We start from the raw sequence: 72,089 nt of genomic DNA on the forward strand, positions 1-72,089 counted from the left end.
TACCAACATGTTATACTTGCCATTAGGCCATATAAGCATGATACAATACACTATCATTTCATCTTTAACATTAGGCTAAACCCTTATCTTACAAGGAACACCAATTCACATAACATATCATTTCACCGCATTACGCTGCTAGGCACGAAGGCTGAATACACATCACCAAGCATAAAGCACGCTAGGCACGAAGGCGAATACACATCACCAAGACGAAGCTCGCTAGGCACGAAGGCTGAATACACATCACCAAAGACGAAGCTCGCTAGGCACGAAGGCCCGAATATATATCACCGGCACGAAGCCTGCTAGGGACGAAGGCCCGAATATACATCACCGGCCTGAAGCCTGCTAGGCATGAAGGCCCGAATACACATCACAGGCACGAAGCCAGCTAGGCACGAAGGCCCGAATATACATCACCGGCACGAAGCCTGCGAGATTTAACCCAGATATTTTACCAGCACGAAGCCTGCGGTCTTTAAGCCCGGATACACATCAAATATCATGCATATTTAATCATATATTAACACATCTCATTCAACATATCACATTTCCATTTCACCATTCAAACTTAACCCATAGTGACCATTCGACTATAAGTCATATGCATAAATTATTTATCGTGCAACTTAGTTCAAGTAAAACCAAAAGGTCACAATTCATCTAATATATACATATTGCTCACTGATTCGCACACAACCTTTCAAATTAGCAATTATAAGATGGTTCCGCACATAGCCCATCCTTATCGATAATTTACGATGGTTTTACCCTTACTCACATATATGTCATAGGCATTTTTACCTATGCTTCTCAATTCACATTCATGATTCAATTCCAATAGATTTAACATGCCTAAGTACATATCGCATACCTGAATAATTTACTTTACGGAACGACTCCACATATCGTATTAGCCCATAGTCTTATAGCACCACACTTTTAATGGTTTACCTCATCGAAGTTCACATTTAATCACTTTAGTGCCAAGCCATATTCGGCTACCACAAAGGACTAATAATAATAATTTTATACACATCATGGTTTCCTTTAAGTATTTAATAATTACAAATTGTGATATCTCCACCAACACATATACGGCATAGTTTATTCATTGTAACACTCATTTAGTGCATCAAATTTCTAAATCCAATTCAACTTAAGCATAATAGCCATAATCGGCTTATAGCCTTAAATCATTACATATTCAGCACATTAACTAAATAAAATTTACATTCCCTTTACCATATTAATTTAACTCTTGGGCATATAAAAAGGAATCAAGCTTAAACACTTAAGAACTTACCTCGAATGTTGCCGAACAATTACAACGGCTATTCGATTACTTTCTCTTTTCTCTTATCCGAATTTGCCCCTCTATGCTCTTAAGCTTAAAATTTAAAGATTTTAAATTAGTCATTATTCGACTATTCAAGCATCACTTTCAAAATATAATATATATATATATATATATATTCAACTTTCACACCTACTGATCATAGTAAGCTTATAAGAAATCAATAAGCAACTCATTAACAAATTTTTGTCAATGTTTACCACATAATCATAATTTCACTGCAAGCTGTCTTCCTGAGCAACAGTCACTAAATCATTTATAACTGGAGCTGCGAAACTCCAAATCAAGTGCCGTTAATTTTCCCTGAAAATAGACCCATATATATTTTACCCATAAAATTTTCAGGATTCTTGGTTTGGCCAATCAATACCAGATTTTTCTTAAAGTTTCCCTTATTTCACTACTTGACTAATCTGACCACTCTTCACTACGAATTAAATTTCTCATTGTACAGAATTCAAAATATGTTCTCGTTTATTTCATTTGAAACTAGACTCATTAAGGAGTCTAAGCATATAAACTTCATCTTATAAAATTTTTTTTAAAATTTATAATGATTTTATAAAAACAAAACAGAGGATCTAGAAGTCATTCTGACCCTGTCCCACATCACTTCAAATATCTCATCATCGGCAATTCTTTTGCTTACACGGTTTCTTTTATAAGAAACTAAACTCATTAAGATTTAATTACATAATTTATTCAGCTTCTAACTCATCTCCCACAATTTATGGTGATTTTCCAAAATCACTTTACTGCTGTTGTCCCAAGCAGATTTATTACCAATTCACTCTTTCACACATACCTTGCATGCATGTTATTTAAACATGCATATCACAGATCAATCATCACATACCTATAACTTCACTTAAGCATAATCTTCCTTTCATCATTTTAAAGCACAACATTACTCAATATTATCCAAGTTCACATTCGGCCATAATACACACAACATGTTAGCCGATTTTCCCCCCTTAGCATCTAAGGCACGTGCATGCTCATTTGCTTGGCTCAACTTCATCTATTCTCCATTTTTTATCAAAAGAACATGAAACAACAACCATTTCTCTCATTTCCATTCATGACCGAATGCTCACAACACAACCAAAAATCAAATAATATGTTTCATGGGTTAAGGTAGAAACAAGAAAAACCCATGAATATCAAAATAGAAGCAAAGCACCATGAACTCACCTTGGATTTTCTTCCCCAAGTGACTGAACATTCAAGAGCTCTTTTCCTCTCCTTTCTCTTCTATTTTCGGCTACCATGAACAAGGATGGACAAACTTTTCCCTTCCATCATTTTGTTATTTTTAGTCTTTATTTTATGACATAAAATGACACAAATCAATTAGTACCATAACTTCATGTCTTAAATTATTATTATCTAATGCACATGTTGCTTCCCACCAACATCATGGCCGGCCACTACACATAAAATGGGGAGTTTGACATGCAAATCCTCCCATTTTACACTACAAATTATTTGCCCACTACAATTTGGCCTATAGCATTTTTAGAAATTTTCACATAGGTCCTATTTCATAATTTTACTCTCAAATGACAAAATCAAAGCATGAAATTTTCACACATGCACTTTCACATATAATAAACACAGAGTATAACATTTAATTATTTCTGTGACTCGATTTTGTAATCCCGAAACCACTTTTCGACTATGGCCAAATTAGGGTTATCACACTGTAGCTTTCTAATGCTGCAACGTAAAATTTGGTTTCACTTTGTTAACTGCAGACTCAAGCCTTCTACTCACAGCACCACAATCACCCTTGACAGAATGTGTCTAATACATTTTATCATCAAGGTTAGAAAAAATTATATGGGCACAATATTTCACCAAAAAATAGCTGACTACTTCGCAAAGAAGACTAGGATCTTGGTTTTCCCATCACTGGTGATGTTATTGTGCCAGCAAAGAGGAATCGTGCCTCGTGCTGGTGAGAAAATCTTGGAAAGTAAGGGCCCAGTCAATGAATCCTTTGTAGAAAGAATGACTCAAGGTAAGGACACGCCAATACTAAAAGAGGCGGAGACCAATAAGAAAAGAAAGGGCAAAGCCAAAGCTGACAGAAGAGGAACAAACTTGAATGCAGAGACACCATTATGGCGCACACTGAAGGATGTCCAAAAAATGGTAAATTCCATCAACAATAGGCAGATCAAGCTTGTCACTACAGTAAAAGATATTGAGAGATCCCATAATTTGTTTTATGATTATACCAGAGCCTGGAACAGTTCTATTGTACCTACATTAAGCCAACTAAGCTCATCCCCACTACCAGAATTCCCTATGTTTCCACCAATCATTCACAATTATGACCTCTCTTTCTTATATAATGACTTAGAAGACTGAGATAGACCGGTGGCATCCCCACTCCTTGTGCAAGTCTCTGATACTGAGAAAGATAAGGAATCCAGGGACATTGAAGAATGCCTGCGAAAGATTGATAGCTTGTTTGAGGATGGTATTTTTGCTGATCATGAGGACATTGTTGTTGAGAAGGAAGTTGCTACTGCAGAAGAGAAAGTTCTTGCAGAAGACAAAGTTGTTGCTGAAGAAGAAAAAGTTGCTGAAAATGAGAAAGAAAAAAGAAGAAGAATATTTTGTTGAGAAGACTGTCACTGCACCTGAGTTTGTGAGTGCAAATATTGATAATTTGGAGTGAACTGGAGCGAGACCGGCGGAATTTGTTAAGGAGAAATATAATTCATTGGAAATAATGGTCTACACTAGACCTCTTCAAGTGGCCTCTCCTACACAAACAACAGCCGATGATGCCGGGGTAGAGCTGGACTTTGAGGAGCAATACGAAGACTGCGGAAAGCCTAAAGAAAAGAAAAGGAAGCACTCCAGGGATAAAAAAAAATAAAAGAAGGAGGAGAAAGAAACATCATGCAACCACATTGACGACTATGGATAACTGAGTTAGTTTATTTTAAGCTTTAGTTATAGTTTTCATGTATTGCATATAGTTGTAGGTTTTATTTTGATAAGTATATATTGTCATTGCATTTTTGTTGTCATTAAATTTTCAAGTTAGTGCATTGGGGACAATGAAAACTTTAACGGTACGTTTGGTTCACTGTAATAGAGTAGGGCTGTAATTCAATAGAGCTGTAATGGAATAGAGCTGTAATCAGTAATTCAACTGTTTGGTTGAATGGAATGGAATGGAATAGAGCTGTAATAGAATTCTTGTGTTTGGTTGAATGGAATGATGTTGTAATAGCATAAGAAAAAAGGCTAAAATGACCAAAGTACCTTTAACAGAATTTTTGTTGGTAGAAGATTATTGTTATTAAATTTTAATAAGATTATTGTTAAATATATTTTAATAAAAATAAAAATAAATGATTTAATCATATTTTAACATAATTATTATTAAATACAATTTAATAAAATAATATATTTTTAATAACATTATTAATAACATTATTAATAATATTTAATAATAATTTTAATATAAAATTATAATTAAGAATATTTCAATGCCTAATATATTTACTTTAATCTAGCCTTTCACCGTTGTCTTAGGTCACAATTGCCAATATAAAAAAATGAGTTTAGCATATCATATGATTATTGTTATTATTATTAAATTTTAATAAGATTATTATTAAAATAATTTAATAAAATAATAAATAATTTAATCATATTTTAACATGATTATTACTAAATATAATTTAATAAAATTCTTAATATAATTATTATTATATGAATTAAAAATTATAATATATAATAGTATAAAAATAATATATAATCTACTTTATTATTTTTAAACTGCACTACATAATGTGCTAAAATATCATAAGTGAAACAAATAATTTGATTATTCTACAATAAAAGTAAAATATAAGAAGTAATAAATAACTTGAGAATCATATTTCACATCCAAACATAATATTCATATATTAACAAAAAGTGACATGATTTCATTAATTTATATGTCATAATCCATATGTTATAAAAATTTATAACCTCAAAAAGTTACAACATTGTAATGACATTCTATCATGTCATTATACCATCCAACTATTACAAACACAAAAAGTTACCAAAATATCATCAACACAACTATGATTTTTTAATGGTCAGCAAGAAATCTTGTGACCCGTCCCAATCGCACAGAAGAAGGTAAACTAAAGAAAATGAGCATTTGCGTTGGATGATCTGGAATTTTGCTCAATGTGCGATAGCGCTCATCCTCAGTTAAACCTTCTACTTCACATAATGTTGGATATAATTTTAGAGCACTTTCTTGAAGTGTCATTTCTGACCTTTGTTGAATTAGCACCTCGGAGGCAATACTCCTACTGGTTTCAATGCCAACGGCCTCGATCTTTTCCGCTAATAAAGTGGCAGCATCATTAAATGAAGTAGATGAAATATGATCACTTGCATCAAAAGTCTTTTTCTTCTTCTTTGAAAATGTGGAATCACCTTGGTTTATAGCTGGTTGCTGTTGTGTGCCTGAAAGATCTAAGTCATCCAAAGAAACATCAGCTTCGCATCCACAGAAATCATTTCTTTCTTCATGAGTATTTGTAGTAGCTACATCCTCAGCATCTATTTCTTCAATAATATCAGCGGCTGTTTGAGCATCTTTCCCAATGGCTCGATCTTTTGCGTAGATGGCTGTAAGTTGGTCATAATAAGGGAAACTACGATGTTTGAATTGAGCGGCTTCTTTATGACTCTGAAAAAAAAAAGAATTCATATTAGATATAAGTTTGGTCAAATTAAGATAATAAAGACTTGAAATAATTCTTACATTTATATATGAGTTCCACACTGCATCTTCAGCAACAACAAGCAGCCTATGCTCATTCCAACCAAAATCGCTATTGTTTTTTCCGCTGAGCATGTCATAAACGATTGACCAATCCCTTTTCAATGTCCTAATCCCCGATTCAAGATTAGGTTTAGCCTTCAACTTGGTATCGGGTAAAACTTTTTCTAACATTTTTTCCAACTCATTTAAATAACTAGCTTTAAATCCCATATCAGCATTAAAGGTTCCAACATTGTGCAAGTCGACCATACAGGCAACCAACGCAGCATCTTCTTCTGGAAGCCATTTCTTTTTGGTTCCTTGAGAATTTTGGGAAGAAACACTTACTTGTGAAAAACCTGACATAATTATCTTAAGGAAAAAAAATTAAACATAAGTTCAATATTATGAATCAAAAAGTGAACACTTCATAAAATTATAACACATGATGAATCAATACAAAATAATTTATAATTCAACAAGTCTAGTACAATACAAAAAAATAATTCAAACACCACCAAAGTTTCATAAACTAGATTCATGAAATAACATAAACAAATTAACGTTTATTACTTTTACCCTAAACTTAACTAATTTCTAGATGCTTGCCATTCATCGAACATTTGGTTGGCTAGTTCCATCCTCCAAGTAGCCCATGCATCTGATGGATGAATATTTATGATATTCGGATCATCATCTATCACATTACTAGGTAATCCTTCTCCCAACTCCGCTTCAATAGGATCAAGACTCATATAGGTTCAATAAAATTATGGAGCAAACAACAGGCAATAATGATTCTATTGTGCACCCTCATAGGATAAAACGATGGACTCCTAAGTATTCCTTATCTAAGTTTTAATAACCCAAAGCATTTTTCAATAACATTACGCGCTGAAGCATGTTTCATATTGAAAAATTCTTCCGGAGTACTTGGCTGGTAACCCTGGCGCCACTCATTTAAATGATATCTTTGTCCTCTAAAAGGTGTAAGAAATCCCTCACAATTTGTGTATCCAGCATCAACTAGATAATAACAACCTATAAAAAAAACTATTTGTCATGATTAATTTCCCAAAAAAGTATGATCTTAAAGATTTATTCAAAGTCCTCTAATTTTGCACTTTACCATGAGGAACTTTTAATCCATGTCTCCTACTAATTGTATCTCGAAGAACCCTTCCATCAGCAATAGAACCTTCCCAACCAGGAAGAGCATAAACAAAATGCATATCAGGTGTACAAACACCTAACATATTTGTTGCTATGTCACCTTTTCGCATTCGATAACTAGGTTTATCAACTATTGGAACCCTAATCTTGATGTGGGTTCCATCTAAAGCACCTAAACAATTCTACATCATATGTATAAAACCTCGAGTTAGGATACTATATTTAAATCTAAATCAACTAAATTATGTACGAGCTATATATAGAACTCACTCCAATACCTTGAACCATTTCCACCTTGGGTCTGTAGAATTAGCTATAATTGGCTCCGCCTTTTTAAATAGCACATCTTGTAAGCGTATGACAACATTTAAAACATTGTGAAATGATCTGGTAACAGTTTCCCCAGACCTATTAAAGTGATGCTTGATAACTTGATTTTTAATATGATGAGAAATGATATGTAAAAACATTGCCACTTGCTCATCAATAAGCATGTTCCTTGACGACTTCAATCCCCCTAAAGTTTGTAACATCTCACATAGTTTAAAAAAGGTAATTCTATTCATCCTAACTTGTTCAATACAGGTCTCGTCACTAGCATATACAAGTCTTTTCACATAATCTCGTTTTGCATAAAAATCTAAAATATAGGATCTAATCCTTGGTCTATAAGTATGTAGGCTATGGATGGAACCCAATGTAAGTAAGAACCAACTCGCAACTGTACACAGTTGCAACCATATTTTCAATGCAAGACCAATTCTTTTACGCCTCACACTTTGTACTATTAAAGGCAGACGAGTCATTACTGCAAGATATTAAAGTGTTACATATATTCAAATCATAGTAAAAAAGTCACATTTCTTCAATACTAATTTCAATAAAAGTAAAACAAAATCAAAGAATTTAATTGATTAAAGAACTTGCAGTAGTTTAGTGAGTACAAGAAGCTCAACTGTGAGTGGAGGAAGCAATCAACAAGCCAAATAAGAAAAGGAAGTAATAACGCACTGTCAAAGAAAAATGAACAATACATATTTATCAAATTTCATTCAACAAAATCAACTCTTTGTTTAGAAAATAATAATATCTTGAACATTTCAAGAGAAATTAATAATGAACATCTAATCTTGAAATACATCCACATCCAAATTACATAATTTCAAACTTTGATTTTTAAAATTATTACTATTTTTTGAAGGGTTGATTAATTCGTATTCATCCATAAACTAGATTCCAACTTAACGGTACAATTTAATTTAATGTGGTTTAACAAAGTAGTATTAGTCTCAACATTGTGATAATTGATTTGCTATAAGAACTTCGGGGGTTATTTTTATTTTTAATAAGATGTAACCGCTGAAGACTAAAATTGAGTTTATACCAAAATATATAACTTTATTTTCTTTACCTAAAATTGAGACATGAAAGGATGTAATCCTTGAAAATGTACAATTGTAAGAAAAGTAAATATAGTCCATACATATTGGTAAGAAAGGTCAAAGTCAAAGATTATCTCAACAAGAAAGTATAATATGAAGCTTTTACAAAGTATATTAGTAAAAGTTCGAATACAAAATTCTCATCATACCATCAATAATATAGAGTGTTTTATTTTGCAGTTCCAGATCCTCAATTCCTATAAAGTGTTTTATTTCACAGTTCATATTGAGCTGACAAGCATTGTAAATATTTATTATTCTTTAAAAAAAAAGCCTTTATCTCCTCACTTATAATTTCAGCCATGGGACCATTCAAATACCATAATACAAATATATTACCCTTTCTCATAGGTTTAATTATAGAAATTATATAAATATATTATATTTAATTTTTAATATGATAACAAATAATAATTTAATTTTTAATGAGATTTAGTAGAAAATAAACTTAGGTTGACATACATGTATCAGTTTTAACCGTAAAAATAATAAAATTTTTAATAAAATGATTAATTTACAATTTAATCTAACATGCAAAATTAATTAATTTATTTTTTAAATAAAAATAAAATACAATTTGATTATTAATGAAACATCTTTTATAATATTTTTACCATTCATTTCCTCTCATTTTTACTTGTTTTAAAAGAATAAAACAATTGACCAATCTCAAAGTAACTTTGTAAGTGTAAGAATCAAGATGACAAAGTTTGTACAGACTTCACTCTCAAATTTCACCACTTGTTTGAAGGTTGTTTCTTCCACTTTTAATGACCCTAAAAATATAACAGGTTAAGTTGTTCTGTTAAATTAATTCGTATAATGATTTTCCCTAGAAAATTCGTATAAGATGAATATGAATTTGTATAATGATGTACCCTAAAAAGAACAAACTTTCCCCTAATGATTTTCCCTAGAAAATTCAAGGCAAAAATAGTCAATTCCATCAACTTAAAGACAATCCCCCAAAAAAAGAGAACATGCTAACACCATATAAGTATAAATAGTCATGCTAGGAGGAGCATCGACCGCCGGGGAGCAGTTAAAGAAACCATGTGGCTGCATTGCAGATACCAATGGTTAACTTTTACATCACGCTTCTGTCAACCAAGCTGCAAACTTACTATGTTGTGAACTGAACAGTTACTAACGCTGCTAAAGAGAAAAATGAACTGAACAGGCTTGAAATGCATGATCCGGACTTGCGCTTCTTTTCTAAGAGTTGGGATACATACGAAAGCACAAATACTAGAATTTTGAGCAGGCTGTCTACGTCAAGCATTTTGTTTAACATGCAAGCCTACCACAATAGCGATTTGTTTCCAAAGGGGACAATGTGTAGACAACATCTTCAAAAAAAAAACAGACGATGGACAACTTTTCGAGTCCATAATAAGATCCTATATATCACATGTCAATAACTAAAAGCTAGTAAATCAAAAGCAATAACTTGTATGAGATGGAGTAACCTTTAACTTTGATATCGTTATGAAAATGATGAATTAACAGAAAAGGAAAAAGAATGTTAATATATTCTATTATGATGAAGCAATTAAGTGATGCAAAGAGTGAATGTTATTAGGATGAGTGTATACCGTAAGCATAAAGCCAATGCGATCAACCAGTTAAGAGAAAGAGGAACCAATCAGGCAATCCAGAAATGGACAATAATTTTTTTTAATAATAACTGAATATGGATCATTCTACCACTCCAAATATAAAATAATAAGTTCAAATTTTAAGTTTTTGTAGCAACACTTACCAAAATATTTTAACCAGATTGGTTATGGAACATATCTTAAGCGAAAAGAAAAGGAACCATCATTAAAATGACCTTAACTCTTGAATTTTATCATAGTTACTTGGAAATTTAATTAAAGTAGACCAGCAATTACATCACTACTAGATGAAATTACAACTGAATTTCTAGTTGATGAAAAAATAAAATAAAGGATAAAAAGGTACGGACAGGGCATAAGGGCTAAGCCATCCCTAGGCATATGCTAGAGCTGCTCTCAGTTCCCTTGTTCCCAACTAACTAAATCATACAAAAAACAAAGCTAGAAGGGCTTTAGCTGTCACCATTAAATACAACAAGACCACACCCCTCTACTTGCATCTCCAATCAGATGCAAATCTGCCCTTAGAAATGCGTGATGGTTGTAATCGCTGGAAAACAAAAAAGATTATGCAGCGCTAAGCTATATCAATGTTTCATGCGGTACAAGAAGATATATGGATTATGGAGGCTTAAGAATCTTCCAATAATATTAATTATCATAAACACTAACAAAAAATCATTTTTTTTTAGGTTTTCAACTTCTTAGCAGGTTAATCATAATGCATAATTACATATCTTCTACCAATAATATGCTTTCTTATCAAAACTTGGTAATCGACTCATGGCAGAATCAAAATGTAGACTTCACATGCAGCATAGAAGAGAGGGAAAAAGGCACAAAAATCAGCAGAAATATGCATCTATAATTGAAATAACTTATCTTATGGCAGAATCAAAATTGATTTATGTATGGCAAGCCATATAGAGATTATGATACAGAAAAAAAAAGGAAGCCAACAGATCAGAATCATCATGTTCACACAACAGATAATCTAGAAATGGAAAAGAATGAAGGGACGTGCCTAGGCTTCGAAATGCTAATTTTTTTATCGATTGAGTGAGATCGTTGAGATACTCTACAAGGCTCTGCCATTGTTTCTTTCAATGAATCAGTAAGGAAGAAACTCGTTTAACCATAAAACAAAAATGAAAAGGCAAAAATGAAGATGATATGAAGGAAGTAGAATAAAAAATGTTTACCTGACCTTGGATGAAGGGGAGGAATGCCGGAGTCGAAGGGTACGTGAAATGGCTGTCGATTGAGAGTGTTTTTGAGGTGAAGTTTTGGTAAGGGCAAAATAGGGTTCCTTAAGCAACGATTAGCTAAACGGTGATGGGGGAAGGGAATAGAAATCCCTAAAAATCTCTCTTTAAGCCCAAAATGGAATACCCCCATAATAGGGTATTCCATTGAACTAAACGTTGGTTTATGTGGGGCTGCAGAATAGGGTGGTAATAGGCATGTAATGGCATAGCCATTACATCCAACCAAACATGCCCTAAGTTTGGAGGAATGCACATGGGGCTTGGAAATGCACCCACATTTCAAATTTTTTCGGAAATGAAGCATGCAAGGTTTAATTATAGTTAATGAAAATTGTTCAAAAATTTTTATTACATTCGATGCTTAATTCTTGAATCATGAAAATTATCAATGAATAAGTTGGATAAATTTGACAGAAGGTTGTAGCTTCAATTCTTTGATGAATGGATTAGGTTGCATTAGTAATTGATGACTGTCATCATTCCTTAAATCTTGAATAAATCTACTTTTTATAGCTTTTTATATATGTATATATAGCTATAAAGTAGAGACACTCCAAAGTGGGTGTAGTATAGAATGTTAAAAAGGGAACACTCTAATGCAAGTGTTAGAAAAATCTTTTTGGCCAAAGGCTGCCACTGTATGAATGTGTATCGGTGCAATTACGTACTCCCTGGTGGTTTGTTGCACCCCATCGTTACTTCTCAGGAACAAGGGTACAGTAGTGCAACGATATCCCTTATTCCCCAAAACAAATGTATATATATACTTAGTATTGTACAATAACTGCTTAATGGTAGATAGAACTTAGGGTTTAAAACATGATGCTAGCATTGATGAAGTTGCAACCTTATTCATTCATGCTTATGAATTGTGGATGCAATATGCTTTCATCTGAATATGATTCATCCATTGGGAATTTAGAAGGTTCAAGTTGCTAGAATGATTATTTTCCTTGCTAGTTTCTATTTTACTTGAGGACAAGTAAAAACTCAAGTTTGGGGGTGTGATAGCACTAGAAAGAACATAGGTTTTCCCCCTACTTATTGATTAAATTGTTCCCATTTAGTTATCCTTAGCATACATTTTAGCATTTTCAGTTTAGTAAATTTCATTTTATAAATCAGTAAATCCTAGCCTATTTTATCCTTAATTTTTCTATCTTATTGCAGTAATGTTGTTGCATGAGTTAATCCCAGATTGCGTCCAAAATTGTCGCTGCACCTGACAACTGTCCGGGTAAGAAGAAAAACTGTGTGAGCTGCCTAGTCTGGTATAACCAACCTGTACATACAATGACAGAAAATTTTTAGAAAGGGCAGCTATACTGTGGAGAAGGGCATAAAAGGCATCGACATTAATAGATAAAAGACTACCATCCCTGTGAGATCGATATCTGACAGACTCACATCTGTCCACTATACTTGCATCGATAGTGTACGCTTGCACATTATTGCTGTGACGTTAACAGTCGATCATTAGGTATAGGGTGTTACAAAGTGGACGAGCATGTGTTTCTTAAAGTATTGCCATGGAAGAAAGTCCTAAGGTTTGGGCATAAAGGAAAGCTAAGCACAAGGTTCATTGGTCCCTATAAAGTGATAGAAAGAATCAGCCTTGTAGCATATCGACTCAAGTTGCCTCGTAAACTTGATAAAATTCATTATGTGTTCCATGTGTCTATGCTAATGAAGTGTCGTTCAGACCTATCTCATGTAGTAGCAACAGATGAAGTAGAATTGCGACCTGATTTGACTTATGAAAAAGAACCACTTATGATTTTGGCTCGCGAAGTGAAAGTCCTAAGAAACAAGAGTTCTTTAGTTAAAGTGTTGTGGCGAAACCACAGGACCAGGGAAGCTACTTGAGAAACTGAAGAATCAATGAAACAATAGTACCCTTAACTGTTTGAAGATAAAAACTTTGGGGATGAAATGTCTTAAGTAGGGGAGAGTTGTAACATCTTGAGATTGGGCTTGGAATTTTTGGCCTTGCAAGTAAGTGTTCGCCACTGTTTCAGTGAACTGAAGAGTTCGCCAAAGGGGGAAATCGCCAGAAAGTGTCTCAGCAAGGAGTTCGCCAGTATGTCAGCCTAACAGTATATGCCAAATGACGCAGTAAGGGGGTTTACCAGATTCATTGAATGTGTGTTGGCCAACGTGTTTGACAAGCTGGGGTTCACTAAGTAAGTTGTGAACTTGGGGTCCACCAGTCTGTTTGGAAAACTGAGGTTTAGCAGTTAAAGATTGAGTCAGACTCGAATTAGGAAATAAAGATATGGTGTATCTAGGAATACTTTACATGCAAGTAACGTCTTTCCTAAGTCTAGTAGGGTATCCTAAGATTTCTAGGCACTTAGGTCTATAAATACGACCTTTAATTCATGAGAATTCTCTCATTGAATACTTTTCCATCAAGTTTTTGTTTCTAAACCAACTTCTTAACAATCAAGGTAAGTCTCTATCCTGTTAGGTGATTGTCCAGAAAGCTAGGTTCGCTTACATGTGTGAACTCTGTAAATACGGTCTGTTTAAGTAACTTGTGTGTTTGTTTATATTGCGAACCAGTCGGACCATCCACCAGTAAGGATAAAGGCAAAGCCAAACTTGTTTAGTTTATTAGCTTTTTGGTGAGTGATCTGGATCGTCATAAGTATGTTACTATCATGATTTTCAGTCTAAATGTTTAAAGTTCATATCTTGTATGCGTGCGAACTGTGATGGTTTTCAAGAACTTTGTTTTTAAACCAAGTTCCAAAAGTAAAGTTTTGACAAAACCTTGTTTTAAAAATACGTCTTATGTAAGCTCCTAAGCTAGACGATGTTTTTAAGTATGTCTTAAGAATGGTTTTATAAATTGTGTTTTTATGAGCTTTTGTACGAGCTTTTTATAAGTGTTTAAAAGCAAGCCCCTTATGGGAGCTCTCTATGATAAGTAAGCTCCCTATATGAGCTCTCTGTGATAAGTCTCTATGTGTGCTCCTTTGCGAGCCATGTTGAATATATTGGTATGCCAAATTATTGTGAGTACTGTAACACCTCAAACCCAGCCTGAACGTTAAGGCCAAATCTAGCGATGTCACATTGAAGTATTTTTCGTAAAATGTGATAACGTTTGAAAAGCCCAATGTTTATTTAGCCTCTTTGTATGATCTAGAAAATAATTTTAAAACTTACGTCACTATCAAAAAGTATTTACTTTAAAACGTTATTCATTCCAAAATCTCGTTTACCGTGGCAGCTTCTGAAACGGTTTTGCGTATTCGTGGTATTTTGGTAAATCATGCATATTTTTTGAAAATCTGCATCCTACCATTAGCATGTATAAATCATAATAAAATAATAAAATCCCCAATTAAATAATAAAACTTAAAGAGGCCTTTTACATAAAAATACCTAAATAAAACTACTTATAAGTTAAAAGATAAATTTGGAAGCGTAAGCTGTTGTGTGTCCACCTCCGAGTCTCTCGTAGCACAGATCCGCCTAAGGATTACCTGTACAGTTAAAACAGTTGGGTGAGATTACGAAAACTCAGTGTGTAATCCCAATAATAAATAAACAGTGAACAACAAAGTCTGGGCCTAAGCCCATATCAGTAACAATTCAATATCAGTTAGGGCCTTGGCCCATTCTATAATAGTAGCAGTGGCAGTAATTAGTACAGTAACCATGATCAATGCAGTAGTAGTAATCAGTGCAAAATGCAAACAGAAAATCCTACCCATCCATCCTCTACACTCTACTCTGTCCAGCCCTACACTCCATGTGAGGATAAAATTAACCCACCAATCCCTACACTCCAAATATAGCACTAGCTGCGGCACTAATCAGTAATTACAGCAAAGCTGCCAGTAATAGGCTTAAAGCCATCAGTAGGTCCACAATCGTCTTGGGTGACCCGTGCGACCATATTAGTACAGTACACTTCCTCCAAAATCATATATCTCACCCTATGCAATGCAACATAATATCATACATGGATGCAACATACATATAACATGGCATGCTCAAATACAGTCATACACATCATAGAACAAATTTATCATTTTACCTTATCGGGGTATTACAGTCATTTTACCCTACAGGGGTATTTCGGTTATTCTACCCTATAGGGGTATTTCTGTAATTTTACCCTATGACGGTATTTCGGTCATTTGATCACATAAAGGCAAAATTATCATTTTATCACATAAGGGCAAAATCGTCATTTTATCACATAAGGGTAAAATCGTCATTTCATTATATAAGGGAAAAATCGTCATTTCATCACATGAAGGTAAAATCGTCATTTTATCATAGGTAAAATCGTCATTTTATCACATGAGGGTAAAATCGTCATTTTATTACATGAGGGTAAAATCATCATTTTATCACATGAGGGTAAAATCGTCATTTTATCACATGAGGGTAAAGTCGTCATTTTATCACATGAGGGTAAAATCATCATTTTATCACATGAGGGTTCAAGTACACTTACCGACCCAACAGAAGGTCACAGTCGTCTCGGGCGACTTGTGCAACCTTAACAATCAAACAGTGAAAATGGGCCCAAAGCCCATATGCGGGCCCACATGCCCGTGTGGCCTACGAAGCCCAAAAATGGCCTTGCCTATGCGAACTACACAATCTGGCTTAAAAATTTCCACGCATCCATGTGATTTACCCGTATGGGCCCACGAGCCTGTGGGCCTCACACGGCCCATTTCGGCCCAAAACGGCCTAAGTCCATGGTATCGCCTATGGTGGCCTCTCAAAATTCAGTACCCACATTTACGCGTTTGGGGTTACCAAACGAGCGATTGCACACCCATGTGGCATCAACGGTCTTATTTTTTAGCTTTTGCCGATTTACGTTAATGGCAGTGTTTTACACACTTGTTTGCAAAAACACGCACGCAGCCCCTTGAGCATTTCAAACCTTGTTTCGAACCCCCAAGCCTCTACGTACCTAAATCGTTCATCAAGAATGATCTTTCCCCCTTCTTCGGTTATTATCAAATCATAAAACAGTCTTTAGAGAAGAGAACTAGTCGTTCTATTTCCACAATGATCACCCCAAGTGACAGAGGCATAGGCTTAGCACAAACCATCCCCATGAAAAACCAGTGAAAAGAATGACCACAGAAATGGCGGATAGCAATGAAAGAAAAGTTGACACAGTGAGGGTAAGAGAGGCAGGAGTATTCGGCCATGTATTGTGATTGAGAGAGAGAAGAAAAGAAGAGGATCGGTCAAGCACTAAGAGTTAAAAGTTGAAAATATGAGAGAGGGGAGTAGAGGGAACATTCGGCCGAGGAGAACAACAAACAACAGAAAAGTGCTTGACCGGAGGGTTGAGGAAAAGAGAAAAAGTGCCAGAAGAAAAGAGAGAGGAGAAAAGAATAAGCAAAGACACAAAAGGAAATGCCCAAAACCATAAGATAGAGAGGGAGAGAAAAGCAATGTTCGACCATCCAAAACCCAGAGTGAAAGGAACCCCCAAACAATTGATAGGAACCAAAAAATAAGAAGAGAGAGTACCAAAGTCGAATTTTTCTTGTGCCAACATTCAAATTCGACACCAACTCCCCTCCACTTCAAATCCCCTTGATTTCCTCCTAAAATCCCTCCTCATATCTCTCCTCAACTCCCTCCTACATTCCCTCCATGACCAATTCAAACTCCACTCCACTCTGCAGTGTTTCAGTCAAACGGATTCGAACCTCAAACCACTAGCACACTCTACACGCCATTATCCACTAGACCAACAAACTCTTTATGTCATACTTTGCCAAAATAAACTTATAACCCTACTGGCCAAAGATAGGGGTTTTATCCTCAAAAACCAAAATTTTGTGGAAGCTAGGGCTTGAACCCATAACTTCCTAGACACTTCCAAAGCACACATCCACTAAGCCAAACACACAATTGTGTCACTTCCTTGCACAATTAAATATTTATGAGCTGCTTCCCAACTGCTCCCTCACTCAAGACCTAATACTTCTAGGCCCAAATTTAGGGCGTTACAAGTATTCACCCATCTATTTCTATGATTTTGGGTGTTGAGACCCTAGGACATGTGGAGAGATAAGGGAATGTCGAGCTATGCTCCATTCATTGGGACATGTTGGTGTACATGAAAGTGTATTGCTCCACGCTGCACTTGTGGGACATGTTATAAGGATTTTTTGAGTCATTCTGAGGCGTTATAAGGAGATCCGCATATCCAACAAGACTAAGATAACTGTGGGCTTGAATATATCTTATGTTCCCCAGCTATTCTAATAAGTGTATTAAGTGCAAGAATATATTTTATGTTCCTCAGCAATGCTGATAAATATGTAAGTGCGAGAACATATTTTATGTTTCTCAGCCATTCTGATAAGACAAATATGTAAGCATGATTTCATGCTGAATGAGTTTTGTTTTCAAGAAAGCACAAGCTAAAGTTTTAAGCATGATTTTCAGTAACATATGAGAAACTATTTTACAAACTTTTGTTTCTGACAGGATCTGCGAACTAGGTCTCGCAACCTCACCTGCAAACCCAACACCCGAAATGATTTTTAAGACAAAGTTTTCTTCTATTTTTAAAGCTTAATTTTAAAGCATACATTGTTAATTCTTGATTATTCACTAAGTTCACAATGAACTCATCCACTTCTCTCTTACTCCGCAAGTAAGTAGGTCTCTGATAGTAGTGACAAGGTAAATGACTTGGCGAGGCTCACTCCTGACTAGATATTAGCGAACTTAGAAAAATGGGTGATAGAGTTTATTTTATGAGGGCTTTAGACTTATTATACTCTGTTGTTCAAATAGTTCCTTTAAAGTTTTAGCTATTTTGTTTTGTGAACCATGACTTTGAACAGTTGATTATCTTATGTCATGAATAAAATCGATGTTTTCATGCATGAATGTTACGTTAAATTGCTATTAAAATATGCGAGTCTAATTTATTACTAAGTATTGTTTTCTGTGATCCCTGTATGTTTGTGGTTCCGAAATTACACGCGTACCCCTAATTTAATGAACCCATGCATGCAAACAAACACTATTAGAGTATGAAACCCATTGGCGTGTATAATCCCTTGTCCATGAAACTTGTTAGTATGTGAACCTTTGATGTGTGTTTGGGTGCAAGCTTAATAAAATTAGGCGAACTTTCATAATGTGAACTTTAGTTATAATGAATGATTTAATCTATGTTGTTAGCTTGTTTGGGCAAATATAGTCTAAGTTGCTATTTGCAAACCTTAACTTGTTAATAGTTGATAAATGAACCTACCTTTGTGGTTTTATAAGCTCAATGTGTGAGTTATATCTGTTGTTGTGTTTTAATTTTAATACATTATTTGTCATTATTAAGTGGTGTGTTGGAGGTTAAGTTAGGAGTTAACGGATCGTCACTTTAGTAACTAATGTAGCTCGCTAAATTCGAGTCGAACCTACTCAGTTAGGTTCAGGGTGTTATACAATATCCCCAAAACTTAAGTTTTTCATTTATGAATGCCTCAATGAAGTGTTGCCAACTAGAGTTTTTCTCAACAAGAGGGGTATGTCATTAGCTCAAGAGCGCCCCTTGTGCCTTTCCTTACCCGAGACTACAGAACTGTAATATCCTGATTTTGGGCCTAGTCAGAATAGTGGTTTCGTGACCACAAAATCCGAGATGGAAATAATTATTTTATGATTATTTTAAGGTCTATGATATGATTGCATGATTGTGTGAAAATTTCGTGAAGAAATTTTATGCATAAAGTGCCTAATTTGAAATTTGGGACTAAATTGAATAAATTGCAAAACTTGTGTTCTAGAAGTATTTTGCATAAAATTGAATTAGATTATTAATTAGAGGTCCTTAAAGAGTAATTTTACCAATTTCTAAGTCTATGGACAAAAATTGGACATGGATGGAATTTTGGAAAGTTTAGTAGTAAGGGCATTTTGGTCATTTAGGGTAAAATGAATTAAAATACAAAATTAAAGCCAATTTTGCTCATCTTCAACCCCATGGCCGAATATAGCAAGGAGAAACCATGGCTAGGGTTTTCAAGCTTCCAAGCTCGATTGTAAGTCCGTTCTAGCCTCGCTTTTAATGATTTTTACGCTTTTGGAGTCCCTAGAGCTCGATTTAGCTTATGCTAGCAATAATTTAACCTAGGGTTTATATTTGGAAAAATACCCATAGGTGAAATTTGTGTATTTTGGTGTTTTATGATAGAATATGAAGTTTTAAATTATGTTAGACAACTTGTGCTACTCGGTTTTAAGTGAAAACGAGCAAAAGGGCTTAATCGGTAAAAATACCTAATAGTCATAAGTACATGTTAGAGTGAGAATTTGATGTTGCCATAGAAGGAAAAATGATCAGCATGTCATAAAACATAAGAAAATAGGCTGAATTTTAATTTACGAGCTTTAGGGCAAAAGTGTAAATATGCAAAAGTTTAGGGGCAAAATTGTAATTTTTCAAAAATATGATTTTGGGTCAATTTGAATAATGTGAGTCCTAATTAGACTATATTTTAAATGATAGAGCAAGGAAAACTGAAATTGGCTAAAATGGGGAAAATACCAAGTTGTAGACGAAATGGTAAAATAGCCATTTTCGCATACGAGGTAAGTTCATATGTAAATGTTGGTAACATAGTTATTATTTTAAATGTTTTAATGTTTTTAAATGATATGATAATTATTATGAAATATTATACTTGTGATAATTGTTTGATAATATGTCAAATTATGTGATATACTTGGAAAATGTGAAATACTACCGAGTATCGAGATCGGCATTCCGTAGAAGATGGTTGAGACACATGATTGGGAAAAAGGTCCCGTTGAACCTCGTGAATGGATTAGGATACAAGTGACATGTCACTGGGATATTTGGGCATCCGAACTCGTTGAGTTGAGTCCGAGTTCACTTATGGATGCGAATGTCCAAACTTGTTGAGTTGAGTCCGAGTTCGTGAGATGTAACTAGGCATCCGAACTCGTTGAGTTGAGTCCGAGTTCACTTATGGATGCGAACGCCCGAGCTCGTTGAGTTGAGTCCGAGTTCGCTTATGGACGGGTTACATGATTGCTTGATTGAATATGTGGCACTTATGTGCAAGTTATCCATGTATCCGAATTATATTCGATGTGTTCAACGGGTAAAGTTCTACTCAAATGGAGGAATACTCAAGATGAAAGGGACGTATTGGTAAGTGTTGTGAAATGGATACTTTGAACAGGTATGTACTTAACCCTCGGGTTGAAAACTCGATATAACAACAATATGGTAAGATGATAAATGAAAAGGTGATATGAATGTCTTGGTGATGATTATGCAAATGATGTTTTATGTTTGCTTATATGGTTATGTTACTTGCTATTTGCATGTGAGCTTACTAAGCATTTATGCTTAATGCTTACTCCCTCCTTTTCATTCCTTGTAGTGTTGACAAGCCAGCTCGAAATCGGAAGCGGTCGGAGGCACGCCACACTATCCGTATACCATCTTGGCATAATGGCTTGTATATTTTGAGTATGGCATGTATAGCATTATAATCATTTTGTATATATGGTCTTATGATATGGTTATTGAGTGGTATGGAAATAGAAATGCTTGGTAATGATTAGCCATTGGAATGGCTAATCATGATCATATTTGGTATTATGTATGTCAAATTGCTAGCTAATCCATGGAAACCATGAAATAGGTAAAATTTACCATAAAATAGATTCAGACAGCAGCAGTGACGTGAGTTTAAAAATCACTAAAAATAGTAGAAATGGAATTAAATAATGAATAAGTTATGGAATCGAAGTTTGATGAGTCTATTTTCATATGGAATAAGCAAAACAGGTATATGAGCTATATTTTATGAGATGTTTAAATTTTTGTGAAACAGGGCCAGAGCGATTTCTGGATCCCTATTCTGAATTTGGAAGTTCACCATAAATTTTACAAAGATAATTAGAAGTCATGCTTTATATGTACAGATTCCTTATTGAGTCTATTTTATTAGAGATAAACGGCATAGTCATTGAAGCTCTGTACAGGAGATATCTGATTCGTAATATACAGAGGTCAGAGTAGTTGAACCCTGAAATAGGGAGACTTTAACTAATAAACTGTACTAATTGGCCCAACCAAAATTTTAGAAAAAATTAGTAGATATATATATGAGCCTAGTTTCAGGAAAAATTTACGAATTGGATTTCGAGTTTCGTAACTCGAGATATGATTTTTAAAGCGACTGTGATGCAGTTAGCCAGCTTGTCTGGAAATTTTAAAATGAATTGTATAAGCTGTTTAATTAATGAATTAAGTCCGTTAACACCTCGTGTTCGACTCGCAACGGTCTCGGCACGGGTGTTACATTTAGTGGTATCGAGCAGGTTTAGTCGGTTCTCGGACTAACCTAGCATGTGTAAAAGTTTAGCTATACATGCCACCGATCCGTGATAGTGTGATGTCTTCCGACGCCAGATAAGTACCGCCTTATTTAGACAGGTACTCTCCAACCGAAATGTGCCGACCATGTTCAATGTTATGTGAAGCTATTTGAGTAAAATTATGATTATGATAAGTCTCGGTTCAGAAAAGTATGAATAAAAGTTTATGATACATATGTGATAATATGTGAGATGAAAGTTCATGTTGTGATAAATATCCATATTTGCTTAATGCTCATACGATGTAGTGTATGTGGCTTACTTGATAAGATGAACGGAATAAATAAAAAGTAGTAGAGGTATGAATAAAGGTCATAATATCATAATACGAATGAAAATGTCCTTGTCTTGATTGGACGTTGAATGTTGATGAATGTTAATGATATACAATTTTTATGAGATAAAGGATTATAATGAAATGAACTTATCTATGTTAAATTGTTGGACCTGAATTGTATGATTGTAATGATATGTACATGATGATGCACGAAATGAAAGTTGTGATTGTGATGCAAATATCTATGTTTGTTTGGCCTTATATAATGTCATGAGCATGAATTAATTTAATTAAATGAATGGATAAGTAAAGTCGTCTAGAAAACATAGAATGTATGCATAAGTATATTGTCTAAATGGGACAATAGGAAAATTGGTGTAAGCCAACATGAATGAATGACATGATTTTGATGATGTTACTATGATGATGGAAGTTGTGTCATATGTGTATGTATAAGAAAGTCGAGTCGAGGTCCTACAACCCTCCCCTTACCAAGTGGTACTTATAATGGAATTTCATGAGATTAGTATTGAATAAGTTTCCGGTTGAGAACCCAAAGAGTACAAAGTGATAGAATAATTATAAGTATGATCCGAGATTGAAAATGAGCTGATAAGTAAAGTCGAGCGTAAAGTATCGGATTGACGTAAAAATTATTGGAGTTATGCAATCGTCCTAGTTAGAAAAGGAATTCTCCTTGGTAAATCAATTACTCAAGTGCAAGGTCGAGAAAAGTGTAAATCAAAATTTATTCAGAATCGACATTCTTTAGTGAATGATTTAATATGAAATTTGTGACTGCAGAACTAGTTGGGAAATGATATTTCAAATGTGAATTATCCGAGTGTGATGATTATGACCGGACATATTTAGCGATCTCTTTTGAGATGTTCTATGTGTTCACCCGTTCTCGTAAATATTTCTATGGCTATTGATCTTCAAGAAATTCTTGTTATATGGGAATGTCTTCTAATTCGGTGTTGGATGAAAGCATTGGTAGTCCGATTGGTTTATAATTTATATTGCTCTATTTTATCGGGTATTCTATTTCATTTCGTTCGATAAGAATTGATGAGAGAATTCATATGATATTATGATTCTGCTTTCTTCTACTTGATGCTTCATCCGATATATATGTATGGGAAGATATATTGATCTTGTTATATTTGATTTCAGTGGGATTAAATGATGTTTTCTTTTGGACTTTCTTTCTTTAAAGAATTATCGTGGTATTCTGTATTTTCTCTATGAATTTGGTTTTCGATTCTCCCAATAGTATCGTATCTTGGGTTTCTTTATCCCGGATCTCTTTATTCGGATTTCTTTATTCGGTTTTCTATCTTGGATTTCTTTATTCGGTTTTCTTGTTATCTTTGTTCCATAATTTGTCAATTACAACTCATGTTCAAGTACGTTCTTCACTCGTGATAATCATGTCAAATATGACTATACTTCTAATTTGATCTTGGTAATGTGGTGATTTTAGTATTGGGATTTTTCTAATTTCCGTAAGGATTTGACATCAAGAAAGGCATAGGTGATAAAAGCGCGAGTTTTAGTCGGTATGGTAAATTATTTATTTGAAAGATTTCATGTGACAATTATGTCGGATTATTTTCCCAAGTTTGATAATAGAATTTCATTTTGTACAGATCAAAGAGTAAATAGTTTGAACGAGAAGTCTATATTTATTAGAAAGAGTTGAATATTAGTTTAAGTCACTACGAATGATAAGGTTTCCATCTTGTGAAAGCTGAAAAGTTTATTACATGTTGACAGAGTTCGGATAGATGAGAATATTGGTAACCGAAGCGTCTGAACTAGACTAGTCTACATTGAGCAAAGACTTCCTGACTTTCAGTAATGTATTGTTGTATGAATTGTGATGTGTTTCAAGACAGTGAGGTAATGTGATAGTTTAGAGCATCCGATGTTACATAAAATCGGAGTTGTTAAAGGGGTTAAAGCCGAGCATTGGGATCTATCAAAATTATCCTTGTTAATGTTGATATTGGGATGGAAATGAGAAGGATTATTCTTGAGGCCATATCAGAATTATTTCTATGGCGGAAAAAGGAAAATGTGATGTATCCTATTGTTAAATGTTTGGCGAGATCTATAAATCACATCTGTATTGAATGAATTCCTACTCATCGATTCATGGAATTTCGGTCTCTTTGATTGTTGGATTTCTTGGAATTCGGTCTCCATTAAATCAAGTTGAGATCCGTGTTTTATGTCATGATATCATGGGAAATTAAGAAGGGTTGAAAATTTAAGAACAGTTGAGAGTTGAGATCGTAGCTTTTAGATCATATGAGAAATTGAAGAGATGTATTGGAGGTACAGTCTAAGTGCAAGTTCTTCGACACCAAATATGAGATTAAAAGTGAAGACCACTTTTACGGTAAGATTTTCGGGACGAAAATCCTCAAGGGGGAGAGTTGTAATATCCCGATTTTGGGCCTAGTCGAAATAGTGGTTTCGTGACCACAAAATCCGAGATAGAAATAATTATTTTATGATTATTTTAAGGTCTATGATATGATTGCATGATTGTGTGAAAATTTCGTGAAGAAATTTTATGCATAAAGTGCCTAATTTGAAATTTGGGACTAAATTGAATAAATTGCAAAACTTGTGTTCTAGAAGTATTTTGCATAAAATTGAATTAGATTATTAATTAGAGGTCCTTAAAGAGTAATTTTACCAATTTCTAAGTCTATGGACAAAATTGGACATGGATGGAATTTTTGGAAAGTTTAGTAGTAAGGGCATTTTGGTCATTTAGGGTAAAATGAATTAAAATACAAAATTAAAAGCCAATTTTGCTCATCTTCAACCCCATGGCCGAATATAGCAAGGAGAAACCATGGCTAGGGTTTTCAAGCTTCCAAGCTCGATTGTAAGTCCGTTCTAGCCTCGCTTTTAATGATTTTACGTTTTGGAGTCCCTAGTAGCTTGATTTAGCTTATGCTAGCAATAATTTAACCTAGGGTTTATATTTGGAAAAATACCCATAGGTGAAATTTGTGTATTTTGGTGTTTTATGATAGAATATGAAGTTTTAAATTATGTTAGACAACTTGTGCTACTCGGTTTTAAGTGAAAACGAGCAAAAGGGCTTAATCGGTAAAAATACCTAATAGTCATAAGTACATGTTAGAGTGAGAATTTGATGTTGCCATAGAAGGAAAAATGATCAGCATGTCATAAAACATAAGAAAATAGGCTGAATTTTAATTTACGAGCTTTAGGGCAAAAGTGTAAATATGCAAAAGTTTAGGGCAAAATTGTAATTTTTCAAAAATATGATTTTGGGTCAATTTGAATAATGTGAGTCCTAATTAGACTATATTTTAAATGATAGAGCAAGGAAAACTGAAATTGGCTAAAATGGGGAAAATACCAAGTTGTAGACGAAATGGTAAAATAGCCATTTTCATACGAGGTAAGTTCATATGTAAATGTTGGTAACATAGTTATTATTTTAAATGTTTTAATGTTTTTTAAATGATATGATAATTATTATGAAATATTATACTTGTGATAATTGTTTGATAATATGTCAAATTATGTGATATACTTGGAAAATGTGAAATACTACCGAGTATCGGATATCGGCATTCCGTAGAAGATGGTTGAGACACATGATTGGGAAAAAGGTCCGTTGAACCTCAAGAATGGATTAGGATACAAGTGACATGTCATCGGGATATTTGGGCATCCGAACTCGTTGAGTTGAGTCCGAGTTCACTTATGGATGCGAATGTCCGAACTTGTTGAGTTGAGTCCGAGTTCGTGAGATGTAACTAGGCATCCGAACTCGTTGAGTTGAGTCCGAGTTCACTTATGGATGCGAACGCCCGAGCTCGTTGAGTTGAGTCCGAGTTCGCTTATGGGCGGTTACATGATTGCTTGATTGAATATGTGGCACTTATGTGCAAGTTATCCATGTATCCGAATTATATTCCGATGTGTTCAACGGGTAAAGTTCTACTCAAATGGAGGAATACTCAAGATGAAAGGGACGTATTGGTAAGTGTTGTGAAATGGATACTTTGAACAGGTATGTACTTAACCCTCGGGTTGAAAACTCGATATAACAACAATATGGTAAGATGATAAATGAAAAGGTGATATGAATGTCTTGGTGATGATTATGCAAATGATGTTTTATGTTTGCTTATATGGTTATGTTACTTGCTATTTGCATGTGAGCTTACTAAGCATTTATGCTTAATGCTTACTCCCTCCTTTTCATTCCTTGTAGTGTTGACAAGCCAGCTCGGAAATCGGAAACGGTCGGAGGCACGCCACACTATCCGTATACCATCTTGGCATAATGGCTTGTATATTTTGAGTATGGCATGTATAGCATTATAATCATTTTGTATATATGGTCTTATGATATGGTTATTGAGTGGTATGGAAATAGAAATGCTTATAATGATTAGCCATTGGAATGGCTAATCATGATCATATTTGGTATTATGTATGTCAAATTGCTAGCTAATCCATGGAAACCATGAAATAGGTAAAATTTACCATAAAATAGATTCAGACAGCAGCAGTGACGTGAGTTTAAAAAATCACTAAAAATAGTAGAAATGGAATTAAATAATGAATAAGTTATGGAATCGAAGTTTGATGAGTCTATTTTCATATGGAATAAGCAAAACAGGTATATGAGCTATATTTTATGAGATGTTTAAATTTTTGTGAAACAGGGCCAGAGCGATTTCTGGATCCCCTATTCTGAATTTGGAAGTTCACCATAAATTTTACAAAGATAATTAGAAGTCATGCTTTATATGTACAGATTCCTTATTGAGTCTAGTTTTATTAGAGATAAACGGCATAGTCATTGAAGCTCTGTACAGGGAGATATCTGATTCGTAATACACAGAGGTCAGAGTAGTTGAACCCTGAAACAGGGGAGACTTTAACTAATAAACTGTACTAATTGGCCCAACCAAAAATTTTAGAAAAAAATTAGTAGATATATATATGAGCCTAGTTTCAGGAAAAATTTACGGAATTGGATTTCGAGTTTCGTAACTCGAGATATGATTTTTAAAGCGACTGTGATGCAGTTAGCCAGCTTGTCTGGAAATTTTAAAATGAATTGTATAAGCTGTTTAATTAATGAATTAAGTCCGTTAACACTTCGTGTTCGACTCCGGCAACGGTCTCGGGTACGGGGTGTTACAAGAACACCTTTTGAGACATTGTACTGTTAGTAAACGGTGGTGGGAGAGTTTGAATTTGGAAGGTAGTTCACGCTCCCTCGACTATCTTAGCTGGAAAAGTTGGCAAAAGCGGAATGCCTCGACAAAACATTACCATGGTTCCCATTGTATACCTATGTTCTTGATAATTTGCTTCTGTTTGTGGGAAGTTTGGTTGTATAGGAACTTTATCGTTTTTAGTAAAGGAACCTGCAACCGAAATTTTACTAATCTGGCTTTGTGTAAAGCAGGTGAGTTCTTTGCTTTGGCTGGCTCTCTTAAACAAGTGCCAGTACCTGATACTTGGTGTTCTTTGGAACCCACCTTGTGTGGGCTGGCATAAAGTGAATTCTGACGGGTCCTCGATACGTAACCCTGGCACAAGTGGTGCGGGCACCATCATTAGAGATCATCATGGTGCTTGGGTTGTGGGGTCGTATAGATATATTCCTTTAGTGTCTAGCGTTGAAGCTGAATTATGGGGATTAAGGGATGGTCTTACCCTTGCTCTTCAACGAAACTTAACTAAACTTGAAGTCGAAGTTGAAGATCAACTTGTTTTGAGTTTTTTGACCAAAGCTGATATGAGTAACAGATTACTTGGTGATCTTATCACTGATTGCAGATGTCTCCTTGATCATTTGGAACATATATGCCTGTAACACACGTATCGAGAGACCAATAGGTGTGCGGACTTGATGGCCAGACTGGACAGCAACCACCTTTTAATTTAAATGATCTTTGGTGTATTTGCCCAGACCCCCCCGATCGTATTGTTCCTTTTGTAAAGGCTGATGCCTTGGGGTTTTCTTTGTGTCGAACAATGAGTTAATTTACGATTTAAGTCCTCTTTCAGATCAAAAAACAAAATAGTAGTAGTAGAAAGACAATTTATAAAATACTCAATAGTAAGGTAGAAAGGTAGAGGAATCAAGAAAAAGGGTCGAGCTTCTCCTTTTTCAGGGACTTTATTTTTTTTGTAAAAAAGAACAATAGCATATTGGACCAAATTGCAATTTTTTTTTATGAAAAGAGGGAAACACCAGTCATCAAAATTGCAGCGTCTCAAACTCAAACCCTTGATTTTACAGCCATTCATTAAGGTGCTTTTGTCTGTGTCAATTCCGTCACTGAAGAAAATTCTGCTGGTTTTTGGTAGTGATATAATTCACATATAACTTTCAACAAGCTAACTTGCTGATACGAAATCACTGAGTATATAAATACTAGCAGATACATTATATTTTTATGGCTTTTTAAGGCCTTGGGGGCTTTGGACAATATATAGATTCATACCACTTCCATAGCTACAGAAATTTTCACACTAGTTTAGTATATTATTCATTTGTAATAAGTCTATATGGATTGTTTCTAAGGCTTAGGCTTAGGGTTATGCTGTTTTGTGTAGATGTAATCCAGATGAGCTTCTGCAATCATCCTTCTTTTCACACATTCTTCATCTTTCTCATTGCAATCTTCTGATCCCATCAACTTCATTCAACCACACCCCAAAATTAAAATCATTATTAATAAAAATAAAAAGAAATGGAAATCTTACATCGGAGAAATCTTCTTTTGCATGTGTTGATAAAGCAGGTTGAATGATTGCCTTAGCTTTTAACTCTTCCTCACCTGTTTACAATTTGGACACATTTTTTTAGACCAAACAGATAGGAAATTATCAATAAAAAAGAAAAAAAAGGAGTGGTTTTAAAGGGGGTTAATCAAATAACCTGGTTTCTGGGGCAGCAGACGTTGAGCAGAGAAGCAAACAAGAAGTAAAGAGAAGAAAGGTGATAAACCCTACAAATTTTCTTTCATTGCTTTTACTGCAGAGAGACAGGAAATACCCAAATTGTATGATATGAAGCATAGCGGCGTTTAAGGCTAGTGTGTATAAATAGTACCATACGCTGAAGATGGCTGCTGGGAAAAAAAAGTTTAGTTTGAAAACATAAAATAATAATAATAACAATAATAATAATGAGAGTTGCTACGATGTAATATTCATTAATGTAATATTTTAAAATAAAAATATTCATTTATAACCGTGTAAATAAAAAAACATGGTAAGTAATTTGAATTTAATAAAATAATTTTAACCTTTGTACTTCAATTTTGAAATTTAAAAATAAAAAATTAAATTTTTATAAATAAAAGTACATTAAATAAATTTTAAATTTATAAAGAATACAAAAACTTGTGACATATTTTAATAAAGATAACGATTTTGAATTTTTTGATGTTTTGAGAATATAGAATATTTAATATGTAAATTATATTTAAAATAATAATATTAAATTATTTTTTAATAATATTGAATAAATTATAAATTATAAAATAGAAATATATAAATATTTATAAAAGTATACAAAATAATTTTTAATTTTAAAAAAATAAAACTAATCGATTTTAACAATTATTGTAATAATTATATATACATCATGCAACCATGAAGTTATATAATGGATGTAAAGTAATTATACGTATTAAATATTTTTGAAGGGTTAGTACTCTATTATTGTAATTTTAAAAGTGTTTTTAAAAAATATATAATTTTTAAAAGGATTGTGAAAAGTGTAGTTTGTTAATTTTAAATGTTCTGAATTATTGACAAAAATATTATTAAAAGTTACAATATCTATTTTAGACATGATATTGAAAAATAAAAATAAATTAATTTAAATGATATTTAAATTATTTAATATCATGAACATGAAATATGAATTTTAACTATTTTTAAAATAATTAATATAAATTATTTGTAAAATTAATAATACATAAAATATTACAAAAGTTGATACATAAAAAATTCTCGTCCAAATACACTCTTTTAAAAAGATAAATATACTAGATATACATGAAAGATAATGCTGGTTTTCTTTTAATTTTATGGTCCTTAAAGTCAAGAAAAATAATATTAAACAAATAATAATATTATTTTCCAATGGTTTTTCAATAAACTTTTAATTACTTTTAGTAAACCAATTTGTGGAAAAGAAAAGATTGAAGTCGTCCGAAGTGCATAATGAAGCCATTTGTGAGGTTTTATATGAAATTATTCCTCTTTATAACAAGTCTTATAATATTATTTCATTTTTACCTTTAATAATAGTTTTTCATCTATAAGAATAACCATAAAATATAAGTATTCTATTTACAATATTATTATTTTTTATAACAATCTCTTCTATCAAAATTTAGAAAAATTCATAATTGAAATAAAAATAATAAATTTCAGTATATTATCTTAAGAAAAAGTGAAAATTTAAATAAAAATTATTAATCATATTTGAGTAAATAAAATAATCTTGAAATTACTTTGAACTATTTTTGTAAATTTTATTAAAGTTATGGTACAAATCTAACTAATTATTGTTCTCATTAATATATTTTAAATATAAAAAAATATATATAACAATCATTTAAAAATAAAATATAATCATTTAATTAAGTTATTGCACATAATTAATAATTTTAAATTTAATATTTTCATATAAATACAGTTATATAATGTAATTGAGATATATTTACGTGGGGAGGTGTAACCTCTCTAACCCAACCTAAACGTTATGACTAAATTCTGAAAGTTACACTAGCTACTGAAATGACCTAGAGAAACTATCAAAGTTTTAAAACGGTCTATTTAAAATATTTGTTTATCTTACAAGAAAACTTAGCTTCTTATCTCTTTTTAACTAAAATTTACGAGTTTCGAAAATCAATTGTTTTTAACATTTTCCTTGTAATGGTGACTATTTTTGAAAACTTAGTTTATTTCCAATTTATTTACTTTTCAAAAATCTCATTTACATAATATCGCAAGGGAAAAGTGATATTCAACATAGTTTTAATGGAAAACCAGTATTTCATGCATAATTAAATCAAAATCTATTTCTCAATAGCCTAAGATCAATTTAAACGTCATGCATGCCAAATAAACCTCAAATTAAAAATCCTATGCCACCAGGGGCGAAGCCAGAAATTTTTTTTAGGGGGGGCCGAATGAAATTTTAATTTTTTATAGTTTGTATCTTTATAATTGTAAATGATTAAATTGAATTTTTATAATTTTAGGGGGGCCAAAGTGCAATTTTACCTTAAATAATTTTAAATTTTTAAAAAAGTAAATAAAAATTTTACATTTTAGGGGGGACCAGGGCCCATGCCAGCCCCTTGGCTCTGCTCCTACATGCCACAGTTCGTATAAAGTATTACAGTTCTCAAATAATAGAAATTATAAATTTTAAGTCTAAAATACTTTTAATGAAAATAATCTAAACTGAGACCTTCGAATGCTGAGTTTGTGTCCTAACCTTGCAGGTTATCTAATAAGATTGAAATCAGAGGGGGTGAGCTTAAAGAGCTTAGTGTGAGTCTAAACACAAGAAAATCGGTGCAAAACAATAGACAAGGCATACAAAATAATAACTTTTTAGATCAACACATGTAACACCCCAAACCCAGCCCAGACGTTATGGCCGAATTTGACGTGCCACATTGGAGTTGAAAACCCACGCCCGTTTTAGTGTTTTAAAACCATATATTTTGTTGAGTTAACAAAGTGTATAGAAGTGGGCACCGTAGGTATCCGAGACAGAGGAGGTGAGCCATGAAGGTCGCTAAGTACCAAGCTCTTTGATTGGATCCAATCCTAGACATGCTCACAACCATAGCCACACTTTGTTATATCGAGTTTAAATTTGTTTAAGTGAACGACTTTGATAAATCGATTAATCGTGGTGTTGAACTCTTTTGAAAACAAGTATCGCTTTGAAAACACGTCCTAAGTCTAGCCCATTTGAATAATTATCAACCGTGTTTGAAGTTATTAAAATTAAAATAATCCCGAAAAGAAATAAAAGGAAAGTTAAAGTGGCCTTATTACAACCCAAAAATAAATAATAATTAAAGGAAACTAATGAAAACCAACGCTTATTTAAAAGTCCAAAGACAATCACGTGGCCATTCTCAATCCCTCCACCCAAGTCCCCACATCAAGGCTCACTGCAAGGTTAAGGAAAGGGGTGAGTTTGGAAACTCGCAGTGCAACAAGCCCTTTCAGAGCCCAAAACAATAACGCCTATTGGGTCTAAGCCAAAATCCAATCTCAAACATATACTGGGCCATAGCCCTTTTCATATTTCATATTTCATAACACCGAGCCGAAGCCTTTTCAAGTTTCATATTATCGGGCAAAGCCTTTATCAGAAACAGTATGGCCCATAGGCCCATTTTTATAACACATGTAATGTCAAATGAAAGAATGCAACCCATTTGGGAGACTACTCAACCTACCATCCGCTACTCTCCACCGCACCAACCAACACACCATGTGGGATTAACTCGACCCACCCCGCCATAACTCTCCACCGGCAAGATAATCTTTATCATATAACCGAGGCCTAGCCTCTTTTAACAACTGGGCAAAGCCCTTTTAATAATCGGGCAAAGCCCTTTTAATAATCAGGGGCATAAGCCCTTTAATAACTGGGGCATAAGCCCTTTTAATAACTGGGGCATAAGCCCTTTAATAACTAGGGCATAAGCCCTTTTTGCACTTCCTCCATCCATATAAAAACCCAACCCAATGCATTTATGAACATCTCATGTGCATATCATACATATCATGTGCATATCATACATGTCATGTGCATATCATACATATCATGTTTATCAAAATCCCATACATTAAGTTCATGTATAAACCCTAGGGGTATAATGGTCATTTTACCTAGGGGCAAAATGGTCATTTTCATATTATAAGGGTAATATCGTAATTTTACCAAAAATTAGGGATTTTTCCATGTTCATCATCAGTTACTAACTATTCATTTGTTTAAACCGCGTTTCTAGCCCACTTTTAACGAAACCGAGTTATTGGGCCTAAAACCCCTAATGGGCCCTACTTAGCCGATTTTGTCATCTAGGCCCATTTAGCCTATATCCATAATAGTATTAATAGTCTTAACAGGCAATTTAGCAGATTTCCATTTTCTACCAATTTTACCCAAATGGGCTCGAAAGCCTATTGGGCCTAATTCAGCCCCTCGAGGCCCAACTTACCGTGAACGCCAAAAACACGTCCTTACCGTTTCCATTGTTCCCGATCATCATCTCATCGATTCTAACTAACTAGTGAGCGTTCACTTGCTCACAAGTCCTTGAAATGCCAGAATTTCGGCATTTCGGCTTTTCGGCATTTATCACTTTAAGCTATGAAAAAGGGTTCGTTACACACCTGATTTGCGATATTCCTTGACGAGATCTCCTATGCGATTTCTCCTATAATCAACCACTTATAGATTAGACCATGTTATTATTAAACCAAATCGAAAACTACCTATTATCATCACTTACACATTCAGCCACCATCCACAATGGCCCTTGGGTTCATACCTTTGCCGAAGTTGATGACTAGATTTAGTCAATCCAATGATCAAAGCTTTTCACACACTCCTCGATCGGTAGCCTTTAATCCTCACTAGCACCAACAAACCAAATAACACCAAAAACCCTTTTAGCCTTAGTCGACGAGGGTTTTCACTTTTCTTAAACCACAAGATACAAATGGAAAGAAGGTTCAATACTTACCACGAGATCTACTCGTTGAAGAACGTTCCAAATACCTTCCTACCCCATATCCGCTAGAATCCAACTTAAACGTGCGTGAAAATAGATCTAAATATTAATTCCCGAATCACTAAAATATGAAGCTTTCGCTTTTCAAAGAAATATTAATCTAAGCTATTACGAAGGTTAGTACACACATTACAGTTGAAGTTGAAACGCTTCCATAATCAATCACCTACGATAACCACCACCATCACTCAAACTCAACTATTCCAATATCAATATATGTAAATCCTAAGCACATCACCATACGGAACATAAGGCATATTCGTCATTTTACCATACAGGGGTATTACGGTCACTTTACCTTACAGGGCTTTACTATCTTTTTACCTAATAGGGGTATTTTAGTCATTTCATCCTACAAGGGTGTTTTGGTAAATCTACAAACCAAGGGTATTTCAGTAATTTTGTAAACCAATGGTATTTCTATAATTTTTAGAAAGTCAAGGGTATTTCTGTAACTTTGTAAATCAGGGGTATTTTGGTAATTTCACAAACCAGTGGTATTTTGGTAATTTTATAAACTAGGGGTATTTTGGTAATTTTACAAACTAGGGGTATTTTGGTAATTTTACAAATTGAGGGTATTTCTGTAATTTTGTAGATCGAGGGTAAAATAGTAATTCTGTAAATCAAGGGCAAAATAGTAATTCTATAAATCGACGGTAAAACAATAATTTTGTAAATCGAGGGTAAAACGGTAATTCTGTAAGTCGAGGGTAAAACGGTAATTATGTAAATCGGGGGTACTTTGGTAATTTTACAAGTCGAGGGTATTTCAATAATTGGTAAACTACAGTATTCTAAACATGGATAACAATACTAATGGCTCTAAAGCCCATTCTCGGCCCAAATGGGCCCACACACTGTGTGGCCGCTTAGCCCAAATCTAGCCACAAATATTAGATTCACCTAACCTAGCCCAATATTTACTACACAATCAAACAACTTATCCAATTGGGCCTGTAGGCCCATTAGGCCCACATGACCCCTTTCGGCCCATCGCGGCCCGAAGTAGCCATCTATAGCTAGAGTAGTAAGAAATACACACCTAATAGGAGACTGGAGTTAATCCACACTCCGAGCACTCTTAGCCGACTCCCAACCCAAACGAGCACGCCATACAGCGAAAGGGATCAGCCAAGAAAGGTGCATTTACTCTCCTCATGGTTCCCTCTATTTAAAGCTAGCTTCACAACCACTCTTATATTAGCTTCCTGATGTGGGATCCCTCCAACATTAGAGTTTAAATTCAACACCAACTCTTGCCGCCCCCTGTTAGCAAAATAAATGCTCCTTACTTGCCATGGGATTCGAACCTATGCCTCCCCTTAAATGCTCCACACGCTACTTGCCACTAAGCCACAAGGCTTTTTGTGTCATATTTTATCCCCAATTAATTATAAGGTCTAAAGGCCAAAGTCCGTGTTCCTTTAAAAACCCAAAATAAATTGCAAGAGCCAAGGCTTGAACCCAGGCTCCCATACAACCTTCTTACGGACCCCCACTCAAGGCCCAATACTTCTAGGCCCAAATTCGGGGTGTTACAACACATCAGTATAGCATTTCAGAATTCTCAGTTTGCTTGTACATGCTTATGAATGACAATGCAAATTCAATTGATTAGAAAAGATCCTACCCAACTCCGTTACACACCATAGTAAAAGTTCCCCAGAACTCATCTATCATTACACACCACATTGTGGATAAACCACCAGCAATTTGCAAAAAAAACTGACAGTAAAAATTTGTGGGTAAACTACCATTATTTTCAAATAAAAAGTTTACAAATACATTGCCAGTAAGTTGTGGATAAACCACCAGTGTTTGTAGATTATTAAACTGCTAGTACTTCCTTAGGTCATATCATCCTACCTCATGCTATGTAATATGACATGCCTATAACAGAACAGTGCAGAAACAGTAAACATGCTTAACATGGAATCAGTTCAATAGTAGTAGTAGACATGCTTAACATGCAATCAGTAAGATAAAAAGCAGTAATAATAATAACAGTTTATTAGAAGTACAATGACAGTAGGCATGAGTAATCTCTCAAATCAAACACGTAATACAGTCTTAATTCAGTCTATAGGATCATAGATTTTAGGGCAGTCATAATATTAGGGACTTAACTGAATTTACGAAACTTGGGAAACATATTGAGATTTGTACGAGGATTAAATTGAACATATCACAAAATTTTGTGCAAAATTACAAAATAGAGGCCACACGACCGTGTGGAAAGGGGTTGATACGTGATATTCGCGACAGGTTTTAAAAATTTATAATCAATCGTTCTTGAAACAAACTATTATCACGATGAAGGCAAGTGTACCTATCGAACAGTAGTATAGCTTTAGCAAGACCAGATTGTCGAACCCAAAGGAACCAAGAGTACTAGTAATTACTTTTTTTTTATTATCTAGCCTAAAAATTAAGGGGTTTGTTTATCTAAATTAATTAACTAAACTAAGCGTGCACAGAGAGAAAATTGGGGAAAAGCTTTTGGGAAAAATCGATTGATTAAGACAATACCCAAGGAAAAATCCACCTAGACTTCACTTGTTATTTGACTCTAAATCAGACGATTTATTCATTTGACTTGATCCGTAGAAATCCCTAAGTTATATTATTATCTCTCTCGAGACTAATAACATCTAACCCTAGGTTGATTAATTGAAATCTCTTTCTAATTAACACCCTAGTGTTGCATTAACTTGATCTATGGACTCCCTTATTAGGTTTCACCCTAATCCGGCAAAATCTTGTCACCCTATCTCTAGGCGTGCAATCAACTCCGCTTAATTACAACAAATTTACTCTTAGACAGGGACTTTTGCTTCTCTGAATAAGAGCATTAACTTGAATCAATATCCTGGAATATTAAAACAAGAATTAAGAACACATTATTAAGAACAAGTCAAATATTTATCATACAATTCAGATAATAATAACAAGATCCGTCTTAGGTTTCATTCCCTTTAGGTATTTAGGGGGTTTAGTTCATAATTATGAAATAAAACATCTCAAAAAGAATAAAGATAACAAAACATAAAGAAAACCCAAAACTCCTAAAGGAAATTGAAGGGAGATCTTCAGTCTTGGCGATGAATCCGACTTCTGAGATGGATCAATCAGCTTTTCTTGAGTAATTCCTTACCTCCTACTCTATGTGTCCCTTCTAATTGCCTCCTCAGGTGTTTAAATAGATGCCTAAAAGCCCTCAAAAGTAGCCTTTTCCGAATAGGACTAAACTTGGGCTCGACAAGGACACGCTCGTGTGTGATTTCTTCAAGACCGTGCTCAAGGCTTTTAAATAGGTACGGATGTGTGGTTTACCCGTGTAAGGAACTCCAGGCTGTGCTGATTTCCCACGTTGGCCTATTTTTTTCGCTTTTGGCCCGTTTCTCACTCTTTTTGCCCTCCTATGCTTACCTAAGTATAAAACATGCAATTAAAGAATTAGGAGAATCGAATTCACCGAATCTAAGGAGAAATCATCCATAAATGTGCTAAGCATGGGATAAAAATATGTATAAATTACGGTTTATCAGGGGTACACGGCTATGTGGAAAGGGGTACACGGCCGTGTGGCCAGGTCCTGTAACAACCTAATGACGTGTGAAAAACGATAAATACCCTATGGTAAGGACATGACTGTGTGGTAGGCCATGTAACAGGCAAAGGCTGTGTGATTTACGTAAGTCCTTAAGATTTACTGGTGCACATGGTCGTGTGGTCCACACATATGTGTGGCCCTAAAACTATACACGATCACCACCGATTCACTTGGAAAAGACACACACCTTTCACCATGAGTTTGATTTGGAAAATACACACGAATTAATGGTTGGAATCAAGATTTTGGCAAGATTATCAAAGATTTGGCAATATCCAAAAAAAATTGATTAAGTGAACTGAAAGATTAACGTTGGATATTCATACAACGAAGTTACGAAATCTAATTATTGAAATGAAGTGTACTTACCGTCCTTCAAAAAAGATATCGAATGCTCCTGACGACATTTCTAAATACTGATAGAAATTTGTCATAACGTTGCCTACATAAGAGTACGGGGGCCTAGTAAGCAAAGTTAGATACAAAGGGCCTAAATTAATGTGGAGTCACCACTAACCAATTAGGGTTAGGTTGGTTAGCCACCTATCGTCTAAAAGTCTAGAATTACTAATACAAAAAATCCTAAAAGTCTAGACTTGATCTCATCACCAAATTTTGGGTTCGAGAGTACGGTTACGTGTGGGGAAGGTTATAGTACCCCCACAATGCCTATCCGAGGATAGTCCTACAGGGTCTCAAGAGTTAGGTTTTTTTTTATTTAAGCATATTAATATCTTAATATAGGCTAAAATCTTATGGAAATCTTAAATAAAAACTTTAAAGAAAATTCCTTCGGTTTACTTGTAACTCGATTAAGATGTGTTCACCAAATTTATCTAATTTGAAACTTAAATTAGATATTTTTACTTTTAATCCTAAAGGATACCTAAATAATTCTAGTAAAATACCTTCAATTCCTAAAATTAATTCTATTTTAGAATTCTAAAAAAAAGCCCAAGAAATTACCAATAAATTAATGAAATATTAAAATCCATCTACAATTTATTCGATCTTTTATTATTATTATTATTATTATTATTATTATTATTATTATTTTGTAAAAGATTTAATTAATAACGTTGAACCTATTAAGATCTTACGAAAGTATCCTATACCGGGTTTATGATTTATCTTACTTTAAAATTCTTGATCTAATGTTTAAATTCGTCAAAATCCTAAAATAATATGTCTTAAATAACATTTATTAGCTTTCTTAAAAAGTTTCTACAATAAAATACTTAGAAAGACCTACTCATGATTTACAATTCACCTTTAGTTTTAATCTTGGATAAAGTTCTAAAGCATATTTACATATTAATTTAAGATTCTAAAGAGGAATTCTATACAGATTTAAAATTAGTTTAAAACCCTAAAAAATCCTACATATTATTTATAATTTTCTAGGGTAAATGGTAGATAAGATCCTAAAGACTAATCTAAATCCAAATGTAAGAACCTTATGGTTTCATTAAAATGTAAAAACCTTATGGTTTCATTAAATTGTAAAACCTATTTAACTAAAGTTTCCTCTTTTAAAACAAATACTAATAAAATAGGAAAATTAATTAAATTAGCTAAAGTTAATGAAAAGTTAAAAACTCTTTAAAAAATGGAAATAATAAAATGAAAACTTAAATAAATGAAAGAAATAAGACATTGACATGATAATGATAATAATAACAATAATACACCTTATTCATAATACAATAAAAGAATCAAAGTAACATAAATAAATAATATTAAAATGTATGTAAGGGAATGTGTAAAAAAAACATAAATATAAATGGGCATGAAAATAAATAAAGACAAACTAAGAATAAATAAAAATTATGCAAGTGTGAATAAATATAAAACATTAAAATAAAGTGTATAATTAACATTAAATATATAATGTGTAAATGCAAATGAAAGGGAAGATATAAGTATAAATAATTTATTAAAGATGGAAACAAAATGACATAACTTGATTTTGGGACTAAAAGATAAAAAATGTGGAAGACAGAGAACTGATGTATCAATTAATTTGCTTTTAATTTTGAAATTTTAGATTAAATAGAATGTTTGAATAAACAAAAGGGTTATTGGTGTAAATAGGCCAGAGAGTAAGAGTGGTGCTACAAAAAATAGGGTATTTTTTGTAAATTTAAAAAGTAAGGGGTGGAAACAAATTGCCCATTTTTGACACTTATAAATTAAAGAAAAAACTATTCATTCTTTCATTTTAACCTCATTCTTTTTATGTTGGCCATGGCTCCACCATCGAAGAGCCCAACGGCTCTCCGGCCTTCGGTAGTGTTGCCGCCGCATACAGTGACCCGATTTTTTTTTTTGCAAAATCAAAGTTTTCTTTTTAAAAAAATCACTATTTTTCTTAAAGATCAAAACTTTATTTCAAAGTAGTTGAAAAGATCAAAACTTTTTTTAAATTAAAATTTTCCTTTAAAATGACTAAAAAAGATTTTTATTTTAAAATCTAAACTCTCTTTAAAAAAAATACTATTTTTCTTAAAGATCAAAACTTTTATTTTGAAATAGTTGAAAAAAATCAAAACTTTGATTTAAAATTTTAAGCTTTCCTTTAAAATGACTAAAGAAACATATTTTTATTTTTAAAATCTAAATTCTCCTTAAAAAATCAAATTTTTCCCAAGATCAAGCATTTGTTTTTAAATTTTAGAAAGGGAAGAAAAAAATGAGATTTTTGAGGGCTTTAGGGGCGGAGGATCGATGGTCCGGTGACATCCCCTTCATCGGAGCCCAAAACCCAATGTGTCTATGGAAAAAAAACAAAAGATAGAAGAAAAGAAAAAAAAAAGAAAAATGTTTGCTGTTGTTGGTTTTTTTTTTTTACCTTTTTGTTAAGAACAAAAATATGAAAAACCTCCTTTTTTTTTTCTTTCATTTTATTTCATGTATATATATTATTTTTAATCTTGTTTATTTGTAAAAAATGATAATAATAATAATATTTAATAATAATAGTAGTAGTGGTGATAATAATAATTTGGGCCGTTGACAGGCCCAAAAAATGAAAAAAAAAAAGAAAAAGTAAAACAAATGTCTCAAATTGACCAAAATCGAGTGGCCATTGAATGGCCCAAGAGAGAACAGAAATTTAAATGGGCCGCCAGTTGGGCTCGGACAAAATGGGTGTCTATAGCTGCCCCTCTTTGTTCGTGGCTTACGTAGCAAGGAACATACAAAGACATAGACACCTAACCACTATCAAATCCCACTCAACATTGCAGTAAAAGAAATAACATATTTTGCAATTACCAAAATCGAAACAGTTCAAAACATATTACGTTATCCAAAACTAGAAAAGTAGATATCAAACCATCAAAACATGAAGAGTGAAACAAGATAGACCTCACAACCAAATCTTCGAAATGGGAATGCAGAAGAAATGTAAATAGACATGATACTTGTGCCTTCATATAATGCAATGAAAAGTAAATAAACCTCCATACCTGGGCCTTTAAATGCAATGCAAAGTAAACGAAAATCCCCACCTGGGCCTTTAAATGCAACGAAAAGTAAACAGACATCCACACTTGAGCCTCTAAATGCAACGAAAAGTAAACGGACCTCTACACTTGCGTCTCTAAATGCAATATGAGACATCGTGTAAGACCATAGCTGGGCTATCGAATTCAATTTGTGATCCCATGTAAGACCATATCTGGGATATGGCATTGGCATCTTACTATGTGTATGAGAATTCCCGAGTATCCTTTAGTATTCCAAGTGGTTCAACGAGAAATTCAAAGATTTTTCCAAAGTTAACAAAGTAAATGATTATGATACTAGTTGGTACAGGTATGTATGTAAAGTTTATAAGCATTGGATATTATGAATTCATGATCATTATGAAGGCGACTCTAAGTTAACCATTTGAGTATTGGTTTACGTGTATGATGAATAAATACATGGTAAAGTTGATTGATACTTATGAAAAAGGGCCTTTAGGCCAAATGAAATTGAGATATGAAATGTTTTATTTCCTTGATTATGACTCAATGAACATGAAATGAAGGAAAGATTGATATTAATGTCTATTAAAAATATTTATGAAATCTTGTGATTAAGTGTTAATGTTTATGATGGTAAATTTAGTTGAGAATCATGGGTTAGGCTTTTGAGCCATATCAAATTGGAGATAAAACGTTTATTTCACTTGATTTGTGATTCATTGGATATGTGTGAAAAAAAGGAAAGATTTGCAAAATTGCCTATTAAAATGGTTATGAAAGTATGTGAAGTTAAGAGTTTAAATCATTGAAATATGTTAAGCTCTGGGCTTGAAAATATGAATACGCATAATTAATGTACATATTACTATAAGGCTTGAAATGGTTTGTTAATGATTATTATGGTATTTTATATTGGAGAGATTAAGAATGTTTGGAAAATGTTAAGATATATTAAATTATGCTTATAAATTGAAGGGGTAAGAATCGTGATTAAGTAAGTTATGTCTATGAAGATTTAATGATGTTTATGTTGTGTGATGTTAGTTGTATGACAAATGTATTGCCATTGTTGCTTATTATTTGCACACGAGCTTACTAAGGTTTGTAGCTTACTCCCCCTTCCTTTCTCATATCTTATAGAGTTTTATGCTAGCTTGAGTTAGGGATCGCTGGAGATGTTATCACACTATCAAGCTATCATGTTGGGTATAAGTGAATGCAAACCCCTTTGAGTTTATGGCATGTATAGCGGCTTAGTCATTTGGTGTATGAGTCATTATAATTTGGCTAAATACATTAGCTTGTGATGGTTAAAGGTTGGATGTAATTTGTAGCCATGCAAATTGGCTTATATTGGCTAGATGGTTGTAAGCCCATATAAGTATGTATGTGCATATGTCAATGTTTTGTGATGTAGTTTATATTTGGTTGATAAATGATGGTTATGAGTTTATTCATATGTTAATGCCCTTTGAGTGTGAATTTAGCATGAAATGATTTGGCAAGGCCTAATGTTATAATGCATGATAGATGATGGTATGAAACTGATACGTTATTACTTGATTGTAGCTATTTTTAAATGCATTTATATGCTTAAGATTGTGCCATATGATGTAGTGTGAATATGTGCAAGTGAAGGTGGAAAAATGGCTTGGGAAATAGCCTTGTATTTGTCCACACAGGTAGACACAGGGGAGTGTGTGTAGGCCGTGTGTGACACAAGGTCTGCCCCACGGGCATGTGTTCTGGTCATGTGTCCCCTGCACCTTGATTTTGAAAAAAAAAAATAGAATGTCCAAAATTTAGCACACGGGCGTGTGTCTAAGCCGTGAAGTCAACTCGTCAATTCTCGTGAAGTCAAATTTCTTGCATCAATTTCTTGCATGTCCAAAAAAAAAACATAAATTTATGTTTTAGTATAAATTTATGTTTTCCCAAAAAAAAAAGAAAATAGAATGTCCAAAAAAAACATAAATTTCTTGCATCAAGAGTCAACTCATCAATTCTCGTGAAGTCAAATTTCCCTTTCTTAACTTTGGACTGTTCCAACTGTGAACCCTGTACCATGCTCTTTTGCAAAATTGCGTCTTAAAGTAGATATTCTTAAATATAGTTCCTTTCTCTTGCTCTCTCTTTACTTTTTGGTTTCTTTTTTGTTTTATTATTTTTTTTCTTAATTTAAGTAAAATCTACTTTTTTTAGACTCTTACATTCTCTAAGTAGATTAATTCCCTAATTTAAAATGGCCATGAGCAATCAGAGATGGACTTGTTCCAAGGTTATAGTGTTCGTTCGACTTTGGGTGCCAAAGAAAGGGCTAAAATAGGCTCAAATAGATGACTTCAGGGCTTGTACCGAATTCTTCTAGAAATCTTCATTATCCTTTAGGGCATCTCATATCTTTTTTTCTTTTTATTTTTTTAGAAATCTCTCTAGACTACTCATTTATAAGTTTTCACCCTAGAGTTCATCTCCCTCTTTTATGCTCTTGAAGACGCCACAATTTCCCAATGATTAACTTCTTGATTTGAATAAACATATTCGATCAAAATGGTATTTTAAGGGTTCTAACGTGGTCTAAGGGTTAAGGGTTAATCAAAGAAAGGTTTTCCAGGCTAAAATATATATTATGTAAAAGAGTATAAAAACCATGAGGAGTTATTTTGAATTTTTTGTTACTCATTCCATCTCCCAATCACTTTTCTTTGTTCTTATTCCTTCCTATTTCCTTTATTTTCTTGTTTATTATTCGCTTACCCTATTTTTTCTTTTTTCTTTTTTTTTTGGAAGGGGATTAGTAATTCAGAATTTTGCTTTCATTTTTCATGATCTTGCTTGTCAATCCATGATGTTCAATGGATGACTTTAATTAGAGTTCAGAAAGATGATACATTAGGCTCAAAATTGGGTAGCAAGGGATATTATTTTCTCCAAGTGATGGGGAGAACAAATGAATGCCATTTATCATTTCAAAATATGGTTAATCTCGTAAAAAATTCTTAGGAATGCGCCCATATTTTCAATTTGAATTGCACATAATCTCATGTTTGCCTCAAAATATTGTAAAATCATCGATCCATACCCAAAACCTTAAAAATTGTCCTCTAACGTAGAGGGTGATCCTTCGACAAGGATCAATTTTGAACAAACACAAACAAGATGGTCTAAAGTGATTAACAGAGGATGAAATTTTCTTCAATTGAAAGATATTTCAAAAATGCCATTCGTCACTTTGAACGTGGTCAACTTATTAAGTATTAACCTTAAGGAGAATGCAAGATTCCAAGGTAAAACATAACCTCAAATGTGATGCACAAAGAAAAGCAAAACAGAAAAAGCCAATATTACTTAATGTGAACAACTCTTTAAGAATAATCAAGCTTATATTTTAAGTAAAGTATTTTTTCAATGCATCAGAATTTATAGGGTTCGACATCTTGTCTCTGCCCATTTCAGCAAGAATCAATACTCCACCAGAGAAAGCTTTCTTCACCACATACGATCCTTTCCATTTTTGCATCCATTTTCCCCGATGATCATGAACATATGATAGAATCTTCTTTAGTACCATATTCCCTTCTCTGAACTGCCCTACTTGCACCTTCTTGTTATAGGCCTTCATTATTCTTTACTGATACAATTGGCCATGACATAAATATGCTAATCTCTTTTCCTCAATTAAATTCAACTGCTTGTATCTCTCTTGCACCCATTCAGCCTCTTTTATTCGCACCTCTTTGAACACTCGTAGAGATGTGATTTGTACCTAGATAGGTAAAACGACCTCCATGTCATACACTAATGAAAATGGAGTAGCTCCAGTCAAAGTCCTCACTGATGTACGATATGCGTGGAAACAAAAAGGGAGTTTCTCATTCCAATCCCAATACATTTCTATATTTTTGGAAATGATCTTCTTGATATTCTTGTTTGCGGCCTCGACTGGCCCATTCATTTTTGGACGATATGGCATAAAATTATGATGCTTGTTCTTAAATTTTGTGCAAACCTCTTCTATCAAGGCATTGTTCAAGTTCTTGGCATTATCTGAGATGATTTTTTCTGGTAAATTGTACTGATAAATGACTTTTTCTTTTTAGAAATTCACATATCACTAATCAAGTTACATTGGTATATAAAGTGTCTTCGACCCATTTGGTGAAATAATCAATCGCTACAAAGATTAAGCGATGCCCATTTGATGCTTTCGGTTTGATGGAGCCAATGACATCCATGTCCCATATTGAGAATGGCTAAGGAGGCGCCAAGACATGAAGATTGGTAGGAGTAGTGTTAATACTGTCTACATAAATCTTGCATTTATGACATTTCCGAGCATAATTTAAACAATCTCGTTCCAATGTTAACCGAAAATTTCCAGCCCTCATGATTTGCCTTGCCATCATATGTCTGTTATTATGTGCTCCACATATTCTATCATGGAGTTTCTTCATTATCTAATTCGCCTCTTCTGTGACGACACATCTCAACAAGGTTTGGTCACGTCTTGTTTTGTACAAAAATTCACCGTCCGAGAAGAAACCCATAGCCAGCCTCCTAAATATTTGTTTATCATTTTTTGAGGCGCAATCCAGGTATTGATGGTATTGCAAATACCGCTTAATGTTAACATACCATGGTTGCCCATTCATTCCCGATTCTATTCCTACACAGTGGGCCGGCGAGTCCTTGACCCTTACCTGTATAGGTTGCACTTCTGTTTTGGATCCTACTTTGAACATGGCGGCTAGAGTAGCTAATGCATATGCTAACTGATTTTCTTCTCTTGGAAAATGACAAAATTGGGTATCATCAAACCCTTTGATCAGTCCATGCACATGTGTTTGATAGTGAATTAGTTTGGAATCCCCCATTTCCCATTCTCCTCTTAATTGGTAAACAACTAACGTTGAGTCACCAAAAAATTTTAAAACCTGATCTTTTTCTCAATGGCGATTTGAAGTGCCAAAATGTATGCTTCGTATTTAGCTACATTGTTCGTACAGGTGAACATCAGTTTAGCTGTAGCAGGAAAGTACTGGCCACTTGGGGAGATTAATACTGCCCCTATCCCTTGTCCAATCATGTTAGATGCTCCATCGAAATACACCCTCCAAATTTCTTTTTTGACCTTCAAAATTGACATGATCTCTTCATCTAGAAAATCAAAACTCATGGGCTCGTATTCCTTTTTCATGTGATCTGCTAGAAGTTCTACGACTATGCTTCCTTTTATAGCCTTTTGGGATACGTAGACAATGTCATACTCAAACAATACCACTGCCAACAAGCAACCCTTCTTGGCAATGATGGCTTCTTGAAAATGTACTTCAAAGGGTCCAACTTTGCATTGAGGAAGGTGCTGTGATAAAACATGTGTTGCCTTAGTCGATGCACGGTCCATGCTAAAGTGCAACACATCTTTTCCAGATGGGAATACTTGACTTCATATTCTGTGAACTTTTTGCTCAGATAATAGATTGCGTGCTCTTTCTTGTTTGAACCATCTCGTTGCCCCACAACACAACCTATAGAATTATCCAGCATTACCAAGTACAAAATCAAATGTCTTCCTAGAACCGAGGGAATCAAAATTGGTGGCTTAGCCAAATAATCTTTTACTTTCTTGAACTCTTTTTGTCAATCTTTAGTCCATTCACCATCGTTATCCTTACGTAAGAGCTTAAAGATGGGATCACATTTATCCGTCAATTGTGAGATGAAACGAGACACGTAATTTAACCGTCCCAAAAAACTTTTTACATCCTTTTGAGTTTTAGGGGGTGTCAAATCTTGAATTTGCTGTGGCATGAGAGTGGTTCCAATCCTAATTTCCTTTCTTACCTCATTATCACCCATATTGATCAAACTTGTTCCCTCCAAGTGGGGTTTATAAGCTTCTTTTCTTGTTCAACTAGCTTTAAAAACTCATTTGGTACAACTTCTTTCTCTTTCATCCCGTGATCGTTATAGTGAACATAGTTATGAGAATTTGATTCAAAGATGTCATTTGGATCATTTATCAATTCATGAGGTATATTCTTGAAACAATTATGAGTATGTATATTGGTATATGAATGAAAATGATTGAATAAATAAAAGTGACTAGGGACATGATCCAAATCTAATTTCATTAAAGAGAAAACAGTTTTGCATGGATTTTTGAAGGAAATTAAATTAGCTGAACAATATTAAACTTTGATATACAAACTTTTAAAAATGATTACATCTCAGAGGACTCAAGGATAGCAGGTAATGGTATGAGTTGCCAGTTGTTCAAGGTAGGTGTTATACCAGTGAGCTATCCTTGGTCCTTTTCAAATGGCATTTATTTCCAAAGTTAGAAAATTATTTGGATTTGTCATAAAAAATGTTTTTTTTTAATTTTTTTTTAAAATAATGTTTCTGAAAAAAAAATGAGCGAATGACTGAACAAATGGATTAATGACTGTTCGATTTATAATTTTTTTTCTATTTTTCATTCATACTTAAGGAAAGTCATAGTCGATCCTATTGCCATAGGGCAAACCTCTACTCGTCGTTCTTCTTCTTCCTCCTCATGAGCTTGATGGAATTTTGGTAATGTGCCTGAGCCACCTCCAGAAGTTTCATTGCAAGCTCATTTCTAGTCGTAAAAGGGGTAGATTCTTTTTTGAGATCCTCAAACTTTTAAAAATGATTACATCTCAGAGGACTCAAGGATAGCAGGTAATGGTATGAGTTGCCAGTTGTCCAAGGTAGGTGTTATACCAGTGAGCTATCCTTGGTCCTTTTCAAATGACATTTATTTCCAAAGTTAGAAAATTATTTGGATTTGTCATAAAAAATGTTTTTTTTATTTTTTTAAAATAATGTTTCTGAATAAAAAAATAAGCGAATGACTGAACAAATGGATTAATGACTGTTCAACTTATAATTTTTTTTCTATTTTTCATTCATACTTAAGGAAAGTCATAGTCGATCCTATTGCCATAGGGCAAACCTCTACTCGTCGTTCTTCTTCTTCCTCCTTATGAGCTTGATGGAATTTTGGTAATGTGCCTGAGCCACCTCCAGAAGTTTCATTGCAAGCTCGTTCCTAGTCGTAAAAGGGGTAGATTCTTTTTTAAGATCCTCAATCTATTCACATATGTCTTCAATTTGCTAAGCGAAAACCTAATCTTCCCTGTGCATTATTGCAAACACCTCTTTTCGGCTTACTGCCATTTGTTTCATTGTGATAAAACGTTCCGCAATCTTCGTATATTCTTTCGTGACCTCTTTGTTTTGGTATTCTTTTGTCTTTAATTCTTTAGTCAGACGACAAATTTTGTAATACCCCCTACCCGTATTCATTGCTGGAATAGGGTACGAGGTATTATAGGAGTTTACGAAATAATTTTTTTTAACTCAATATAACCCCTTTATAGATATCTAACCTTCCCTACAATTTTAAACCAAAAACAATCCATATCAACCAATCCAATTCAACATATTTTCAAGATAGATTAACGCATATAGACTCACACATATTTATAAGATAACATTATCACATACCAAAACTAGGTTTGTTAACCATACCAATGACTAACTTTACATTCATTTCACATTAACATTTACTTTATTAGCTTATACATGCCATTGGTTTCCAAAATAAAGTTTCTTGATATACCGAAATCTTGAAGTTGATAGTGTGATGTGTCTCCGACCAAATCCGACCTCCGAGCTCTTAACACTACAAAACAGGGAAAAATGAAATAGGGTAAGCACTTTGTGCTTAGTAAGCTCATGTAACAAGAATTATACTTACCTAATATTTTCAATACAATGCAATAAACATTCAAATATCCATTCAATGCATTATTACCCTAACATGCACAAACTCAACATTCAAATTAGTACAATAATTTCCATGTGTCAATAATATATATACCATGATTGATGAACTCATCAATACCATGATTTCCACTCCCTTATTATTTTTTTTTTATATTTATCCCGTTGAATTTCTTGGAATTTTCGATGGATTTTCAGAGGCACACTTTTAGTGTACATTTTCGGGTCCATCAATTCATATTCATGTGCGCACATTTCCATTTCAGAGAGCACACACCCGCGAACCTCATCCTTACAGTGGGATTACCAGTCCAGGCTAAATCCCCTGTAATATAAACTCATAGAGTATTGTCGGGATTACCAGTCTAGACTAAATCCTCAAACGACAATTACTCTAATGAGCTTGGATCTGAATTACCACCAAAGCTAAATTCAGACCCTAATTCGGATTACCCATCCGGGCTAAATCCATTTTCCACATATTCTTCTGGAGGGCTATATCGAAATAGGATCACCTTTCCGGGCTAGATCCTTTTTACCGTCAATTCCTTTTTAGAGATCCATCGAATTTTCCTTTCATTCAACCAGGATTTCTTCCCCTTTTTATCAAATATATCAATGTTTCATCAATTTTCATACAATGAACATTAAAATCATATTCACATCAATAACATACATTTCAAGCATTTAAGAATATAATTCAAGTTACACGAACTTACCTCAATACTTGTTTGTAAACAAAAAATCTACTAATCACGAACATTTTCATTTCCTCGATCTAACTTCGTATTTGAATCTTTTGGATCTAAATAAATAAATTTAATTATCAATTTAATACATTTCATGTTCATATGCAACATTCTCTATAATTCCACTATTATTTATAGTTCATTCAAAGCTGTCTACTTGGGTCATGGTCACTAAATTATTTTTATCTTGAGCTACAGAACTCCAAATTAAGATCCGCTAATTTTATTTGAAACTAGACTCACATATCTTCATACCATAAAATTTTCAGGATTTTTTTTTTATTCAATAAGTACAGTTTATTCATTAAAGTCACCCCTTTTCTGCTGTGTGACAGTTCTGACCCTTCTTCACTAAAAATTTATTATCTCTTCATACAGGATTCAAATGATGTTTTCGTTTGTTTCTACTAAAAATAGACTCATTCATAATTCTATTCATATAATTTTAAGCCCCTAATTATTTTTATTCAAATTTTTATGATTTTTCAAAGTCAGAACAGGGGAACCCGAATTCATTCTAACCTTGTCTCACAAAATTTATTATATCTCAAGATTTACAAATCCATTGCTTATACCGTTTCTTCTATGAGAGACTAGACTTAATAAGCTTCCATATTTTTTTCATATTTAATTATATTTATACAATTTATAGTGATTTTTCAAAGTTAGTCTACTGCTGCTGACCAAAACTGTTTTAGTGCAAGCTGTTTATTACCATTTTTCCCCTAGGCTTTTAATAAATGATAATTTCGTCCCTACTCAATTAGCCTCTCAATTGAGATGTTTTTTTCTCAATTAACACTTTATTCTATCACATTAAACTAGTTTACAATCTTTGGAAATCATAATTTCAGCACTAGACTTTAATTCCAAACATTTTCATAATTAGGTCCTAAAAATCAATTTCTATTGAAATTACCTAATAAATTCATCTCATAAACAAATTAAAGTTTCAATTTCATTCTATTTCATCATAAAATTACAGAACTCAACCATGGTGACTTTCAATTTCATCCATGAAATCAAAAACTAATGAATTTAATAGTAGGACCTAGTTGTAAAAGTCTTAGAAACACAAAAATTACAAGAAATAGGCAAGGATTAACTCACTTGGTGCAAAATTTATAAAATACCAGCTTAGAGAACCCCTCCTATGGCGTTTTGGCTGATGAGAATGAAGAAAAATAAAGAGAAATCTAAATATTTTCTATTTAGTCCTATATATATAGAGTTAATTATGCAATATTCCTATTTTGCCCTTAAATCATCAATTTTCCTTCTGATTTCATGCCATTGCCGTCCAGCCCAAATAAATTTTGGGTCTAATTTCCTTTTAAATCCTTTCTCATTAGACATTTAAGCTATTTAATCATTCTAGCAACTTTTACACCTTTTACAATTTAGACTTTTTCATTTAATTGACTACCCAAACATTAAAATTTCCTAACGAAATTTTAATACCACATCACTAATATTTCATAAATATTTATAAAAATATTTTCGACTCGATTTATGAGATCGAGATCTTGATACTTTGTTTTTACCCAATTTCTTCAATAATTTCTTTTTTCTAACTAACCACTAAATCGGTAAAATTTTTTTATCGATATTTTTATACGATTTTCCTATTATATAAATATTCATGCAAAAATATTAAAATAAATTTCTCTTTAAATTAGATTTGTGGTTACGAAAACACTGTTTCGATAACCTTGAATTTAGGACATTACAAATTTCCTCCTCCAGCACCTCAATTTCAACAGTTTTCTCATTAGACACCCTCTTCCAAGTTCGCTATTGTTCTCGAGCTTTCTGTATTTTATTAGCCCGCAGACTCAAATCTGCCTCCAACATCTAAATTTGAGCGAATAAGTCCGATCTTTCTCGTTAATGTCATTTCAACTGTATCCTTAGTTCTTCCTCTCTTTCCTTCATATCTAACCGGTGTTGCTGTTGTTGTTTCATGATTTCTTCGTCCTTTTCAGTAACATATGCCTGATACTGCTCTCATTGCCATCTGACCTATTCATCTCTCCCCTTCAGACACATCTCTAAATTGCGTACCTTTTCTGTTAGCTTGGCTATGTCATCTTGGACTTTCTTATTTCCCTTGAACTACGCTGACATAGAGATTTTGCTTCTTTTTAGGCACCACTGGATATACATTTTCGAAGGGGAATGGTTGAAAAAGGTTCCTGATTGCAAGATCAATGTTTGACCCTACTTGATTTGTATCTCTTCCAATTTCTTCCAAAATCTCTGGTTCTAAATTGAAGCTTCCACCCTGTTTAAACTAGATATAGCAGGTAGACATTGATCATACCTGTATTGGCTCAGAACTATCAACGAGGAATAACTGATGGCTCCCTATATGCCAATTAAGGGAACCTACAAATGACCACCACACCCGGTGAGTACTGTGCTCCAAATCATCCATGGAGCCCTTCATTCTATTTCTTGGTATGTCAATGTACTAAGGTTCTAAACCACTCCTTAATCGATTGATTTGGAGGCCACTCACTTTCCAAAAATTCCTCTATAGGCCTGGTCGAAGGAAAAAACAGCTGACGAAAGCTCTTATATAAGCACCTAAAATGGCTTTTCATCCATATGAACAACAATTGTACGCATTCTAAGAAATGCCCGTCTCCTTTCCTTCTGATGAAATTGAGTGAAATGATGGTTTTAGCTAAGATTGCTAGAGCAAGATTCATCCCTTTTTCAATCTAAAATAGAAAATCAGCTAGCTCCACACTTACAAATCCCACACCTTTTGGGAATACAATCAACTCGTATACGGAAAACGCGAACAATGACAAATGTCTATCACTGCTAGCCTTTCCCATAGCATCCATAATGTTAAACAATGAAATACAAGGACCATTTTTACCTTTTAATCTTGCTTTCACCATATCTACAGGTAATTCCATTAGATTACCTAAGGGTCCCCGGAAATCGACGTTCCGCTTCCAAAATATCCTGAGTGGATCTCTAAAGTTATAGTGTAGAAGGGTAGAATATTCCTTGATAGTCAGTATCATATCCATTTCATTAAATGTAAAACACCTATAAGTGGGATCCCAAAAACGTACTGTAGCCCTCAACAAGGCATCATCCGATTTAACGAATAGAAGTTGTGCTACATCGCCATACTTGTCCTGAAAGCCCATTTTATTAGCCTCGTCCCATGATTGCCATATTCCCTTTAACTCATCTTCGTGATTCTTCCTACAGTCCATGCGAACTATCTGAAGTAGGCTTGAGTTAAAACTAGCAATCTGGTAATCACCTTCTCTACTCTAAGTATCCTCTGACATTCTCACTATTATCCCTATATTTTCTACCCTATGCCGAACAACTGAATCTTCTCGAAATGTGTTCATGTCGAATATAGATGCGACACTGTGCCCTAGGTGTTTAAATGATGCATGAATTATGCCATGGAGAGACACAGACACCAGAAAAACAAAGTCAGTAAAAAAATAATAAAGTAAAAAAATGCGAAATTAAATCATAAAGCATTGGGAAAAAATTCAAACATAAAACATATGAATAAATGCTCATGAGGTCCTATAAGGTATTACTACGAGGGGTAAGGTACGGTTCTTATGTATAGGCTTCATATTTAAAATGGTCATTACATGCTGGCTTATGGCTGATTCTAATGCACGGGGAACCCAAGGCTTAAATACAACATCCATAGAGATGCATTCCCCTTTAAAAAAGGTTGGCCCTTGGGTGGTAAGACTTCCAAAGTGTACACGGTAGCATTTGCTACATGAACATCTATGTCCTTCTTAACCATGGAGTAGTCCTTAAACTTATGTGGTGACATATTGCCACTTGAAAGCCTAAGGCTACTCCTCCTAAACGAGATGGGCCTGGCTGTAGGACCGAAAGTGATGCACAAAATGAATGAAAATTATAGTCACCCAACGATGGTAGATTCGACATACACATTAATCAATTTCATCGATAAAATAATTAATAAACACATTGACATTTGTAATAGCCCAAATTCGCCCGGGCCTTAAACAAAAATAATAAATAATAAATAATAAAGTCTAGTTATTTTATAAACAGTCCGTTTACAGTGCTAAAGCCCAAATCCATACCACTTAAGTTTACTGGACCCATTTATATGCCAAAAATAACCCAACACCTGGACCCAGGTTTACACGGGGCCCAAAAAGCCCAAAGCTACAAAAGAACAGGCACGGAAACTCTAGGGTTTCCTGAGAACTCAATGCCGTAATGAAATTCTAGAAGCTTCGGGCACTTTAAGCGACGCGACCTTTCATCTCGCACAAATTCAATGGCGCAATCGTCGCCACCAAGCGCGTCGTGATCAGACGTCGCGCCACCATCGACGCGCAAGTCACGCCAGAATCCGGTGTTGTCTCTATCAGCGCGCAAACATCAGTGATCGAGCGAGATTCTTGTGGATTCCCTGCGAACAAAATAGGAAACAACGACAGAAAACCAAGGCAAACATGGAAAGAAATCTTTGATTTCTTTCCTAAACCATAACAGTCTAAGGCTATAAAGCCTTTCTTCAATTCTGTAAAAAAAGGTACTTACGATACACACATACAAAGAGAAAAATACCATAAAGATATTGTACATCAAATATTTTGTAATAATATATTAGAGATATTTCACAAGAAACGAAGGTAATCTATTGTTCTCTTTCTACTTTTTATTTTTTACTTTATTGTAAACAACCTGCATATAATATGTTAAAAAAGAGGAGGAAGAAGTACCTTCGAGATTCACCGAGAAAAGCGAAGCTTTTCGAATCCCGACCACAGTTTGTGGTAGAGTTAGTGACAGCGCGTGAGGCTTAGCACGGAGGTCTGATGAACGGAGCAAACCAGCCTAGGGCCAGAGCTTAGAGGGCTTGGAAGAATTTCAGAGAATCTCTCGTTTTTTTTCTAAACTGGGTGTAAAATGATTTTAAACCTTATTATTTGGCTTATATAGCCCTAATGAAACGATGCCATTTTAGTTTAACTCAATAAGCATGAAACGGCGTCGTATCAAGGTTCAGGATCCGCGTGTTGACCCGATTACCCGGGGAGGATCCACGTGTTTTCGTAAAGCGGGTTAATTGGCCAATTGGTCCTCTCGCAATTTTAATATTTATAATTTCACTTTTATTTATTTTTTAATTTAGCTTTGATGTTTTAATTTTGCTCCAATTTAGTCCTCACAGTGATTTTAAAGCAATATTTAGGAAACGGTGTCGTTTTGGGATTAGGGCTAAATTGTCCAGTGAGTCTTCCGAATTTAACGCGCGTTTCAATCAGGCCCAGAATTTTTATTATTTTTGCAAATTAACTCCCAATTTTTAATTAAATTCAATTTTAATCCTTTTTATTTTATATTTAAAAATACTAGTTATATAAAATAATATATATTCTTCATTAGATTATTATTATCATTTTTAAAAAATTTCTTTATTACATTTTATTATATATACTTATATATTTATTCTGCTTGTTTCTATTTTTTTATTTTACATTATTTTATTATATTTCATATGAAAAATATTTGTTATATTTATATTACATTTCATTATATTTATTTAAGTTTTTATATTACATATATATATGTTACTATCATACATTATGAAATATTGTATTTTAATGTATCTATTTTAATTACTCACTTTATTTTATATTTCAATATGCATTAAATCTTATATATATTATTATATTTTATATCATTTATATATTAAGTTTATGATATCATTAAGTGTTGTTTGTTCAATATATATATATATTTTTATTATTATTATTATTTATTTTATATATATTATCACATTTGTCTTGTATATATTTTATGTGTCTAATTGTATATCATGCATTGTTTCTAAGTTAATTATCATTTTGCATATTTATATGTTTGCTTATTCATTTTCAATATATGCTATGTGTATCTTTGTATGTATGATGTTATGTAGTTTTAAGCATGTATATGTCTAGTATATGATCTTTACATCATTGCCATTGTATTGTTGAAATGCATGTTTTATTATTGCAATATTCTATCTTATATGTTACAATGTGTATGATTCTTTACATATCAATAAAAAAGAGATTCCAAAGTTTTCAAATAAAAAAAGGTAATACTTGGTATTTGGAAGTTTCGAGAAAGGTGGTGCCCTAACTTACTGGGTTGCAGCTTTTCTCATTGAGTTCGAATAGTCAAGCACCCTTCTAAGTTTTTAAGGTTTTCAAAATACGAGCAACTATCTTGGAATTTCAAAGCGTTGTATCCTAGCTTACTGGATATGGCATTTTGTTGTTTCAAGGTAGGGATTTTCAAAAAGGCTAGCTGAGTTTCGAATGTCTTAAAAATATTGCATCCTAACTTGTTGGATGTGATATTTTGATTCATTTGATACAAGTGAACTTTAATCTTTTAAAGGGGATTGCATCTTAAAACTTTCAAATTTCCGACATTAAAGACACTTGATAATCAATTAGGTACCAATTTTTGGGCGTTACGAGGGTGCTAACACTTCCTCGTACGTAACCGACTCCCGAATCTGTTTTCTCAACTTTCGTAGACCAAAACTAATGATTTTAAAACAAAATGTTTTAAAGGTGATCCAATCACACCTAAAAGATTGGTGGGGACTCCCGTTTTCGTTTTTCTTAAAGTCGATTCCCATTTTCTAGAACTCGATTTAAAAAAAATGGTTTCGACAGCTTGGCAACTCCACTGGGGAGTAATAAGAGAGTCAAGCCGTATAATTGATTACCTTTTATCTTAATGTCGAAAATTTGAAAAATTTTAAAATTTAATCCTCTTTGCATTACATGTGTCTGTATTATTGCATATGGTATATATTCTGATACGCATTGCATTTGCATGACCGTTGTGGTCACACCCTTAAGTGGGAGTGAGAAACTACGCCTTCGTGAGGTTTTCGCCTTCGTGCAGGATAGTGGATCACTTTCGGGATACATCCATACCTATGGTTTCGTGAGATTTTCATCTCCGTGTAGCCATAGGGAAATGTATTCCCTTAAACTAAACTCGTTTCAAATGAGCCTATAATGGATGAGAATCGAGGAATCTCCTGGTTCGGGTACCTCAAACTTTAGAATTAACTTCATATAGAAAAACAGTAAGAGCCCAACTTAGTTAGAGCTATACTTTAGATATTACCCTTATAAATTATCATTGAGATTTATTGATATCATGTGATACTGACTATTTCTCTTCTTTTGTTTGCATGTCATTTTGCATTTACAAAGGTATCGATTCACGGTCAGTTTCTAAGTTAGGAAGTTTTATTATGGAGAACGGACTTCTTGATAGAGCGGAGGGCAACGCCGATGTTCATAGATAGTCAGAGCAAACTTAGCTAGAAAAGGGAGATAGTATAACTATGGGATATGTGTCGCAGCTGTTAGATTATACTTGTATTAGTGTCACACAGAATAATCTCCAAGAGCTTAAGGAAATTTGGGATCAGTGGGGCAATGAGACCAAGCAGTTATTCTACGATAATTATGGATATTTACCTTACTTGCTCGATAGTCAGGTAGATGAACACTTGTTCCTAGCCCTTGTTTAGTTTTGGAACCCAGCATACAGTTGTTTCACTTTTGGGGAAGTAGATTTGGTACCTACCGTGGAGGAGTACACTGCCTTACTTCGTTGTCCCAGGTTCAGAGTGATAGGATCTATTCTCGAGCTGCTTGTGTCCCTACCTTTTGGAAAAAATTAATGACCATTACGGGAATGAGCGAGCAGTGGATCATGGCCAGAATTAAAGAAAAGGGTGAGTTCAAGTGCATTTCGTGGGACGCTTTGAAAGATCTAATTTTGACACACCCCGATGAGACGAAGAAGGTAAACATTGTTGCCTTAAGTTTGTATGGACTGATGGTTTTCCTTAGGGCTTTGGGATATGTGGACGAGGCAACCACGGATCTTTTTCACTGACTCAGTAAAAGGGTCACTTCCGTCCCTGCGATTTTCATAGAGACATTGAGGTCCTTAGGTGCATGTAGGAGGGCTGGTGCAGGCAGGTTTATAGGGTGTGCTCAGTTACTTTTGGCTTGGTTCTACAGCCACTTCCGGTTGATTGATAGGATTGTTTGTCGAGTTTTCTTTGAGAACTACTCCCCAGTGAAAGATATAGTAGCCTCATCTAGAAAAGTGGATGTGCCGAAAGAGAATTGGATAACATTACTTCGGAATCTTCAATCGGAGGATGTTGAGTGGAGAGCTCCATGGATGGTTCCTGGTGAGATACTTTATCGATGTGGCAGCTTTGATTGGGTTCCCCTATTGGGAATTTGGGGTGCCATTGGTTATGCCCCTTTGCTCGTGCTGAGGTAGCATGGATTGAGACAGTTCGTACCAGTGACTCATGGGTTAGCTCAAAGTGAGTTTGTATACAGAGGAGCCGATTTCAAGTGGAAGGTTAGCGAAGTTTCTAGTGCTTGGAACAAGACTTGGTGGTTGAAGGGAGTGGCCATTAATCCTGCTACGACCCCGGAATATGTCTAGTGGAGGAGTAGAAGGATTAACGATAATATCCCTATGACAAAAATGGAGGAAGTTCGACCAATGGAGGAATATTTACAAGTGATACCCTTGAAACTTGATATCATGAAGCAAGAATTTAAGAGAAAGAATTTGGAACTCGAAAAGAAGAAAGAATTTGGAACTCGAAAAGAAGATAGAAAAGCTTGAAGAGGAGAAAATGTACCTGAGTCTAGATGTTGACCTGCAAAAGAAGGAGGTTGAAAAAGTTAGGAAGGAAAAGAGGAAGGTTGAGGAAGACCGAGATGATTTAAAAGAGGAGTATAGGAAGGCACAAGTATCTTTAAAGCGAGTGGGGTTAGGAATGTCTTCGGAACAGTGGCAGAAAGAAGTTCAAGTGGAAAAAGCTAGAGCTGATTATTGGGAGAGGAAGTTCCGACAGATGCGGTCGTAGAATTTGGCATTAGAGGAAGAGAATAAAGGGTTGAAAACCAAGGTAACTGAGCTTGGAAGATCCCTTCGTTGGCATCGAAACCATGATCCTACGGTCGAGTTAAAGGAGCTAAAAAGTAAGGTTGAAGATTTGGAAGTGGCATTGCATGATGGTGAACCTCGGATTGAGCAGCTCGAGGCGTAAGAAGATTGTATAAAAGGAGAGCTGTGACAGCCCAAAATTGACCCTAGTCGGGAAGTGGTTTCGGGACCGCTAAACCGAGTCATCGAAATGTTTGAAAGTAGTATTTATTGTCTAAAATAAGTGATTATGAATGTGTGAAAGTTTTAAGTTTCGATTTAGTAAATTTCATGTGAATTTAGTCAATAGGACTTGTGTGACACTTTTGAAATGTGATAGGCTAATCTATAAGGATCTAATAGTGCATGTAATCAAAAAGGAGGGCTTGCACGTCAAATTTCCCTAAATCCAAGCCTAGTGGCCAGCCATGACAAAGAAATATGGGCAAAACATGTCATAGACATGTTTTGTTGGTGCATCATGGGAGGAAAAAAAATAAAATAAGGAGTATGGGTAATAATGAAATGGAAAAAAAAAAGAAGAAAAAGATGAAAAAAAAAGGGATTATGATGAAAACAAAGAAAAAAAATGTTCATCCTTTTTTCATCTCTTTTGGCCGAAATTCTCTAAGGAAGGAGGAAGGAGTTTTTGCTTCATGTTTGGTTTGGAAGAGGATTAGGAGGAGATTTGGCCATACTTGCATCTAGATTAAGGTATGTTTGAGGTTGTGCCATGAGATTCATGCATGTTCTTAGTTGCTAGCTTGAGTTCTAATTAGTCCATGGTTCAAAACTTTGCTATATCATGGGGATGATATTCGACCAAGGTAGATTTTGTGCTAATGCCATTGCATGCTAAATATGAAGCTTGTTAATGATACATGTGATGGTGGATTGATGACTCTTGGATTTTCTTTTTAGCATTTTTGAGTAAGACGTTAAGTTTTGGAATTGATGTAATGGAGAGTATGCTTAAGTTGTGTTATGAACAACTATGTGTTAAATCGAGGTTTGCTAAGCTAGCTATTAAGGTGAAGTGCAATGTTAGTGATTGATTAATAGTGTATATACATGTATGCATATTCGGCCATCAAATTAAGAGCATAGGTGATGATGAGTCTATGCTTTGTACATTCGTCCATATATATATATATGCATGTGTGATTGGATTATTGATAGTAGGGCTATAGCATATGGTTATGAGTCGAATAGCTAAGAAAATGAGGTAGCAAGATAAAAATTTTACCATGCCGTTCCGTATGTCATAAAATCATTAAAATGTGAATATCAATATGTGTAGCAAAGCGGTTGAATGAGTTAATTTATTTGTTTAAGCTCAAGATCCTAAAGGAGAGGCATCCAACAAGGGGAAATCGAAGGTCATCGAGTAGCCGACTTGGAATTATTTTACACCACACAAGGTAGGTCACTAAGCGTATATTTTGTATTGATTTAAATAGACATAATGTCTATGTAATTATGCCGAAAGGAATGATAAATTTATATACATGTATGTATGTGGTGATGAAAGTATTGAATGAAAAGAAAAGAGGTGAGATGCATCGAGTTGTTGATTTCGGCACTAAGTGTGCGGGTATAAACATTTGTGATCATGAGAATGGCAGTAAGTGTGCGGGTTTAAAATTTGTACAGCACTAAGTGTGCGAGTTTGATCATATAGCACTAAGTGTGCGAGTTGATTATATAGCACTAAGTGTGCGGACTCACTGTATGCTTTTGAATCACTATTGACACTGAGTGTGCGACATTATTGAGTTGATCACGGACAGCGGATCAGGTAAGTACCTTGAGTTCATGGCTAATAGGCGCTATGTTTATATTTGGAGTTGAGCTTGGTAAGTTTTGAACCTATGTGACAATTCAAATTGAAGTCACGTACATAAGAATTATCGTGGAATAAGTGAAAGGTCATGTAGATGTATAATTGTAACGAAAACAAAATGGTGTATAAAAATGCCTCAAATATCCTATTGATTAGTATATGGAATGTGAATGTGTAACTTGGTATGAGATTGAATCGAAAGGTCTAAGGAACTATGGTATAGTTCGGTTTGAATGGAGTAATTAGCCTCGTTCCATTTTGTTTCCTCTTGTGATAATGTTATTAATGGTTGGTAGTGCATTGCTTATGACTTACTGAGTTATATACTCATTCGGTGTTTGCTTGTCACCTATTTTAGGTTTCTTGGACTCGACTTTTTGCGTATTCGGGACTGTCATCGAAGTTATCACACCGGCTAACAACTTTTGGTATTTTCTTCGTAGTTGGTCTAGGAGTACATTTCGGCATGTATAGGCTATTATGCTTTGTTGAAATTGGTATGTAAACTTTTAGCCATGCGAAAATGGTGTAAATGTTCGGTTGGAATTGGTTTTGTGATGTTTGGACACCAGTCATGGTTATAATTTGGGACATGCATGATGAATTATTAGTTAAATCAAGGAAAAGTCATGAAATAGGCATAGTTTGTTTTAGTAACAGATGCAGACAGCAGCAGTGGTGTGGATGTGAAAAATCGCTAAAAATAGCAGGAATGGAATTAAATAGTGAATAAATTATGTAAATGAGCCTTGATGAATCTAATTTCATATGGAAGAAACGAAACGGTCATATGAGTTGTATCCTAAGAGATATTTCGGTATTCGTGAAACAGGGCCAGAACGGTTTCTGGAGTCCCTGTTCGGACTTTGGAAATTCATTATAAATTAACCAGAGATAATTAGGAGTCATACCATATATTTATAGATTCCTATTTGAGTCTAGTTTCTATAGAAACAAACGGCATCAGTATTAAAGCCTTGCACAGGGAGATATTCAAGTTGTAACGCATGAAGGTCAGTGTAGTCGACCCCTGTAACATGGGAGACTTTAACTAATAAACTGTACTAATTGGATTGACAAAAAATTCTAGAAAAAAATCTGTAGATGGACATATGAGTTTAGCTTCAGGGAAAAATTACAAAACTGATTTTTGAGTTTTGAAACTCCAGATATGATTTTTAAGGCGACAGTGATGCAGTAACCAGCTTGTCTAGAAATTTTTTTTTATGGATGTGAAAACAATTAAGTTAAGTCTGTGCACCTTGTATTCGACTCCGATACGGATTCGGTGCAGGGTGTTACAATTTATTGGTATCAGAGCCATGGTTTTGTCGGTTCTAGGACTACCATAGCACGTATGAGTCTAGCTATACATGCCTTAATGTTAATGTTTAAATGTGTGATGACTTGACGATTAAAATTTTTGTTTTGATTAGTAAATGGATCCGGTGTAGAGAACCTTGGCGGATGACATTGAAAGTGTAGCGATCGCTCTGCAAGCATGTGACGCCACTGTTGAACCTCGGTCATCTGCGAATAATCAAGGTGAGGGGCTAAATAAGCCTTCTTTACCATGATGAATGAGTGGGTCGCGTAATATGCTGAACCAATCCGGCTGTCCAACAATTCCAATTTGAATAATCCACCCAAGAGCCCGTAATGCCATCGATTCTCGATCCTGTGAGGCCGAGTAAGCCACCGTAGACTTGATTAGGAAGCGGGGCTGAGGAGTTCAAGGCCATAGTTCTTGATGATGCCAAAAGGGCCGAGTTACGGCTTGATAACACCATTCGGTGTTTGATGAACTGTCATGCACACCGATGAATGTCTAAAGTGTGCTATATCCTTGTTGCGAGACTCGACTTACTATTGGTGGAGGACTTTGATTTCCATAGTCCCAAATGAGCGAGTTACTTGGGATTTCTTTCAATAGAATTTGAAAGAAATATATTAGTCAACGGTTCATCGATCAAAAGCGTAAGGAATTCTTGGAACTCAAGCAAGGCCGTATGACAATGTCTGAATCTGAACATGAGTTCGTAAGACTCGATCGGTATGCCCGGAGTGTGTGGCTGATGAGGTTGCTATGTGCAAGAGATTTGAAGAAGGATTGAATGAAGATTTAAAGCTACTAGTGGGTATTTGGAGATAAAAGAATTACGTAACACTAGTTGAACGAGCACGCAAGGCGGAGGAACTTGGAAAGGAGAAGAAGAAGGCTGAATTTGAAGCTAGAGACTATCGCAAAAGATCGACGGTAAAGCTCCGTTCTCGATCAAAGAAGTTCGGGAGGACACTAATAAATCGAGGACGATGCGGGAATTTCCATTAGAGCACGACCATCGACGGACTCCGAGCTACTTGGTAGCTAGTGTGGGCAATAACCGTCAAGAGAAACTGAATGCCCCCAATGTGGGAGAAGACACATAGGTGAATGTTGGGGTAAGTCTACCAACAGGGCCTGTTACGGATGCGGTTCGAAGGACCACTTCATTAGAGATTGCACGGAGCTTGATGAGAAGAATAGGATGCAAGGTGCAAGACCTAGTGGAATGACAGCTAGAGGTAGACCACCGAGAATTTCAGGAGGTAGGGGTGGTAGTCAGAGAGGGGCCTCTGATACGGCTGTTCGGTCCGAGACCCGTACTCCTGTTAGAGCATATGCTATTCGCGCACGAGAGGAGGCGTCCTCCCCTGATGTTATCACTGGTACTTTCACTCTCTTTGATACTAGTGTGATTGCGTTGATTGACCCTGGCTCTACTCATTCATATGTATGTGAAACCTTAGCATCCAGTAAGACTCTACCTGTTGAGTCTACTGAGTTCGTAATTCGAGTGTCAAATCCCTTGGGTCAATATGCGCTTGTTGACAAAGTGTGTAAGAGATGCCCTCTAATGATCCGAGAATCCTATTTTCCGGCCGATTTGATGCTTTTACCATTTGATGAATTTGATGTTATTCTTGGTATGGACTGGTTGACCGTATATGACGCAGTGGTGAGTTGCAAAAGAAAAACCATTGATTTAAGGTGCGCAAATAATGAGATAATCCGAGTTGAGTCTACGGACTTAAAGGGTTGCCACCGTAATATCATCAATGTTGGCTCAGAAATATGTAAGAAAGGGGTGCGAAGCATACCTTGCGTATGTACTTGATGACAAAGAGTTAGAAAAGAAACCCGAATCTGTGCCGGTGGTTTGTGAATACCCGGACGTTTTTCCCGAAGAATTACCGGGTTTACCACCTGTTCGGGAGGTAGAGTTTGGTATTGAGCTTGTACCTGGAACTACGCCGATTTCGATAGCTCCGTACCGTATGGCACCAACCGAGTTAAAAGAGTTGAAAGCTCAGTTGCAAGAATTGACGGATAGAGGTTTCGCTCGACCAAGTTTCTCACCTTGGGGTGCACCAATATTGTTTGTGAAAAAGAAGGATGGAACCATGAGGTTGTGCATCGACTATCGTCAGCTGAATAAAGTGACAATAAAGAATAAATATTTGTTATCGCGTATTGATGATTTGTTTGATCAACTAAAGGGAGCCTCGGTGTTTTCAAAGATAGATCTGAGATCGGGTTATTATCGATTCTTGGATTCGAGATTCGGATATACCCAAAACGCTTTCGAGCGAGATCGACCACTACGAGTTGTTAGTGATGCCGTTTGGGCTCACTAATGCCCTGCGGTATTTATGGATTTGATGAATCGGATCTTGAGACGATATTTGGACGGTTCGTAGTTGTGTTCATTGATGACATCTTGGTCTATTCAAGAGATGAGACCGAACATCCGAGCACCGAGATTAGTGTTGCAAATTTTACGGGATAAGCGTTATATGCTAAGTTCATAAAGTGTGAGTTCGGTTAAGGGAGGTTAGCTTCTTGGGTCATGTGGTATCTGCGATCGGTATTCGAGTCGACCCGAGCAAAATTTCAGCCATACTCAACTGGAAGCCTCAGAAATATTATTGAGGTTCGAGCTTTTGGGACTTGCGTTTACTACCGACGGTTTGTGAAAGGTTTCTCGATGATAGCCACACCCATGATGAAGCTACTTCAAAAGATGTTAAGTTGAATGGACGGAAAAATGTCGAAAAGTTTTGATCAACTAAAACTTATTTGACTGGAAGCTCAATTTTAGTGCGGCCGAATCGGGCAAAGAGTTTGTCATCTATAGTGACACCTCCCTACTTGGGTTGGGTTGCGTATTGATGCAAGAAGGTCGAGTTGTGGCCTATGCGTCGAGACAATTAAAGCCACATGAGAAAAATTATTCGACCTATGATCTCGAACTAGCTGCCATCGTATTCGCTTTGAAAATATGGCGACACTACCTATTTGGGGAGAAGTGCCATGTGTATTCGAATCACAAAAGTCTCAAATATTTGATGACTCAAAGAGACTTGAATCTGCGACAAAGACGTTGGCTCGAGTTGTTGAAAGATTATGAGCTTGTCATTGACTATCACCCGGGAAAGGCTAATGTGGTTGCGGATGCCTTAAGTCATAAATCACTGTTTGCCTTGCGAGCGATGAATGTACACTTGTCTGTTCTATCCGAAAATGTACTAGTGGCGAAATTAAAGGCCAAACCCTTGTTGATTCGTCAAATTCGTGAAGCTCAGAAAGTCGATGATGAATTGGTTGCAAAACGGGCTGAATGTGTTCCGAATATGGAATCAAAGTTTCAAGTTGATGATGACGATTGTTTGAGGTTCAGAAATCGTTTGTGTGTTCCAAGAAATTCAGAACTCATTTTGATGATTCTAAACGAAGCTCATTGTAGCCGAATGTCAATTCACCCGGGGAGTACGAAGATGTACAACGATTTGAAATGTCAGTTTTGGTGGCATGGTATGAAACGAGACATCTCCGACTTTGTTTCGAGATGTTTAATATGTCAACAAGTGAAAGTGGAACATCAAGTGCCTTCAGGGTTACTTCAGCCGATCATGATACCCGAGTGGAAATGGGATCGAGTCACAATGGATTTTGTGTCCGGACTGCCATTGTCAGCAAGTAAGAAGGATGCGATTTGGGTTGTTGTTGATAAACCGACTAAGTCGGCTCACTTTATCCCGTCGTCTGGATTTTTCATTGGATAAACTAGCTGAATTGTATGTTTCTCAGATTGTGAGATTACACGGGGTACCAATTTCTATTGTGTCGGATAGAGATCCGAGATTCACCTCACGATTTTGGAAGAAATTGCAAGAAGCTTTGGGTACCAAGTTGCATTTTAGCACCGCTTTTCATCCACAAACCGACGGCCAATCCGAACGGATAATTCAAATACTTGAGGATATGTTGAGATGTTGCATCCTCGAGTTTAGTAGTTCATGGGAGCAGTATTTACCTTTGATTGAATTCGCATACAACAATAGTTTTCAGTCAAGTATTAAGATGACACCTTACGAGGCTTTGTACGGTCGAAAATGCTATACGCCATTGTTTTGGACCGAACTCGGTGAAAGTAAAATTTTTGGAGTGGACTTGATTAAAGATGATGAACAGAAAGTAAAAGTCATCCGTGAAAGTCTAAAGGCAGCCGCAGATCGTCAGAAATCGTACGCGGATCTGAAACGAAAAGACATTGAGTTTCAGGTGGGGGATAAAGTGTTTCTTAAAGTTTCGCCTTGGAAAAAGATACTCAGATTTGGCCGTAAAGGCAAATTGAGTCTGAGGTTCATCGGACCATATGAAGTATCCGAACGAGTCGGTCCAGTTGCGTATCGATTGATTTTGCCCCCTGAACTTGAAAAGATTCACGACGTCTTTCATGTTACGATGCTTCGACGTTATAGATCTGATCCGTCGCACATAATTAGTCCATCAGAGGTTGAAATTCAAGCCGATATGAGTTATGAAGAAGAACCGATTCGTATCCTAGCCCGTGAAGTGAAGGAGTTGCGAAACAAAAGGGTTTCGTTAGTAAAAGTGTTATGGTTTAAACATGGGATGGAAGAAGCTACTTGGGAACCCGAGAATTCTATAAAAGAGCGATACCCAAACCTATTTACCGGTAAGATTTTCGGGGACGGAAATTTCTTAAGTGGGGGTGAGTTGTGACAGCCCAAAATTGACCCTAGTCGGGAAGTAGTTTCGGGACCGCTAAACCGAGTCACCGAAATGTTTGAACGTAGTATTTATTGTCTAAAATATGTGATTATGAATGTGTGAAAGTTTTAAGTTTCGATTTAGTAAATTTCATGTGAATTTAGTCAATAGGACTTGTGTGACACTTTTGAAATGTGATAGGCTAATCTATAAGGATCTAATAGTGCATGTAATCAAAAAGGAGGGCTTGCATGTCAAATTTCCCTAAATCCAAGCCTAGTGGCCGGCCATGACAAAGAAATATGGGCAAAACATGTCATAGACATGTTTTGTTGGTGCATCATGGGAGGAAAAAAATAAAATAAGGAGTATGGGTAATAATGAAATGGAAAAAAAAGAAGAGAAAAAGATGAAAAAAAAGGGATTATGATGAAAACAAAGAAAAAAAAATGTTCATCCTTTTTTCATCTCTTTTGGCCAAAATTCTCTAAGGAAGGAGGAAGGAGTTTTTGCTTCATGTTTGGTTTGGAAGAGGATTAGGAGGAGATTTGGCCATACTTGCATCTAGATTAAGGTATGTTTGAGGTTGTGCCATGAGATTCATGCATGTTCTTAGTTGCTAGCTTGAGTTCTATTAGTCCATGGTTCAAAACTTTGCTATATCATGGGGATGATATTCGACCAAGGTAGATTTTGTGTTAATGCCATTGCATGCTAAATATGAAGCTTGTTAATGATACATGTGATGGTGGATTGATGACTCTTGGATTTTCTTTTTAGCATTTTTGAGTAAGACGTTAAGTTTTGGAATTGATGGAATGGAGAGTATGCTTAAGTTGTGTTATGAACAACTATGTGTTAAATCGAGGTTTGCTAAGCTAGCTATTAAGGTGAAGTGCAATGTTAGTGATTGATTAATAGTGTATATACATGTATGCATATTCGGCCATCAAATTAAGAGCATAGGTGATGATGAGTCTATGCTTTGTACATTCGGCCATATATATATATATGCATGTGTGATTGGATTATTGATAGTAGGGCTATAGCATATGGTTATGAGTCGAATAGCTAAGAAAATGAGGTAGCAAGATAAAAATTTTACCATGCCGTTCCGTATGTCATAAAATCATTAAAATGTGAATATCAATATGTGTAGCAAAGTGGTTGAATGAGTTAATTTATTTGTTTAAGCTCAAGATCCTAAAGGAGAGGCATCCAACAAGGGGAAATCGAAGGTCATCGAGTAGCCGACTTGGAATTATTTTACACCACACAAGGTAGGTCACTAAGCGTATATTTTGTATTGATTTAAATAGACATAATGTCTATGTAATTATGGCGAAAGGAATGATAAATTTATATACATGTATGTATGTGGTGATGAAAGTATTGAATGAAAAGAAAAGAGGTGAGATGCATCGAGTTGTTGATTTCGGCACTAAGTGTGCGGGTATAAACATTTGTGATCATGAGAATGGCGATAAGTGTGCGGGTTTAAAATTTGTACAGCACTAAGTGTGCGAGTTTGATCATATAGCACTAAGTGTGCGAGTTGATTATATAGCACTAAGTGTGCGGACTCACTTTGTATGCTTTTGAATCACTATTGACACTTGAGTGTGCGACATTATTGAGTTGATCACGGACAGCGGATCGGGTAAGTACCTTGAGTTCATGGCTAATAGGCGCTATGTTTATATTTGGAGTTGAGCTTGGTAAGTTTTGAACCTATGTGACAATTCAAATTGAAGTCACGTACATAAGAATTATCGTGGAATAAGTGAAAGGTCATGTAGATGTATAATTGTAACGAAAACAAAATGGTGTATAAAATGCCTCAAATATCCTATTGATTAGTATATGGAATGTGAATGTGTAACTTGGTATGAGATTGAATCGAAGGTCTAAGGAACTATGGTATAGTTCGGTTTGAATGGAGTAATTAGCCTCGTTCCATTTTGTTTCCTCTTGTGATAATGTTATTAATGGTTGGTAGTGCATTGCTTATGACTTCTTGAGTTATATACTCATTCGGTGTTTGCTTGTCACCTATTTTAGGTTTCTTGGACTCGACTTTTTGCGTATTCGGACTGTCATCGAAGTCATCACACCGCTAACAACTTTTGGTATTTTCTTCAGTAGTTGGTCTAGGAGTACATTTCGGCATGTATAGGCTATTATGCTTTGTTGAAATTGGTATGTAAACTTTTAGCCATGCGAAAATGGTGTAAATGTTCGGTTGGAATTGGTTTTGTGATGTTTGGACACCAGTCATGGTTATAATTTGGGACATGCATGATGAATTATTAGTTAAATCAAGGAAAAGTCATGAAATAGGCATAGTTTGTTTTAGTAACAGATGCAGACAGCAGCAGTGGTGTGGATGTGAAAAATCGCTAAAAATAGCAGGAATGGAATTAAATAGTGAATAAATTATGTAAATGAGCCTTGATGAATCTAATTTCATATGGAAGAAACGAAACGGTCATATGAGTTGTATCCTAAGAGATATTTCGGTATTCGTGAAACAGGCCCAGAACGGTTTCTGGAGTCCCTATTCGGACTTTGGAAATTCATTATAAATTAACCAGAGATAATTAGGAGTCATACCATATATTTATAGATTCCTATTTGAGTCTAGTTTCTATAGAAACAAACGGCATCAGTATTGAAGCCTTGCACAAGGAGATATTCAAGTTGTAACGCACGAAGGTCAGTGTAGTCGACCCCTGTAACATGGGAGACTTTAACTAATAAAATGTACTAATTGGATTGACAAAAAATTCTAGAAAAAAATCTGTAGATGGACATATGAGTTTAGCTTCAGGGAAAAATTACGAAACTGATTTTTGAGTTTTGAAACTCCAGATATGATTTTTAAGCGAGCGGTGGACGCAATAACCAGCTTGTCTGGAAATTTTTTATGGATTGTGAAAACAATTAAGTTAAGTCTGTGTGCACCTTGTATTCGACTCGTGCGGATTCGGTGCGGGTGTTACAATTTTATTGGTATCGAGCCATGGTTTAGTCTGTTCTAGGACTACCATAGCACGTATGAGTCTAGCTATACATGCCTTAATGTTAATGTTTAAATGTGTGATGACTTGACGATTAAAATTTTTGTTTTGATTAGTAAATGGATCCGGTGTAGAGAACCTTGGCGGATGGCGTTGAAAGTGTAGCGGCTGCTCTGCGCAAGGGACGCGCCTATTGAACCTCAGTCATCTGCGAATAATCATGGTGAGGGGCTAAACAAGCCTTCTTTACCATGATGAATGAGTGGGTCGCATAATATGCCCGAACTAATCCGGCTGTCCAACAATTCCCGAATTTGAATAATCCACCCCAAGAGCCCGTAATGCCATCGATTCTCGATCCCGTGAAATTGAGTAAGCCACCGTAGACTTGATTAGGAAGCGGGGCTGAGGAGTTCAAGGCCATAGTTCTTGATGATGCCGAAAGGGCGAGTTACGCTTGATAACACCATTCGGTGTTTCATGAACTATCATGCACACCCGATGAATGTCTAAAGTGTGCTATATCATTGTTGCGAGACTCAACTTACTATTGGTGGAGGACTTCGATTTCCATAGTCCCAAACGAACGAGTTACTTGGGATTTCTTTCAAATAGAATTTTGAAAGAAATATATTAGTCAACGGTTCATCGATCAAAAGCGTAAGGAATTCTTGGAACTCAAGCAAGGCCGTATGACAGTATCTGAATACGAACATGAGTTCGTAAGACTCAGTCGGTATGCCCGGGAGTGTGTGGCTGATGAGGTTGCTATGTGCAAGAGATTTGAAGAAGGATTGAATGAAGATTTAAAGCTACTAGTGGGTATTTTGGAGATAAAAGAATTCGTAACACTAGTTGAGCGAGCACGCAAGGCGGAGGAACTTGGAAAGGAGAAGAAGAAGGCTGAATTTGAAGCTAGAGACTATCGCAAAAGATTGACGGGTAGAGCTCCATTCTCGGCTATAAAGAAGTTCGGGGAGGACACTAATAAATCGAGGACATCAAGGAATTTCCATTAGAGCACGACCATCGACGGACTCCGAGCTACTTGGTAGCTAGTGTGGGCAATAACCGTCAAGAGAAACTGAAATGCCCCTAATGTGGGAGAAGACACATAGGTGAATGTTGGGGTAAGTCTACCAACAGGGCTTCATTATGATGCGGTTTGAAGGACCACTTCATTAGAGATTGCACGGAGCTTGATGAGAAGAATAGGATGCAAGGTGCAAGACCTAGTGGAATGACAACTAGAGGTAGACCACCGAGAATTTCGGGAGGTAGGGGTGGTAGTCGAGAGGGCCTCGATCGGCTGTTCGGTCCGAGACCAGTACTCTGCTAGAGCATATGCCATTCAGCGCACGAGAGGAGGCGTCCTCCCCGATTTTATCACCGGTACTTTCACTCTCTTTGATACTAGTGTGATTATGTTGATTGACCACAGCTCTACTCATTCATATGTATGTGAAACCTTAGCATCCAAAGAAGACTCTACTGTTGAGTCTCTTGAGTTCGTAATTCAGTGTCAAATCCCTTGGGTCAAGATCGCTTGTTGACAAAGTGTGTAAGAGATGCCCTCTAATGATCCGAGAATCTGTTTTCCGGCCGATTTGATGCTTTTACCATTTGATGAATTTGATGTTATTCTTGGTATGGACTGGTTGACCGTATATGACGCAGATGGTGAGTTGCAAAAGAAAAACCATTGATTTAAGGTGCGCAAATAACGAGATAATCCGAGTTGAGTCTACGGACTTAAAGGGTTGCCACCGTAATATCATCAATCTTGGCTCGAAATATGTAAGAAAGGGTGCGAAGCATACCTTGCGTATGTACTTGATGACAAAGAGTTAGAAAAGAAACCGAATCTGTGCGGTGGTTTGTGAATACCGGACGTTTTCCGAAGAATTACCGGTTTACCACTGTTCGGGAGGTAGAGTTTGGTATTGAGCTTGTACCGAACTACGCCGATTTCGATAGCTCCGTCAGTATGGCACCAACCGAGTTAAAAGAGTTGAAAGCTCGGTTGCAAGAATTGACGGATAGAGGTTTCGCTCGACCAAGTTTCTCACCTTAGGGTGCACCAAGATTGTTTGTGAAAAGAAGGATGGAACCATGAGGTTGTGCATCGACTATCGTCACCGAATAAGGTGACAATAAAGAATAAATATTCGTTATCAGCGTATTGATGATTTGTTTGATCAACTAAAGGGAGCCTCGGTGTTTTCAAAGATAGATCCGAGATCGGGTTATTATCGATTCTGG

At 35.0% G+C, this 72,089-nt stretch overlaps 1 protein-coding gene and 1 long non-coding RNA gene across 2 annotated transcripts; both read right to left on the minus strand.

Moving 5' to 3' along the window:
* Positions 1-28,791: 28,791 nt before the first annotated feature.
* On the minus strand, positions 28,792-29,481 carry LOC128291854 (uncharacterized). The gene is made up of 3 exons (XR_008281791.1): positions 29,324-29,481; positions 29,149-29,222; positions 28,792-29,081 (listed from the first exon to the last, which is right to left on the minus strand). It is a non-coding gene; the product is annotated as an uncharacterized LOC128291854 (long non-coding RNA).
* Positions 29,482-46,248: 16,767 nt separating this feature from the next.
* Positions 46,249-46,725, minus strand: LOC108451377 (uncharacterized). The gene has a single exon (XM_017749074.1). It carries the CDS (start codon positions 46,723-46,725, stop codon positions 46,249-46,251), a length of 477 nt encoding a protein of 158 aa, XP_017604563.1.
* Positions 46,726-72,089: the final 25,364 nt, after the last annotated feature.

Source organism: Gossypium arboreum, chromosome 4 (genome assembly GCF_025698485.1).
Source record: "Gossypium arboreum isolate Shixiya-1 chromosome 4, ASM2569848v2, whole genome shotgun sequence".
NCBI lineage: Eukaryota > Viridiplantae > Streptophyta > Magnoliopsida > Malvales > Malvaceae > Gossypium > Gossypium arboreum.

Bases quoted from the DNA above. Each gene is read 5' to 3' on its own strand.
- LOC108451377 (XM_017749074.1), bottom strand. From the start codon at position 46,725: ATGGACCGTGCATCGACTAAGGCAACACATGTTTTATCACAGCACCTT.